Source organism: Phalacrocorax aristotelis, chromosome 2 (genome assembly GCF_949628215.1).
Source record: "Phalacrocorax aristotelis chromosome 2, bGulAri2.1, whole genome shotgun sequence".
NCBI lineage: Eukaryota > Metazoa > Chordata > Aves > Suliformes > Phalacrocoracidae > Phalacrocorax > Phalacrocorax aristotelis.
In genome coordinates, this window is record NC_134277.1 from 131,742,898 (window position 1) to 131,814,356 (window position 71,459).

A 71,459-nucleotide genomic window follows, 5' to 3' on the forward strand; every position below is an offset into this window, starting at 1 on the left:
GACAGCCCCAGTACAACCAGATATCACAAGCAAACTGACTTAAGAGTCAAAAGTACCAGACTAGAAACTTTAGAAGTTTGCCCTGTGTGGCTTAAGGTACAACTTGAGAGCAAGGCACACAGCATTTACGAAGGTCCTTTATAAACATCAGACTTGAAACATGATTTTGTGGAGTGAGTTTTTAACGTATGCAATTCCCTCAAAACTGCCGAGTTCCAATTTTCCAGTTTTGTGGTGAGATCAGACAGATTCACAGTTTCACCACTTGAGTTTTATTTCTTCAAACCCAGACAAGGTATAGCTACTTTCGCTGAAGCAGACTGGGCATATCACAGAGCATCCTGCCCCAGAGCTCTCAAGCTAAGCAAGACTAAGCCCGTCAGGTCCATTTCAGGAGCTGTGAAGCAAGTACTTGGGTACTGTGACTGAAATGAGCTAAAATATGTAATAAATTATGCTGCGATAACTCTAAATAGCACTAAACAATTGAAGACTGGATAGTTACTTGTAGTGAAGATTTTGTACTAGAAACGTTTATTCTGTATAGTAAGCAACTGAACTGTAGAAGATACAGAATGCAGATTTATTATTTTGTTGGGTATGAACTCAACAGAAATAGTTTTTAATTAAAACTATTATATTTATCAGCTTGATTGCTCATAATTAGTCCTCTCAATCAATAAGGAGTCCAATACTTGGGTTAATTTGAAAGACTAATTTAGCAACTTATGACTGAATTAAATCTCTAATTCATTCTCAAGTGAAATGGGTTGAATTATACCCATTACAAAAGGGTGCCAAGGAAAAAGTAGCTGCATATTAAACTGAAAAATTAACTGGACAAAGCTTCACATTTAATACAATTATGAAAGACAGAGAATGGAAAAATTCTTAAATTAAGATTTTTCCAGTTGTAGCACAGGGCACAATAAATCAGTTTTAAGAAATTGTAGCTTTTAAATATTTTTTAATAAAAATATATATAGGAGAAATCAAACTATTTCCTAACAGAGGTGAAACAAAGCAAAGCAGTTAGAATAAAGGAATGCTTCTCATAACTTGATCCGTTTATCTAATAAATTCCCTCTTCATGGTGCATTAAATGCCTCCTAAAACAATTACAACACCACACTAAGAACCTCCACCCTCTAAAATCAGACAGACAAGTTTTCAGGGAAGGTCCAATGCCCACTAATTCTGCAAGATAACAATCTGTCTGCTTCTGAAGTGTAGGTAACAGTACTACTCAAATCAACTCTTCCTATGACCATACACGCTCCCTTCTAAATTTCAAGTGCTACAGCTACATCTCAAAAAGGTTTTTTGTTCCTTTTAAGAGATTTCTAACCAACAAACAATAAGACTCTGCAACATTTCCAATTAGTTCAGTTTTGTTTTAATGATACGGGGCAATTCTGAGAGCAGATGTTGTGTAGCTAGTAACTGCAAAATAAAGAGGTTTATTGGTGGTCTCGGAATCCCATTTGAACTGTAAATTTGAATCACGGCAATTAACTGAAAAGCCAGAGTATCTGAAAACGCATACTAAGTTTTTGCCTCAGTTTTGCAATACTTGTTGGAAAAAGTGAAGTTGGTAGAACAGTATATATCACCAAGATTACAAAAACTGGCAGGAAATAATACATTGCAACAGTGATTCTCATTAAGTGAGGTTATTTCATCACAATAAATGTTTAAAAAAGTGTCAATGTTATTTAAAAAGTGTTGTATCCCCCCCACCCCGCCAAGTATTTGAAGACAGATAAACCTTTTTCCTTAGTCAAAATGGCTTTTAAAAAAAGTTTCTTGAAACAACAGCAATAATCAAAACCCAGGAACTGTATTTTCTTTTCCATAACATCTCTAGTGCTGAAGGGCCATCCATGTAAAAAGCAGATTCTTTGGGGACATTAGTCAATTAACTTAATAAAACCCAGTTTTACAAGAATTTATCCTTCCTGCTGCGAGGCGAGTCTGCTCCATTTGAGGTCACTGTTCCATTTATTCCATTTTCTAGAAAAAAGAAGAAAACATTTTTCATATACAATGAGGCACTTTATATTTTATTACATTTTGGTAGGTCCCGTTTAAACAGTCTTTTTTTTCCTGAGGTATTTGCTTTGTTAAATTTCATCTGTATCATTCATAAGGCAACAGTATAATGAAGCTTTTACAAAGTGCAAAATTTAAACTTTACTACGATGAAGTCCAGTTCCCTGACATGGCCAGACAGTGAAATGCGTGCTTTATATACATCTAGACTGAAAATGAAGACCAGCTATAGTATTTTAAAAGACACTCCCTTAAAAAATAAAATACTCAACCCGTAGATGAGACTGTCCTGTCAAATTTTGGAGACCCACAGTATACACACAATTCCCTGGTATAGGTCTCTATTGTTTATCCCATCTATTTCTCACTAAAATTACACTCCTTCACTTACCTTTACAAGCTCTTCATATATATAGGAAATCTTTTTAGACACATACACATTTTTTTAATTATATACTTTAACATGTAGAATTCATTTTTGTTCTGGTGAAGATATTTCCATAGATAAGATGGACAGAAGTAAACCACTAGTTAGCTTTGAGATGAGCATGCATACATGGATGGAATTCTACTGCCATTTCTTGCTTTTGGCATAGCCTAAATGTAACACATTTTATTGATTGTGCCCTGGCTCCCCCAAAAATCTATCCAACCACAAAAAAAACAAGAGACGTCTCTTTTAAACCATTTAATTGCATACATTACTCTTTCAAAAACACTATCTTGGTGCATCCCATGCAACTGTTCTGAACAAATAACAATACAGGAATCTTCAAAATGGAAGAACCTGAAACAACACTAACCTTTTGGATTTGAAAGTTCATTTCTGTCATTTAAAATAAGCTGTAAAATTCCCCAGTCTTTAAAGACAGGCATAGCTCAATTATTTTGTGAATTAAACCACAAGACCAATTAACTGCCTGTTTCACTATTCATTTACCACTTGCAAGCCTCCATTGAAGTTGGGTGAAAACCAACAAAATCACCAAATTACCGGAATGAAATAGTTTAAGAGATTTTTAAAAAGCTACTACATTTTCGACCTGCTGATCAAAATACCATTTAAGTTTATGATTTAAAAATATTTGTTATAGAAGATTTAAACTAATTCCACAAAAAAACATGGTAAGACCCAATGAACATGAAGCTCTGGTTAAGTAGGACACCTACACAGGAAACTACCTTTGCTTAATTAAAAGGAGTCCAGCTGGATTTTCTGATGAAAACAAAAACCCTAACAACATACAAAAGCCAAGTTGTGATTACTACAGATCACCAAAAGTGAGTACAGAAATACTCTAAAGCACATGATATTAATAAAAAAGAAACATAAAAAACCAACTTTAAAAAACTAAATCACTGACTTGATCTCTGATCACAAATCTTAGTTCTCTGTGCAAATAGTCTTCAAGCACATTACAGTCAATAGGTCAAAAAGTGGAACAGGTTGGCAATACACGATTGGTAGCAAAGGATCATGCTGAAATAAGCTTTTGAAATGACTCAAGCAGCTTCAAAAAAGTGCAGAAGTTATTCAAGCTAGCATTTAAATACACAGAAGCTTAACTGTTGGTACAGCAGAAATACTGAAGTGTGGGGTTTTTTTTTTTTTTTGTCTGTTTTTTTTTTAAATGGAGCACATAATTTTCCTTGGAGGGAAAAAAGCATTCAGTTGATCTTTCATGCTCTTTCCATAAAAAGAGTGTGACATAATCAAGAAGTCAAACCTGGAGTCATTAGTTCATTTCTAAATGCTTCTACACAGGTTTAGAGTAGTAAGTAGCTATTACCTCCTCTTAAAAGAAATACCAAAATTCTATTTTTAGTAAAAACAGTCCAATATAAGCTTATTTACTGGATCATCAAACCATCTCCTTGCCCTAAAACCTCAGAGTTTAGTGGCAATAAAAAACAAGCTTGAAATTAATTGCAAAAACAAATTTGGAAGTAACCGTTAACGAGACCAGATCTAAAAATGTGTCTGTTCCCTTTTTATAATGGAACAAAACACAAGCATGACACATTTTGCTCAAGTAATAAAATCAGACGTAATAACAAAAAACCTCCAAAACCCCCAACCCACTACAACATTCACCAATACTGTTTCTGTAACTGAGTCATCTCACTTGCATGAGATTGCATGTTTCTTTAGCAATTATAGTAAAAAAAAGGCTCTCCATTACTTAAAGTTGTTTTTGAGGAGTCAAAGCAACAGGAAAACTGAAAATACAAACCTCTTTCTTTTCTGGATGTCTTTCCTTTAGCTGTTACGAACTTCTTTTTCACTGATTGAGGCTGAGAAGAAGAATGCTCTCTCCACCTTCGAAGCTGGAAATTAATGAACTTCCACATCATATATGCTTGAGCCATGCAGATGGAGGCCAGCACGCTAATTCTGGAAACAAAACACATGTAAATGTTTATCGGTAAGTTTATCTCACTAATCAAATAGATAAGGAAAGTAGAACATCACCTCAGATATTATTTTCTCTATGTCAAACTGCCTTTTTACTCAGGTTCCTCACACACGTTAGAATGATTCCTTCTAGATAACATAAATTTGTAGAAGTTCAAGGGTTTGGGGTTTGTTTGGTTTTTTTTTGTTTTTTTTTTTTTTTTTTTTTTTTTGAGAGTTCCCCCCCTCCCCCCGTAACATCCATTTTCTAAGCCATGGAAGAGTTAGCTCACACAGGGTGACTGGGCTTAGCACAGCTGAAGAAGGCTAGATATGCAGTGAGAGTGAAGTCTTTGCCCCTCCATCAAAACTGGGAAGCACTAGATTTCTTTCCTGCTTTCTCCTTTGTCAGTATTACTTGCAAGTTACCAGGTAGCAAGAGTTGTAAATAGTTTAAGGGAGTCTTGCAGTTCTGAGTACCAATTCTGCAAGGCAATGCTGACATTGTCGATGTTTTAATAACTTCCTTTCCTGGATTTAATAGATAAAAAGGTGGGGTGGTTGGCTGAACATTCTGCACCACGTAACGGCAATAGGAGCCATAATAAAGGCAGAGAAAGAGGCAGGAATCTTCAACCAGGACCAAAGATGCTCTGGGCATAATGCCTTGACCTCTATAGATAAACTTACTTCAATTATACCTAGAATTCAATTCACTAACTCTAAAACATTTGAAAGTAATCTGTGTAATTGGATAACCCTCTTAATTCTGTTTTTTTTTCTGACAAAAAAATGAGTTACCGATTTCTGCTGTAGGCTGTAAATTCTGCAATTCATTTCACTGTGCCTTATAAATTTGTTACAGAAGCTGATCCTATTGATCCTACTGGTTGCATGAAGACACTGAACCATTCGGAATTACTAGCATTAATACCATACCCTTTATATTGAGTATTTAACACAGGTTTACAGCTCATGCTTAAGAACCGTTCCATGTTTACTATACCTAACAGCCAGGATATTAAAGTTTCCAGTACTGAAATTCAGCTGCTGATCTTCTGCTCTTGCCAGCCCAAAGCCAAAAGTGAGGACTGAGAGAATCAAGGTGAGAAGCCTTCCCAAAACAAAAAGAACTGCCCACAGTGAAAATCTACAAAGAAAAACATCACAAACACTAAATGAATCTTCTGTTCACAAGTACTGACAACGCAAATGTTTACTCTTCACCATGTGAATTTGTTTGAAATTTAAGGACTTACCTAAATTCATTATTTTGCACCTATCCTAGTCTTGTATTTCTAGTACTCATAGAAGACAAAAAGCAGGAAAAGCCCTGCCTCACAGCCTTTTTCAACAAACCGAAAGTACGTTCTGAAAACTGATTTCAGCTCAACAGGAAGTCCTTTCCATTACTATTAGAACATAAGCATGTTGCTACTTCCTATACTACAGGCTATATGCTACACAGAACTGGCTGCATTAGCAACCTACGCATACCACTTCAAGACAGTGCTCCACAATTTTTTAAAAAAATATTAGTACTTAGTGTAAGATTTTATTTCATTTTATATTGCTACTAACATTTACTTAAATAGGCAAATAAGGTAAAAAAATAATTGTTTTAGAGATATAAATATTAAAGCTAGTCTGGAGAACTGTGGCCTCTAAGGAAAGATTGTTTGAACTTCTGTGTAATTTTGGTTTCTGGCTAGTTAAATGTACGAGATCTTTGAGACAGAAACTACATTAATTTAAAAGATAAGAACTACTTACCCTTTCTGATATCTTTCATCACTGAAGTAGAAAAGGCGGGATATATGGAAAAGAAATTCAACGAAGTAATGCAATACCAGAAGAACAAGTCCAAGATGGGTCAGACTATCAAAGCAAATAAAACAAATATTCAGACATTTTGTTAGATGTTTAAGACAGCGAATGAAGCCAGCAAAAGTTTACAATTGTCTTACTTCAGGAGATAGGCTCCAGCAATATGAAAGAGATAAAGTCCAATGTAGACAATCTGGCGAAATATATCTTCCTATTAGGAAGAAAAAAAAAGTAATTATGCATTGTTCACAACATTATAAGTTATTGTACAATGTTATATATTACTACAAACTATTCCCTAGTCTTCGAAATTCTCCTTCATTGATCAGTTACCTTAATGTGGCCTGTTCTAGCACTGAATTACTCAGCCTCGATTACCTAATTCCACACATAACTTACTGCCTACTTGCCAATAACATTCGTTATCTTAGACATATGCTATTGTGAAAAAACACAAACATCAAAAACATGCTTTTTAAAAGGGCCTGTTTTTATTTGATGCGACTACTGTGAATTTGTACTAGCTATTACAATACTTATTTGGTATGTATTACTGTATCATCAGATAACTTCCTAGTTCTGCATGTTCACTGCCCATCAGATTCTGTCAGCAATCTGACAGAAATAAAATAACAGTCTATGAACCAAAATGAAAAGGTTTCCAAGTGTTGACATCTATTTTAAAAATTCAAGATGATCCAAGATTCTGGCACGCTGTCGCTGGCAAATACAAAGAACAATGTTTTTAACCAGTCACACTAAGCCACATGGTCACACTTCAAGTTAGGTTTTAGCCAGCCCCATTCAACTGAACACTTAATGGAGATTAAACAATAAAGAGGAAGACACATGAATTCAAGTATAGACACACAGTACACAGAAAGCAGAAGGTGCTGTCACTGAACAGAAGAATCACTAAGGTATGCTAGATCACAAGAAAAACCTGTCTTAAAGTGAGCACATTCAGTTGTGCTTAAGAAATTCCTATTTTTTTGAAAGATTCCCTAAACTTCAAGCAAGGGGCTCCAGCTTTTTTTTGTTAATTACTTGTATAGAAGACAATTTGATCTTGTAAGATCTAGGCTATGTTATATAACCCTCCACCTCAAAGCCAAGAGCAGCACAGAACCAAATGCTTGTGACAACAGCAAACACCACATACATACGCAAACAGCAAGAAAACAGATAAAGACCTACACCAAACAATCTGAAAGAGACAAAAACCAGAGTTCTTTCAGACAAATTAGCGACTAGTCAGTACAAATGCTCAGTTTCTCAAAGTACTACCAGGACGAGCCTTTTGCCCTCTATCTTCAGAACAGAGGTAACATCTAAATAGCCCACGCTGACTGCTTTGACAAACTGTCAGAGAATGAAGGCCTACTGGAATAACACAGGTGGAGGTATACACTACTATACAGAAAGCTGAGTTAAGAACTTTTCTTGTCTATGTCAGCAATACAGACAACTAGACATGAGTAAAAGAAGCCAGTTCCTTCACAGTAAGGAATATGGCAGAGAAGCCAAGATGGCAGAGGTTAAACTGTGATGAAAGAATATCAACTATGAACTTGCTAAAACAAATGAACTATCACTCTTAAAACTTAATGCAAAAGATAGAGGCCAAAATTCCAAGCAGTGACCCAGTAAAACACTACTATTCAATATACAGCACATCTGCCACTTGTGACAGCTTTCTTAAAGTCACGTTAGAAAAACGCCACACTTGGATATGAAGTAAAATTCAAGAGATTACTAGCACAATACAGGAATATCAGCTGCAGTGGATCTGCAAAACATCAGTGTTTATACCGCATCTGATCAGCATGAAAACAAAGCTTCTCATTGCTATTTTCCCAAGCCTCTTCTAGGCTCTTGAATGAAGACCTATGGTTGCATAACGCATACATTTCAAAAGCAGAACTCTGGCAGCAGAGAGACAGTCTAGTCACAGAGCAACAAGAGGATCACAGAATAGTTTGGTTTGGAAAGGATCTTTATAGATCATCTAGTCCAACCCCTCCTGACATGGGCAGGGACATCTTTCCACTACCTCAGGCTGCTTAAAGCCCCATCCAACCTGACCTTGAACACTTCCAACGAAGGGGCATCCACAGCTTCTCTGGCAAACCTGTTGCAGTGTCTCACCACTCTCACCATAAATAATTTCTTCCTATATAACCTAAACCTACCCTCTTTCAGATTTAAATCATTGCTCCTTCTGTCACTACAGACCCTGATAAAAAGTCTTTCCCCATCTTTCTTATAAGCCTCCTTCAAATATTGAGAGGCCACAATAAGGTCTTCCCACAGCTTTCACTTCTCCAGGCTGAACAACCCCAACTCTCTCAGCCCACCTTCCTTGGAGAGGTGCTCCAGCCCTCATCATTTTTGTGGTCCTCCTTTGGACCTGCTCTAACAGGTTGATGTCTTTCCAGTGCCAAGGGCTCCAGAGCTGGACGCAGCACTCCAGGGGGGGTCTCATCAGAGCAGAGCAGAGGGGCAGAATCATCTCTCTCGACCTGCTGGCTGCGCTTCTTTTGATGTGGCTCAGGATACAACTGGCTTTCTGGGCTGTGAGAACACACTGCTGACTCATGCCCAATTTTTCATCCTCCAGTACCCCAAGTCCTTCTCTGCAGGGCTGCGCTCAATCCCTTCATCCCCCAGACCGTATTGATTTTGGGGATTCCCATGACCCAGGTGCAGGACCTTGCATTTGGCTTTGTAGAACTTCATGAGGTTCACACAGACCCACTCCTCTAGCCTGTCAAGATCCCTCTGGATCGCATCCCTTCTCTCAAGCAAATCAACCGCACCACTCAGCTTGGTGTCATCTGTGAACTTGCTGAGGGCACACTCAAACCCACTGTATCATTGATGAAGATATTAAATAGCATTTGCCCCAGTATGGACCCTTGAAGAGAACCACTTGTTACTGGTTTCCACTTGGACATTGAGCCACTGACTGTAACTCTTTGGATCAGCCATCTAGCCAGTTCCTTATCCATCTAACAGTCTATCCATCAAATCCATCTCTGTCCAGTTCAGAGGTAAAAATGCTGTGGGGAAACATATCAAAGGCCTTAACAGAAGTTCAGGTAGGTGACATCAGTAGCTCTTCCCTCATCCACTGATGCAGTTACTCCACCATAGAAGGCCACTAAATTAGTCAAGCATGATTTGCCCTTGGTGAAGCCAAGTTTAAAAAGAAAACTGCATAGGCAAAATGAGCCTGAGCAAAAACACGCAAAGAGACTACTTAAATTGGTCCAGGAAGGCAAAAAGTATGCTACAAAAAAAATCTACAGTAAACTCAGTGTTTTGAGAACCCCAAGAGAGAAAACTCTTAAGGGGAAAAGGATGCTGTTAAAAATTGAGCACTGAAAAAATCTCAATATACAGCTAACCAGAACTTCTGCTGAGGACAGTGGTATTTAAATCAAATCCCAGAGTTTATTATTCCTTTGATTTATCAAGTTATTCACTGCTTATATTCTAACACCTGTACCATGATTCATGAAGCAATTCTAGATTTCAATGAGACTATTCAGACCACTAATTACAAGAAACAAAAAAAGTTTGAAAAGAAAATGTCACAGTCATTTGCTCAAGGGAAAATTCTTTTAGAGACAGTAATTTTTATTTACACAACAGATATACAGTGATTTTACTGCAGTTAGAAATACAGGATTTAACTGAAAAAAACCCCTACCTTCTCACACAGACATCTGAGCACCCAAAATTCCATCAGGAAAGATGGGTAACACAATTAAGCACAGGGTAGGATTCTAGGGTAGCACATTACTCTGGAAGTCCAAAAGAAACAAACTATTCCACTGTTTGAGTTGCTCTGCTTGGAGTCCTTTCAATTTACATTTTGAACTTACTTTTTTAGTTTTCTGGAAGTACAGTTCTGGAAAAGCATGAAACCAGTATGCCAACTGTAAGATGTAGAAAAACTTCATTTGAAACCTGTACAATACAGCAAGAATTGAAGAATATTACTATTTATTAATGCACTTCAAACATTTCAGAAACCTTCTGGTGAACACATTTAATCACTGTCTGTCAAGAAACAAAAATACAGATCCTTCAAGCCAGCCAACTCAAAAGTAAGATTTTAAAAAAACCAAACAACCAAAATCATTAAGATAAAGAACTAAGTTTTTGTAAGCGTTAAATACTAGCCCACGAAGGAGAACTCAGTATGCTACAAGTTGACAGAGAATCAAGTTCCTCCATAAATACAAGCAAAAACACATTAGGAACAAATGCAGTTTTACAGACAAGTTATTCTACACAGATTGTATGTGACACACCCTAAGTTTAAAACACTCCCTCCACTCCCCAACAATCCCTTAAGGAAGGGGCCTTACGGAATCAGAGTGTGTGGATAGTCCCTCCACAGAGAGGTTGGATCTGATATATAGTTCTCCTAAAACAAACAAACAAAAAATCCACAATAAACCTTCAAAGCTGCTACTTCCTAGTCAGAAATAACGAATGAACATACATAGATGTATGTATTTATTTATATTTATGTATATGGGTGTGTGTGCATACAAACATGCGCGCATTTACACACACAAGTACAAGCTGCAGATCAATGTATTTCTTCTTGCAAAAACCAAATGTCAGCCGTATCAGCTTAGAAGAATAAAAAGCAATCAAACAAACCAAGTGTTCATTCAAGATAGAGTGTCCTTATGAGACAGAGGTTATTTCAAGCATCACTACAGCCATAAGTCTTCCCTTATAAACTGCTGACAAGCTCTGTGCTTAGCTAAGGAGAAGTTATGTCAGGGGCCATTATGTTAAGGGAAAAATCATCATACTCTTCCTTTTTTTGAAGCTCAGCTCATACCCATACGGCCACTAGCAAAGAGCATGCCATCTGAAAGCACACGCTCGCCTGAGCCTGCAGCAATCTGTCCATACAGCCATTCCCTGGGCTGCCAAAACGCTATGTATGATGCTTTCTTTAACATTTATTTTATGCTAATAAGCCAGCACAGAAGGACTACAGAGAATGAAATACCTTAATAGAGTTAAAATGTTTTACCTTATTCAGTTGACAGTAAATCAAATTAACTCAGACTGAGCAACAGTAACACTACTGGACTTTATACTTAGTGGTGACCACAACCTACACAGAATCCCTAAAGTTGCCCCCACTTTAATATTAAAACCAATAAAAACCAGAAAAATAAGCCAAAAACTCATTTATCATCATAAGTGAAGTTTTTGAAATCTCATAATACAAACGAAGAGAAATCATACTTACAGAAACAAGGATACTTGTTCCCCAAACACAAGAGAAAAGGTAGAATGCACTCAGTTGCCCAGACTCATTGAACTTGCTATGCTTTGTTTTTGAAAAGTGCATTTTCCTGTTAATTTTCTGAAATGAAAGTCCGTTGTTATTTATATGCTGTAGTACTTGACATTTACCTAACTGCATCAGAACATCTAAAGAGTTTCAGTGCGTGTTTTAACCGTGAAAAGCTTTAATGCAAAAGTTAACTTTTAAATTAATAGTCTTAAAGTCTAATTAAAAACTGACAATTATCTTGATGAAAGGAATTAATATTTTGTACTTACATCCAGTACGTACTCCTGAATTATAGCATGTATGATTATTGCTACCAGCATGTAAAAGAAAACTGTAGCCAAGTCTTTGATGCCATAGTGATAGAGAGAGATTGTTTCTGCAGATTGTTCTTCTAAAAAGACAAACAGAATTAACTGTCAGACACCAATACAGTTTAGTAGCTAATAGGTTTGTTTCTCAAAGTGAAACCTTTAAGGCAGAAGTAGTTTGCAGTCAGCTGAACAAATAGAAGTCAAATTAAACTGACATCACAAGCTAGGTCACTAGATTGTTTACAGTCATCTTCTCCATTGCATCACAAACTAAATTTGATTCTGGAAAGATGTACTATAAAAATGAAAACTTAAGTGCACTTAGGAAGCTCTCCCAAATGCATTGAAAGGGGACTATAAAATTATGTTGAACTATCACCCCACTTTGACTAGTAAAAATAGTCACTTGCAAAACCAGAGTAAGAATTAACGTGAGCTTATCTACCAGTCAGATGGTGTTTTAGCACTAATGATGAATCTGGCAGAACAGAAACATCATCCCTAATTAATTAAAACAGAGTTTTACTAAAAATAAAGTGAAGTCCTTGAAAATTGCTTATTACCTATTGAAATTGACAAATTCACTTACCCTCAGTCTATAAAGTATGGCATGCTAATAATGTCTGAGCACACTGTCTCCTTACTAACCTCCTGCAAGATACATACCTGTGGCAGGAATGGTAACATTATACTGAAGTGTAACAAAAATGACAGCTGCTTTTGCTGTAATCTGAAAGAGAAAAAATACAAGTGCTACAAATTCTCACTGAAATAAACTGTGTTAAACAGAGAACATTTGCCCATAGTTTTATCACCCTTCCCCAGCACGTTTGTCCCCTCCCATAGAACTGATCAACTCACAGTATCACACTGCTTCACCTGACTTTCCAAAGGCAGAACACATTCCTTGATGTCTATACGTTTGTTTACAGGACACCCAATCGCCTCAATGAAATATCCTCAAAAATGCTACTTACAAGTAGTCTTTTCTACAACATTAAAATGAAAATACATGCTGCAATTCTTTCTCCAGTCCATACTGTATTATTACGTTAACAGAACGTACAACACCATGTAATCCCTAGACCACGATGCATGCAGCAATGGCTAAGAATTAAAACTAGTTTTTAATTTGACAAAATTTGAAGCTCAATATCATATTCATGCATCTGCAGGTGATTTGGAAAACGTGGAGAAAAGGCAAGTATGGAGAACCGTTTCAGGCCAAATGCGTGCTAACTCAATACAGTTAGCATTCTTTTGACCCTGGGGATCCTTTGGCAAGCAGTGTAAAACAAAACAAATAAAATCTGGCAGTAGTGATACAACCCCGATAGGATGGGCACTAAAAAAAAGCAGAATGAATAAAAGAGCAGGGGAGGGGGAAGTTTATTTTAAAAGCTTTTTTTTGGGGGGGCATGGTGGTGATACTGTAAAAACCCCAATAAATAAGCAGGAGCACAAGTTCTTTTCTGTCAGTAAGCATAAGTTAATTTTCAATTTTAAAAGATCTTTGCTGAATCGCAACATGAATCAACATGTCTTAACGGAAAGGAAGGACTAACCATGCTTTATGATCTGACTGTTTCTCATTGGTGTAAAAGCCTAGCATCCTTGTATTTATAGGACCAACAAAAAAAAACCAAACACACAGAAAACCCACCTTACTCCTTTATAAATCCTGGAAGGATACTTTGAATATCTGAAACTAATGGTTGGGTTACTACCAGCATTTATCATCATTCACAAGAAATAAGATGTATTTATTTTTAAAACTAGCGCTTTGTAAACAAGCCCTGGATTTTCAAGTCAGGCAGCATAAACACCTTACCATACCTATATTAACCACAGCAGGTGATTTCCAAGACCTACACTAAAGCATTTAAAAAAGTGCAACAATCTCCTCAGCCACACCACATCTATGCCAATAAAGGTATATGGCCCTTCTATGCTGGGGCAGAAAACACCCTGGGATTAAAAAAACCTGGAAACAAAAGACTTCAGCACATACAACCCCACCAACACTTCCAACCCTACCAGTAATATTGTAAATACAGTAAGCCAGAAGCAGACATAAAAGGTAACGGTTAAGTCCATCTCTTTAACCTCAATCCCCAGAAAACCACCATATAAGGACCGCTGTGGTGGTTTTTGATAGTAAACCTAAACATAGCAGCTTTCTTGGTCTGCCCTGTTTTTCCTCCTTCCACATATTTTTTTTCCCCTAGCTCCACTGGCCTCTGGTGCTGAGCAGCATCAACAGCTGGATAAAGTTATTCCGAAAACCATCCATGTAACAAAAAAAGTCCACAACTCTAAACAAATGGCTAAAATACCAAAAAGCCAGAAACATTTAGCCAACAAAAATGGAAGCGTCTTACTCTGGCGGGACACGACCACGAACATTTTGGAAGTCACACAGGTAAACTACCTTTTTGGTTCTCTCAGAAGGGAAGCAGAGAAGAGCCAAAGAGGCACACTTTGGCTCAGCAGCCACGATCACGGCTTTGATGTCCCCACGCTCCCCTCCACCAGAGTTCACGAACTTTTCACGTCATTTCGGAAAAGCTTTAAATTACTGCATCCAACGCGGGGGCCCAGCGGCAGGGCCTTAAGTCAGGCCCGGCGGGGCCGAGCTCCCTGCCGACCGCCCTCAGCTCCGGCGGCGGGAGGGACAACGGCAGCAGCCGCGACACGCGGCCCGACCCCCGCGGTGGGCAAGAGGCTCCCCGGACCGCCCGGGAAAGGAATCACAGCCCGCTTCCCTTCCCCGCCGCGCGGCCCGACGGGAGCCGTAGTGCCGGCGGGGCCGCGCACACAAAGAGCGGGGGACCGGCCCTCCGTGCGGCCGGGCCTCGCCACCCCCCAGCCCCCCCGCCGTTCCCGCCCCCGCCGCGGTGCGAGCCCGGCCGCACACTCCTCCCCCGGCAGCGCTCCGACTGCCACGTAACCCCGCCGCCAGCAGGAACTGCCCCCCGCCGCCGCCGCCGCCGCCGCCGCGGGAGGAAACGCGCCGCCCCTCTCCCCGTCCCCTCACGGCGCCACCGAGCTGCCGGGGTGGGGGGGAGATGGGGGCGGCGGGGCACGGCCTCCTCTCGCCGGCGGCGAGCGGAGACAGGAACCTGGTGCTGGCGGCGGCCGCGGGCTGCGCCTCTCCGGGCCGAGAGGGCGTTCCCCGAGGGGCCGGGCCCGGGGCAGCGAGGATGAGCGGCGGGGAGGGAGGGAAGGCAACCGCGCTGGCTACTCCGGCGGGGCCGGGGGGTCGGGTCAGCTCCTCTCCCCGGGGGTGGCGGGGCCGTGCGGCCGGGGAGGACGTGGGCGGGCGGGCAGGTGCGGCGGGGGATGCCCGCCCTGGCCGAGGGGCCGCCGCAGCACCCACCCGCCCCCGCCGCGTCGGGACCCCCCGCGCCCTCCCCGCCCGGAGCCGAGAGCCCCCGGCTGAGCGGGTCGGAGGGGGCGGAGAGGGGGGGCGAGAAGGGGGACGAACCCGCTGGGGCGGGGGGCGCCGGTGCCGCCTCACCTCGAACATGAGCCCCAGCAGGAAGATCATGGCCATGCAGGACACGATGTCCGCATGGTTCTGCACGATAAACTCGTGGCTCAGCACCGGCGGGTTCTTGTTGCTCTTCTTGCGGATCGCCATGGCGGGCAGGGAGCTGGGCGCCGCCGCCTCCCCGCTGCCAGCACAGCTCCTCTCGCCGCGGCCAGGAAGAGGCGGAGGGGGAGGAGGCGGCCGCGCAGCCGAGGAATGGCAGCCGCCGCTCCGCTTCACCCCGCCCCGGCCGCAGGGAGCAGCCCCCGCCGCCAGCAGCGCCCCTGCCGGCCGGCGGGACGGCGCCCGCCCGCCCCCGGGGGCGGCGAGGGGCAGCGCCCGGCGGTTGAAACCCGCCGAGGCGGGGGGCCGCGGACTGGCCGGGCCGTTCCGTGCGTTGGGCGCCGGCTCGGCTCCTCTCTCCCACCCGGGCAGTGCTGACAGAAAATGGCCGTGAGCCTGGCCGGGGTCGCGGAGGAGGCGGCCGCGGTCCGGGGCGAGCGGGGCCCGCGCCCTCCCGCGCAGCGGCCGGTGGGAGCGGGCCGCCCCCGCGGCGCCGCGTGCCCTGCTCTCCCCCCGCACCCCGGTTCACCTTCCGTGTGTTCCTCCTTCCCCCCAGGGCTCCGGCTGAGCTTTGCGGCCAGACCCCCGGCTGCGGGCGGGCTCCGGAGGGGGCAGCCGGGCCGCCGCCTCCCCGGGGCTCGTTACGGTGACGGCTGGGCGCAGCTTCGGCCGCGCTGGCAGCGGGCTGCCGCCATCCCCGCGGCTCACCTTGTACTGCGTAGCCAGAAATAACATACGTTTTCCGAGTAACAGCAACAAGGAATCCAATGACACGAAGGCAGAAGGGCAGAAAAGCTACCCGGGAGAAGAGAAAGAGGAGAGCTAGACGTGGGTTAAAAAAAACCCAAGCCAATCACGGGAGGCTGTTACCAGGTTAAAACGGATGAATGAAGAGGTCTGAGAAACCGACACTGATGCAGAAAACATCCAGGCCAAATCGAGCTGTCCTTCAACCCCACCAAAATTCACGCTAGTTTTATTTACTAAAGCTTCTGGCTGACAGATACTCCCAATGGATGTTGGGAAAGATTAAGAAAGATCAAGGAAAGGAGTAATTTATGGCTGAATTTAGCATTGTCAGAATGGCTTCTCTTGCCAGCAGCTAACGAATAGAATAACAGGTTAAGACGCAACTATTCAGTATGGCTTTGCCTTGCCGGGAGGAAGAGTGTGTGCCAAATATTGTATGAACTGTTTTGAATAGGCTGGTTTCTTCCTGCTGTATGGGGCGGCGACTGACGCGTGGAGCAGACTGATTAGCGTATGACCAGGTTTTTCAACTGTGAAACACCTTCATCAGTTGTGAAGATGGTCTGAGGTTTTCTATGAACTTATTAAATCAGGAGACAGGGATACTTGGTATCTACGGTACTTAAAATACAGAAAAGGCTACAGAAATTTTTCCCTTCACAGTTAATGATTTTTTTTTAAAATATAAAAGTTTAAACGGAACAAGCATTTGTATTTCAGTCCCAAGATGTTTTGTATCTTAGAAATCTCTTCGTTCCCATGTAATACCAGTATTTTGTAACTCTGAAATAAGAACATTATTTCAACAATAACAATGTGAAAGTACATCCCTGACTGTGTACCAGGTAGGTAACCATGAGGTACTTCGGTTGGGATAAAAGTGAGAATCCTTTTTGCAGTGTCATCTTGCATCTATTTCCTACCTCAGCCTTAAAAGAAATCAGGTCATCTCATCTCCACAGAACGTAACAAACAGGACTTAACTGGGACAAGACATCTTTTTCTCAAGCTATAATCAGCAAGTGCCTCAGGTCTCTGGCTAGAAGTCCTCTCATACAGGCACAGAGTGCCTTGGCTTCAGCTTGGTTTTGTGTTTGTCCTGACGATATAGTGTAAACTGCTGAACTGAAATGAAAACAAGGCAACCTGTTGCCTCATCTGAACAGCTTCCATGCCTTCCCATCACTGGAGTTCCCTCTACCACATGACATTTCTTATGGCTCTTTAGGCAATGCAGGATGATCTAAGATGCCTGAGACTGTCAGCCCTCAGTCTGCTTCTTGCCAATGGGTTGCTGGTCTATGTTTGCCAGGTTTCTTTCCAGATGTCCATATTTTGAAATACTAGGCCTCAAAATGATCACATCACAGTGAACATACAATCGCTGTCATTCCTGACAGTCTGAAATGTGGGAAGTCCCTATGCCACTCTCCATCATCTTTGAAGAGTCCTGGAAGACAGGAGAGGCACCTGAGGACTCTAGGGTAGCGAGTGGCACTCCAAGTCTTCACAAAGGGCAAGAAGGACGACTCGGGAAACCTTAGGCCAGTCAGCCTCACCTCCATCCCTGGAGAGATGATAGAACAATTCATCCTGGAGGTCATCTCCAGTCACATAGAGGAAAAGAAGGTTATCAGAAGTAGTCAACATGGATTCACAAAGGGAAGATCATACTTGGCCAACCTGATAGCCTTCTGTGATGGTGTGACTGGCTGGGGAGATGAAGGGGGAGCAGTGGATGTTGTTTACCTCAACTTCAGCAAGGCTTTTGACGCTGTCTTCCATACCGTCCAGATAGGCAAGTTTAGGAAGTGTGGGTTAGATGAGAGGGCAGTGAGGTGGACTGAGAACTGGCTGGACAGCAGAGCTCAGAGGGTTTCAGGTGCGGGAGTGCGGAGGATGTGGTATAAGTGTATTACTGCACCCACAGTAAGAGAGATAAAGAGAACAATGGCCTTCCTATTTGGGAACCTTTCCTGAATTCACTCCTCATCAAACATCTCTAAAGATATAACCGAGAATGACATTTTAAACGCAATGTAAATACACAAGTTAGTAAGAAATGGAATAGAAAACCCCAAAAAGGTAACTACCATCAAACTTATTTCTTAGCTCTTAAGCCTAATAAGTGATGCTGCCTCTCAGGACAGGATCCTTAAATTAGCTGGCAGGAAGGCTGGAAACACAATCTGTGCTTCTTCCAGCTTCTGTGCCCAGCTGCTTACAAAGTTAATGCATCAAATGACATTTGCCCTTCTAGCTTGATGAAACAGAAATTTCCCCTTCTTCTGTTTTTATTCTTAACTTTTACTGCATTCTTATGTAGCATTCAATTCAATGTGTTTGATATAAGGGACATAAAAGGCTGATCCGCATTTTTATACACACATGGCATACAGGTTACGTTACCATTCTATTTTTAAATAAACAAACACTCCTCCTGATTTATAATCTCATAATCAACAAGGAGTCTGAAGACTTTTACATGTCCTAGCTGACATAAGTATCCTTTATTGTATATACATCTTAGTAACAGTGCAACCTCTTCTTTTAATATTCCAGAGACACCATACATGACCATTAATGACAAGCCTGGTTAAACTGCAATTTCCCTCATTTTTCCCATGAGAACATCAGGCATTTACCTCAGCATGGAAAACAGAATTCTCTGAGTTGCATCCTCTCATGTTCTTCGCTGCCTGCAAATTCCAGTGATACTTTAAATGAATTCTAAAGCCATTTCCATGTATTTAAAAATGGAAGTATAGTAAAACAGAAAAAAAATGGTTCAGTGACATTTTGCCTGCCAGTAGATTTCTTTAGGTCAGAAAGTTAATGAGACATCACCTCTTCATACCAGTTTCCTGCTGGCTGAGGTTCTCAGATCTCATGACAGAAAATTGTGCCATTTCTGTTTTCCTGAAGCAAAATGACATCATTCAAAGCATGCGAATTAAGGTTTCAAAAAAGAAAAACAGTGATAATTTAAGTTTTTATTCCTAACAATGGAAAAGGTAACTATAAATCAAAGAAATAGCTACAGGAAAACAATAATTATTCATGGCAAGAAGTCCACATGAAAGCTGCTGAGTAATTATGAAGAGAGAAACAATCCAAAAGGAATTGAAAAAAAACAAGGCTTGTGGGAGGAGGGGGAAAAAAAAAGTGGCTGAAATAGAAAAATGGAAGTAAACAGAAAATGTGAAAGGAAGAAAAACCAGGAGACCTGAAAAAGACCCCCAAATAGCACCACACAGAAAGTTAAAAGTGAGCAAGAGTCACGATGTGGCCAAAAACCAGATCAGTAAAGTTTGCAAAAAGCATCATTTTCTAGAGCAGAAAGTTATCACTTCCCCTCTTCAGGGTCTGGTTACTACTTCTGAATATCCCCAGTATTTACATCTGCTAACACAAGTAACTTGGTTTTTAGAACATACAGACAACTTACTAGAAAACCACTTATTAAAAAGCAGAAGCGAGTGAGAACAGCTTTAGAATAGCACCTTTTCTTTTTACTAGACTTTTAAAAATATATGATCTATTAAGTTTATAATATTGCTTTTTAATATTGTAACAGTGAGTTTACAAGACCTTGCCATTTGTCTTCTGCCACCGATGATAAAGCTGGGTATTTTGTAACAGAGGTAACATTAATTTCTTCACACTCATTCCATTTATTAACTCAGTATGTATCAGGTTATTTTAAAAATTCCCATAAAGCAGAATATGAAAAACATCAGTTAACTGATGGGAACATTGCTTTAAAATTGTGTTACCACTTTTTTAAAAAAAAAAAAAAGAAAGAAGAATTAGTTTTTATTTTACATATCGTTTGAGCTCATCATTGTATTTTTTCATATACACAGCAACTGTGCAAATTAAAAATATTCTTGAGCAGTCTTGTGTAACTTACAAATTGCTTCTCCATCTGGAGCTGGGAAACGCCTCATGTACTGTTAAGAAAGTAAAACCAAATTAGTCACAAACTAACACTTAGATATAAACACTAGACTATCTCAAACCTAACCAGTACATGCATACGCATGTCTATGTGTCATTTTTTGTTAAAACTATTGGAATAGTGTCCTTCGGACCAGTGCTGAGTTTTAATGGAAGGTGATAAACATTAACTGTTTGCAATGTAACCTAACAATACAAAGTATGATTAATAAAAAAGGGTTTAATAATCCTTTACAGTTCAGAATATTAAAATTTGTAGATATTAATTTGAAGAAGCAGAGAACTTGTTGCATTTTCTAAAATTTATGAACTTTAGAGAAAAAAAAATCTGTACTGCTAAATTAAGAATAGTCAAATTCTTTTTATCTCTTCATCAGCTGTGTTTTAAAAATGTGAAACAATGACCAAGATTTTTAGATCCAAACATGGGAGAAAGCTTGCACACGCATATTGTGCCATGCTCCTGTATACAAGATGTTATTTTTCTGTTTAAAGTGGGAAAACCAAAACTGTGAAGGCAGTATTACTCTTAACTGAAGTTATAAAAGTTATGCACCATCATAAACTGCAAGCCCTTGAGTGAAGTGGTGAATTAATGACTGCAGCAGACAGCATATGGCCGTAATTTGCATGGAGTAGCTCTCTTGTAACGTTGTAATACGCCTGTCACATCCATTACTGATACTGACAACATGCTTCTTTGGAAAAATATTTTGTGAAAATTAAGCAGACAGTGTTATGACTGCAACTCAAGTCTCCCATATTGAGAACAAAACTTGAAATACTGCAACTCGGACTATGTGGAAAGGACATAATATCGAAACCAAATGAACAAGTAACATGAGTACGCAAGCATCTGTATGTTACATGCTCAGAACCAACAGAATCAATTTTCCTAATTTTCCTTAACAGATGTCCTTAATTTGAACTGAAAAACTGACAAAGGTCACACGATGTTAAGTGTTTATCACAGATCTGGGTCTAAGCTTGTATTTAAAAATTTAATGACTGCAGAGGTCAGCACAGGAAAACCCTAAGTGTTCTGATGAGATTGCTTTCCTCCTCCTCTGTGAGCACAAACTAAAGATTAAAAACCAAAGCAAACAAAAAACTTTAAAGGGCACTATTTGTGCTCTGTGGAAAGCAGGAGCACGCAGCTGAATCAAGGACCTCCAACTGGAGCAGAAGAGTCATAATTCTTCTGATTAGTATCTCCTCTAGTTATTTAAACTTTCCAATAATTTCAAGCAGTTGCTGCTTTGTGAACTGATATCTGACTGAAGCTCCGCATCTGCTGTCTCTTCAAAATTCAAAGGTGGCTTCTGAGGAAAGCTGAGCTATTTTTGTCCAGTAAGCATGAAAAGCATGATTTGGGAAAAAAAACCCAACAACAAAACCCCCCAAAAAGCAAGCAAACAAAAAAAACGCAACAAAAATCCTGGTTTAAGAGATGATAGTAACTAGATGACTTAGACAAATTAATTCCTGGACATTTACGATGTATACATATAGCCTTCTGTAGGGAAGACTGCAAGTCTACCTTGAAATGAGAAAATTAATTTATCCACTATTTCACCTAAACAGAAAATGCTGTTGCTGGAGCTACTTGGGCAGTGAAAGGGACGGGATAAATAGTCAACAGTATCTGAAACCCCAGAGGAATCTTGCGGAGCCAAACTGGAGAGATGCGTAGGTCGATAATGTATGTTAATAACCAAGAATTGAGATCCCATTTAAAAGCTGGTGCTGGAAGTATCATGTTGGTAAGCTTCCATGGCATTCTGCACAAAATATGCTTAAAGACATTGTTTTCTGAACTTCAGTAATGACTGTATTTATGTGACCCTAGTCTCTTTCCTTTGAATTATAAAAATTAAGTCTCAGTTGTTCAAACAATTAGTACCTAGCAGCTGATTCACCATTAAAATAAACAGAAGGTCTAACTTGGAAAAAATACACTAATTTCACGTTGCTACTCAGGTTGGTAACTGCTGAAAATTTGAAGCCATTTTAAATAATCATGTAATTATTTACTTAGTAGACAGTCCTGGGTGCAGTTATATAATGTATAGAAAGAAATATCTTCCTTAGCTTCTGGTTGAATAGCGTTTCCGAATGCGCATGCCATTACAGAAATAGAATACTTCACATTGTTCACTAAAAGTAAAGGCAAGATGCAAAACTAGTAAACTACAGTTGCTCTACTTAAGTACTGTACTAATGAGAAATTGTAAAAATTTACACTGCGTGACTGTAACCAGCTCTAGAACATGTATCTACAACAATACACATTTAGGAATGACAGAAACGTAAAATGAAATCCCATAAAATGCTACGTACATGCATATTTAGGTATGAATTTCAGAAAATACAAAGGTATAAACGCTAGCATTACGAATGTATTCCATGGTATGTTTTAAATGAAAATTTAAAGGTATATGCATTGCAGTAATCTGTGCTCTAAGCGTGTCACAAATAATTTATAAAATATTTTCTAAATGTCTGGAAATACTGTATAACCATAGGCTTTTTGTATATAATCCTACTTCAGATTGTCTGAAGGACAGCTACTACAAGTAATCACAGGGTTTTTTTTGCCCCAGGAAACAATGCACTAAAATATAATGAGAAACAGTACATACAAAATCCAAACGAAAATGACCCTCCTTCCACCCCTCCATCCACAACTTACACACTTTTCCTTCTTTTTCCAACTTCTGCAAGTGGACTATGAGGTTAATTTCTGCTGCTGGAAGTAAATTTTCAGGGACCTCCTAATGGGAACACAAATACGCATTTTGTATTTTGTTTCAATATCTCCCAATTATTTTTTCAATATATGGAACTCAGGGTTTATTAACATAGATTTTCCTCTTCTGAACTTCCATGTTGAACATGCAGTTAGTTATATAATGAAAACAAACTGAAATGAATAAATCAATTTTACACCAGTTACAATAGCGTTTAACTGGTAATAACACATTTTTATTTACTTTGCCCATTTTTTGCATTATCCATTTGTATTATGCAAACTTTGGCCAACACTAAGAAGATTGTGCTCGTCTGAGCTTGGCCTGCCCTGGGCTGTCAGTGTAGCTGAGCATTTTTAAAGACAAATTTAAAGATGCATTTCTTCACAGGTACCTATCACTTCTATTCCATGACAATATTTGCATGGGTTTAAATATCCTTTAACAATTAGTATCTGTAAATGAGTAAACAATTAAAAAATACAACAGCTTTAGGGGGACTTAAAATTTTCCAATGCTCACTAGGTAAAAAAAACAGTAACATTTCTCAAACTGCAGTTCACCTGCACCCTCCTGCAGACTGATAAATCAGGAACTAGAAGTTCTAACCAGTCTTTCAGGAAGACTCCAAGCACACTTTGACAAATGAAAAATTAACAGTCATTTCATACTTTTTACTTAGAACCAAGTACTATGACTTTATTTTTGCTTGGTCCTATTAAATGGTGCTTAGGACCATCTAGATAGTGAAATAAGAAGTTTGTAGGAATCACCTGGGCCCCACTCCAATGAATTGCTCAAACAATACAATTTAAAAGCACAGTCACATACAAATTCTGAACAAGCAGAAGTCTTTTGTTTTTTTTTTCTTTTAAAAAGCAACCATGGTCTTCACTCAAACACTTACACCGTTACATACAATTTTAAGAATAACACCTCAATTTTCTTTGGTTTGATATAAAACCTTTTAATCAACAATTACCTGGTATACCATCTTTACAAGCTCCGAGGATGTAAATAATTTTCCAGTATTCTTCTGGAAAACTTTTAGAATTTGCTGTTCACGTGCAATTCTGTGAGAAATGTAGCCTTGGATTCTGTCATTTGCATTACGTACTACTGGGCCATGACCTAAATCAAAACAAAAGTACCAGAGTGCTATTACTTAAATTTGGAATTAAGCAGGCTATTGCATAACTGACTCATTCTTATGTAAACTTGGGTAGACTTAAAAGTTGCAAGAAGGGAGCAGTGCCTGTATGTACCACACTGTCAGAGTATCTTTGATATTAAATTGTAAGACACTTTTTTCATGTTTGTTGGGTTTTTTTTCCAAGCTAAAATTAGTTTGAATGTCTGCATCACAGTCTGCAATCAAAAAGCATGAAGATGGAAAGAAGAATTAGGATCTGAAAAATCTGAATGGGGAAAGGGAGTATTTCAGATGGAATAAGGAAAGAAAGGAAAGAAAGGAAAGACTACTAGAGGCTGTTAGAAAAAAAAAGGAAAGGAGTTCACTGCTGAACAGATTGGAAAGATGTGATTCAGATTATTATATCACCTCCGTCTGCCCGATTCACTCTCCCCAAAGAATATTGATACTGACAGTTTAAACTGATACTGGTCTTTGAGCAGTAGTGGCTGAGGCAAAGGACCCACGTACCAGTGTCCTGTTGTGGTGCTATCTAGCAAACACAGAGGTGAGAATTAATATCTTTAATTGTGGCAGGTGAATTTCCCATGACAGATCTTCAAAACTCACTCACACACCGTGCTTTATTCCCCTAAGAACATACTTTTGTAAGTATGATCAAAAAAATTAATAGAAGACTAATCAGTGAGCCAATCGGAACGTGTCAGGGCAGGAATAAGCAATTTACAAGAAGATTATATGTGGATCATTTTATGTCTGACCGGTTAATAAACAAAACAGACGTGGTTTTTCCTGGACTTTTCATGGCAGATCAGAAACATTCAACTTACTTAAAGGTCTTTGAATCAAATTAGAAAAAGGCCTAATTGGTAAAGAGCTAACTGTGTGGAAAACTCAAATGCTGCCTCATGATACACTGACAGATGAAAAAAATATTTTTCAGCAATGAGAGTTACGTCCACAGAAATTAAACTTAATGTTTTACCCATAGAGAAATTTACTTGCATGAAGACTGTCACATGCTTTTTATACCAAGGCTTCCTATTTCTTTGCCCATATACCTCACCTGAAGTAGCAGCAGCAACTTCCAGCTCTGGCAGTCTAAACTCCAAGTTATTTATAAAATGAGTAGAACAGAAACTACTTTAAAAAAAAATAGCTTTCTTTTACAAGTTACTGGGTATCATCCAAAGCAGTTTCCTTATTTAAAAAATGATCATCTTCTTTACTTGTACTTTTGGGTTAACTGACTAAATTGGTTTTTAGTTTTAAGGCTTTTGAAATTAGATTTTACTTTGCTTGAGGACAGGCAACTTTTAGAAATCTGAAGCTATTGCTCCTTACAAAGTAAATTACAAATATAACAGTATCTCTAGCAAATATGTTACCATTTATCAAAAGTTTAAATTTAGAAAAAAACACATTAAGATATACAGAGCAGAGACTGTAATGGTAACTACCCATTCTCTAATGACAGAAGTCACTTTAAAGTATTCAAAATTCAGGCCTGCACATGCAATCACAAGGCAGTCTTAAAACCAGTCCCTGCTCCTCCAAGTGATTTAGTTGACTTAGACTACAAGACCAATGTCAGTACCTGGAACAGAACCCACATTTTGCGAAGTTAAAGGCATTTCATATCCATTATATCATCTGATCCATAGCCCTTGTGTATGCACACACATACATTAAAATGATGTTAGAAAGCTTGGAACTAAATCTGATGTGGATCTTTCCCATGCATAATTTTTCCCAGACAACAACACAGTTAACTTCACCAAGAAGTAAATTAATGTCTGCATAAATGTAAAATGTTTCTGAGCATGTGAAATAGATCTCTCAAAATACGACCATCCTTCCAATAATTCAGACCTTCTATCAGACAACTTCATATTATTTCAGACCTCTGTATAGACCAGATGATCAGAAACAGTAAGTTTTTATTCTCCTAACACCCCGTGAAGTAATATAGATTTTCTTACTTTACACATAAGAAATTAAAGCACAAAGGATAAAAGTGAATGAAGTAATTGGCTCATGAAATCTGGCACAGATTCCCAACTCCAGTACTGTTTTTTGCTATATCATCAAGGAACATTGTTTATTGTTGCAGGATGGGGAGCCCTCTGCTGACTAAAACGCCCTTTTCTGGTCCCAAAGATTCTCACCAACTACTGGCTGTAAATAGACTGTCCGGAGTGTTCTGCCTGAAGTCATTTCCACACTAAATTAAAAAAGAAACACGAAAGGGGAAGAATTTGCAAAATTCAGCTACTCACACCTAGCCAGCAGGCAACTTATTAGAAAAATCCATGGTCCCCTACATCTAATTCTGAGGCTGCAATGTGAATGCTAAAGCATAGAGAAACAGTTAAAGAATTATGAAGACCTAGAACTGCAGTAAAGCCAAAGTACTAAGCCTATATTGAATGTGTCGGTAAAGCAAACTACCTTTTGCTATAGCTACCATTTTACTGTAGTACACACCAACGGCATAAGCAATTGTTCTGATTGGGCAATAGTCACTTTTTACACAATCACACATACATTTGGTCATGTGGGGATACAAAAAAGCAAGCAGGTTCCAAACCACCTCAATACTTAGCTACTCATCACTGAAAACGTGCAATATCCGACTGGCTTGATATGCAAGTACTGCATGAATGTACTTACAACAGTGTAGCAAACAGTTACAGATAAATGGGACAAATATTCAGCCTTGGTGAATGTGTGATCTAGATAGATAATGATTAAGGAAAGAGCAAAAAACAACAGATAAAACTGATAAACCTAACAGAATTTGGCATACATGGGCTTTCAGAAGGCAGAAATTCACATAAGGAACAGACTGTTTTGTAGGTATTTGAGAAAGAAAGCTGAACATTCGATTGATCAATAGACTGAGATTCTAGATGCCAAAATATTTTCAGTTTTACCAGTAGTTAAGTCAATAACTATTAACAACTCACTGTTTTTGTCTATGTCAGCCTCCACATCCATGGAATATCTATAACAAAATTTTTCTTAAATAGCATTTTTATGCTTAGATCTTAAAGCACTTAAAGAACACCTACTTCAAAAGAGGCATATTTTCAGAATGAACGCAAAAGAGATTTGGTTATGTAGGCTAAACATAGATGGTTAATGGAGGAAGACAGAACTGGGAATGTAGACCAAGTTGCTCAGAATGACAAGTTAAAGAAGATGAAACAGAAGTCAGAAAAAATCCTGAGATGTAGCTCAAAAAGCAAATGAGGAGCTTAAACCTTAGTCACATAATGAATTTTTAAAATCCGGTCATGTCAAATAGACACGTGGTTTATATGAAAAGTAAATGCATTCCCAAGGTTTGGGGGAGATAGAGGAAAAAAATTAAAGCAAAGTCAGACTGAATAAATCAGCAACTTATTTTTAGAACATGATGTTTGGCTCTTGGCTCTTGTTCAAATTTAAGCTAAGTCATTAACTAAGACAACTATTTGACAGTCCTGCAGCTTTCCAAGATGCATTTGTGATTAATCCCTGCTGCAAAGGACAGACACCTCTCTCAAAAAACATTCCTTGCTTACTCACATCAGCAGTGTATGTGGGGATGCAAAGGACCAAAAGAACAACTATTATTTTTTCTTCCAGGGTAACATTAAGGCACACAGATAGGGTAATACAGGAAAACCAAATTTGCTGTATGATACCAGCTACGAAAGATTCTGGCCTCTGTAGGCTTTGGGCACAGAAGCACAAGATTCACTCTCAGGAGAAATCTCAGGAAGGAAGGATACCTAGCACTGAAAAATTTTCACTTTGTGCAAACCACCATGTCATAAAGTCATCTTAGCTTAGCACAGGACATATATTAAGTAATAAACTTGAATTGTTACATTAGTAATGGTGTTTGATGGTAATAAGAGTCTCAAATTGTTAGAGATACTGAAAAATTATACAGTAAAACAGAGCAGCTAAAAATAGAACCACTTACCTGGGTACAATAAGTCTAGTTTCATTTCTAACAATTTTTGCAAACTTTTCATGTAATCATAGAGGTCTTCAATTACTGTTGTTCCTTCCCCTAAAATACAGTCACCGGAAAAAACAGCATTTTCTTCTTCTAGATGTAAAGCCATATGATCATCAGTGTGTCCAGGTGTATATAAAACCCTGTTTAAAGAACAACAACAACAACAACAAAGTGTAAGTTTTTCATACAGCACATATGCTTTATTTTCAGAAGCTAGAAACAAGTAATGATAAAATCATACACTTACAAAGTAGCCCACAAGAACCAGAAAAAAAATAGACCAAAAAAGGCTGAAACGTCGACGTGAACAGTGTCACTTTGTCTAATCCCAGTCCATTTTCTTATACCATGTAAAGAGCACAGATCATCATTGCTAACATGCTTTTACTTACAAGACACATCATAATAAAAGTGCATTAAGGGAGCTGCTAGTCATGTAGAATTTGTATTATAGAGGGCTTTACTCTGAAGCTTTAAAAAGAAAAATTGACATGTTATTTCCAGATTGAAGCCTGTGAAGTTCTTGACATACGCGTTGCATTTAGCAAAAGAGAGTAAGGATGATGTTGCCAATCCTTTCAGAATTAACTATAAACTTCTGGACCCAATCCAGATGAAGCTCTGTCTCCTGAAATTTATTTTTCCCTGAAAGCTCCGTGACACGGTGGAGCAGAGCTGCTAGATACAACAAGTAATTATGGCCTTCTAGCTGTTCTACGTACAGGTCATTAAACACCTGAATTGTACGGATTTAGGACCTCACAGCTTGAATGAGTACTGCATTAGAATGCAGCAAAGGGTGAACGGACAGCTGATATGGATACAGTAACCTGAGCGGCCAAGAGCTACAATGCAGCGTCCTTCCACTAGAATTTTGGAAAGGCAGAAGGCCTCATGCCGAGGCTCATTCAAACTGAAAGTGCACAGCTCAGACCAGTATCACTGCTGAAAGCCATCGGAATCTTCTTGTTAATGGTGGATGCATCAAAGCAGTGATCAGCAACCGACAGAGCTGGTGCCAAGCGTGGTGTACAGGCCAATGCTAAACAGCACCCAGCCATGTCAGTGCAGGGCTGGGAGGCCAGAAGCACAGCACCATCTGATGCAAGGGCTTCCAGCTCATACTGAACACTGAGTTCAACAGAAAGCAGGTGAGCCATTGCCCTGCTGAGGCAACATAAAAAAATCAAGCTGATGGGTTGCATCTTGCCTTTGTAAAGTTTCCTGATGAAACTTTACCAGTAAGCTTAACCACTAACATGGAGAAACAAAGGAAAAAGAACCCAATGCTGCCTGACACACCTTGAAAACTCGAAGGTTGCTAACTAAAATTTACCATGCTAGATACTGCTATTTTGGAACCAGTGGTGGATCTAGGAGTACCCTTAAAGTGCTTACTGAATGAACCAGGTGAGAATACCTGCTTTTAACTAAGCATGAAGTTTGGCTGCACACCCCAAACTTCAAAATGTGCCACCCCTGTCTTGGATTCAAATTTAGCAAGGTGTTTTCCATCTCTAAGTTGATTTTGTCCAAACATGGGCCACTTAGGGTAGTGATGGGTCTTCAATATTTAACGTAATACTCCACACTTTTTTTTTTTTTACACCAACAAAATGAAATGCTTTTGGTCAAATATATCCTTTATTTTTACGTTTTTTTTCTTCCAATCAGCCAGCTAGCATATTCTACAAGTGGGATATAATTAATATCTAAACTGAGGAAAAGAGAGATAATTTGTTCTTAGAAGAGCAACGCCTTTTTTAATGAAAGAACTCTGGAAACAAAACGGTCAGATCTTTTTTGTGTCTGAGTGTGTGTGGGTATGTGTGGGTGGCAGAGTGGCTTTCTGTTTCAGATTCATTCATGCTAACAAGACAAGCAGTATGTTCTCTGGGAAGAGGCCCTCCCAGATTGGCTGTCTGCAAGAATCTGACAGGTTAAAGGTTTAAAATTTAACATTTTAAGTAGTAAATGTTTTAGTGTCTTCTTTGGAAATATTTTTGAAGTAAAAAGAAAGGCATGAAAAAGAATCCATTCAGACTACCATAAACTTCCACAAAAGTATCTTTTTCAATAACAAACTACTTACCTAAGAGTGGTGAGAAAGTATGTAAAATCCCATTTGATTTTCCTGGACAAAATATTTTTCAGGGAAAACATTCTTAAATTCTCTGCTGAGGCCAAAAACGAGAGGCTAATTCCCGACAATCCTGATTCATAAAAGCAATTTCTTTGTATAAACATACCCTCCTGGATCATGATAGGAAGTCGACATGCATAAGTGTTGAGAAGATTAGACGTATGGATTGCCAATTGTTAGAAGCTAGGATACATGTATATGTCAGAATGCTGAAGAAAAAAGTGATCCAGCAAACGTGCAGAAATTGGTGTTTACCTGAGTGTGGCTCCCTCTGTCTGTATCACATCTCCCTCTTTAAGATAAAAATATTTATGCCCTTCTTCTATTATTTCTTCATGGTGAGGGACACGAGGAAGCTTACAGATGCGATATGCAGAGTCTATTTAAAGAAAGAAAATGTTTTGAATTTGTCACTAACAAAGCTAATTCTACAGAAAGGCTACTTTTTGAACAAGTACTATTAATTATTACACAGTACAAATACAAAACTAGAAACAAGAAATTCTGTACAGTAACTTTATGTTTATATAGCAACCTTATTCCAGAGACACAAAACAAAGTGAAAGCCACTGAATCTGTATACTGCACCCCGTACCAGCAGCAATTTTTGAAGCCAAAACCCCCAAGTTCCTACAACACCACTAAGATTTCTGCGCCCACGTTCAGCATTACAATTCACAGGAGCGTCATTCAGCATTTGCCTAACACTGGGTGGAGGCTTTTTGACCTGCAACTTCTCTCAATGTCTATCGTTCTGAACTGTGCATGCCTCTGCTGGAATGGCTATGGATAGCAACCCAGAAAGGTATTTATATTCCTTGGTAGTCTTTACAACCATGCTCATGGGCTGACAAGACTAAAATCCTCACTAACACACCAGTGTCGTTTTCAGTAGTGCCCAGGCTTCTTGGCAGATAAGCACCTGGCAACTTTACAAAATTTGATGAAGCCTGTGACAAAGCTTGTGACGAAGTCCAATGATGCTAAGAACTGCATGATCCATACTGCTTATGCTCTTCCAACATACTAAAGGAACAATGTCTCTTACTGTTTATCAACATGAAATACATATTTTTAGATCAGAATTTACCTGCAGACTGTCCTATACTCTTCCCCCTCATGATCTGAGGCATATGAATTTGTCAGCAGTTACCGATTGTCTGCTGTAAGGAATCTCAAAATTTCAGAGATTGTTATTTGTTTTTACACAAGCAAAAATAATGGTCAATTTGTCATTACTGTCAATGTAGAAAGGAATGAGTATCAAGTTTTTCTCTCATCTCTTAATATAATGTAAACTGCTGATGGTAATCTAGGTTCTCATTACTCACACATAAGACAAATTCACTATGAAGGTATGCACAGGTTTTGAAGACAAACGGTAGTAGTGTAACTACAATATTCAGATTATTCATTGTTCTCATTCTACACACTGCAACAGTATCATGAAATGACACATAGTTTATATGGAGATTCCAGAATAATAATCCAGGTGATTTGCACAGAAGCACTCAGTAAAAGTTTTTTCTTGCCATGTATCTAACATTTTAAACAATATCCAAAATCTCTGGCCTACCACTAGGGATGTTTTTGCAGATATCAGGTATTCCACCACTATGATCAATATGCCAGTGGGTGACTAAAATTTCTTGAATTGAGATGTTGAACTCTGACAGTGCCTGCTTTAAACAGCCAATATATTCAGGAGTAGCTGGCTCCCCAGTGTCGATAAGGACTCTTCTACACACAGACAAAAAAAGAAAGGGGGGGAAAAAACAGTGAGAGAGTATTAAGTGCTCGTGTGACAGTTAAATAATGTTAAAAAAAGAACCCAATATTGCATGGAAATGTGGTAATAACAGATGTCTCCATATTCCAGACGCCATCTCTTCCCTCCGTGCTATCCTACCCCCGTGGCGTAAGAATCTACAAAGACGGATAAATAACAAATTTAGTCCACGCATTTGCAACTCCCCGACGAGTCTCAGGAGCCACCGTTCGGCACCGCCGGGGAGCGGCGAGGCCTGAGGCGGGGCGCACACCCGCCTCCCCCACCGAACAGCCTCACCGAACAGCCGCCCGGCCGAGGCTCGGCGCCCCGCCTGCCCAAGCCGCCTCCGGGCACCCGTCCCGAAAACTTAATGTTTCTTCTGTTTTTTACCCTAATTAAGGGATTTCGGAATAGCCAGAGGCAGCGCAGAGGCCCCAGGCGGAGTGAGTCGTTACCTGGGCCCGGTGCCCACCAGGTAGGTGTTGGTGCCCTGCAGAGTCATGGGCCCCGGGTTACAGCCCAGCACCCGCACCACCCGCGACGAGAGCTGCTCGATGCGCGGTAGCAGCGACACCATCTTCGCGGCAGCACCCTGCAAACGCCTCTCCCACCTTTACCCGGCTCCGCTCCTCTCACAACACCGCCCACAGGCGAAGGCGGGAAGGCGGAAGCCACCGTTCCCCCTGCTCCGCCTCCCGGAGCCGGTCGCGGGGCCTTCCGCCCGGCTATGAGGCGGCTGCGGCCGCGGGGCAGCCGCCCTCAGTGAGGCGCCTCCTTCCGGCCCACGGACGCCGCGCGGCAGCGGCGGGTTTTCCCTTAAAACTCGGTCTCTACGAACAAACACTGTGATAATTCACTGGAATAAAGGCGATGTTCTTCTCTGAGGGGTCGGTGCCACGCTGCTGCCCGGTGAGAGGCAGGTCTGGGCTCTGCTGGCTTCTTCCAAAAGCTGGGAGGGATTTGTGGTAGTGAAAGCTGCATCTTCTCTAAATTCTGAGAATGTGCTCACTTACAGTGTCTAGAGGAGCAATATATGCGCCTCTATGAAATATAGGAGCTATCTAGGATTCAGCATTTTTAAGAAAATGAGGGAGCTATTGGAGAGAGTCCAGCAAATGGCCACTAATGTGATGAAGAGACTGGAGCATTGATCCGAAGGGAAAAGGATGAGAGAGCTGGGGCTGTTCAGCCTGGAGAAGAGAAGGCTCAGGGCGGGTCTCATTAATGTATATACATACAATATATATAAATACAAAGAGGACAGAGCCAGGCTCTTCCCAGTGGTGCCCAGTGACAGAACCAGAGGCAACGGGCACACACTGAAACACAGGAGCTTCCTTCTGAACATCAGGAAACCCTTTTTCACTGTGGGGGTGACAGAGCAGTGGCACAGGTTGCCCAGGGAGATTGTGGAGTCTCCATCCTTGGAGATACTCAAAAGCTGTCTGGACATGGTCCTGGTCAGTGGCCCTGCTTGAGCAGGGGGGTTGAACCAGATCATCTCCAATGGTCCCTTCCCACCTCAGCCACTCTACATCTGTGAAATTTTGTCACTGTCATGCAAGTAGTAACACTGTGTTGGCAAACAGCATTCATTCTAGACCCTGCAAGGTGCTGAAATTCACCTGTTCGGCTTTGCAGTGTCTCCTCTGAAACCCCTGTTTAATTGCCTTTCAGCTGGCGTTGTCAGAGAAATTAAGGCAGACTTGTTCTCTCCTTAAAGTACCTGTAAATGAAGAATAAAGATAACTTAACCTGAAATTAAAGTAAGTAATATTACTGTGGGCAACTTTACCAATATTAGAATTTCAAATATTATCTGATTGTTTTGTACCTATATACAACTCTAGATATTATCTGTAACAAATAAATGTAAATTTATAAGGTGATCACAGCAATACAAGCACAAACAAGTGTTTGGTGGTGGCATATTTTTTGCTTAAATGGTTTTTCATTATATGAAAATAGAATTGCAACCTTTCTGTGTGATCTGGGGCCATTTCTAGTGTTTGCATAGGCAAACAGGACAGATTCCCACTGTCTTCTGAAGGGGCAGAAATCCCCAGACATGGTCTTGATAGGCAAATTTCCAAAGGACTAGTTAGATACAAACAACTAGGAGTGCATCATGGAACTGAAAACCAAAGGTTTGTGGCCTCAACAGTCCTTTGTAACTTTATGAAACTTGAAAGTTAAAATTTTTTTGTTTGCTTAAATGCTAATGTGGGCAAGTAATATATGCAATACATGCTGGGAGGTGAGCTATTAAAGGCTTCAACATGCTGACAAAGGTGTCCATCTTGCCACGCGTGCCAAACTGGTGTTCCCCACTCTTATGCCTCTTTCCTCCTTCCCCTGTTGCTGATTCTCAGTCTGCCACAGACCCGCCTAGCACATTTGGCTTCCTGGGCAGCTCGAGGCAGAGGATGGCACGAGGCAGAGAGGCAGCTCTGACAAACGCCCTGCTACCTGCCTAGCCATGCCATGCTTGCTTGTGTTGACTCACAACTCCAGATTTTCTGCTGGCCTCCAAGGTCAGAGAACAAATGGTGTCTTTCAGTGCCTGGTCAGACAGCAGTGCTGTGTCTTCACTGCCCAGGGACCAACAGCATGCTTGTCTCTAGGCTGTTTCATCAGTGCTAATTTAGCTACAGTTAGTACACCAAAAGTGCTAGCTAACACCTCAGCTACAGAAACAGTATGCATTAGCTTGTGGTCACCCATTCAGCCAAAGGTTGCTTTGTGATGCATAAGACGCTTGCTGGCAGTATGTTGTGCAGGCTTATATTATGCAGCAGTTAAACAAAATCTACTCCTGGGCATGGGCTTTGATTGCAGCTGTTGATTGCCAGGCGCCACAAAAGCCACAGACAGGAACTGTGCCACAGTACAGATACTGGCCATCCCTGTATTTAGGCCTTCAAGCCAATTTATTTGATTTATCTCATAAATCAAAACTTTACTTGTTTAAGATATAAAACCGTTACATTTATTTCTTATTTTCAAGCATGAATTACAGACAACAGAAAGGATGTTTCACATCAAAGGAAAGAAGCCTTTTTGTGTGCAGGTATGCTACTGAAGTAGGCGAGACACCCCTATACACAATATTCCAGTCTCTTCCAATATAATTTTCCTGTATACTGTTTTATAAGAAACTGTAACTAGACCTGAACTTACCTAATCATGAGGTACCCTATTGTGCTGCTTTTGTAGCTTATGTGTATAGCTATTTGGTGGTACATTCAACCCATTTTCAGTCCTTAGGTGAAGTTTAGCTGCCTGTGTCGTTAGAAGAAGATACTACCTAAGCAATGGCAAGTTGTGTATTTCAGTGGTTTTCTATTTCTAAGAAAATTCTGAAAGTTTAGAAAACATTTCTGAAATTATTTAACTGAAGTTTTACATGTCATTGATAACTCAGAATTAGTAAGGGTACGGTTATTTTTAACATCACAAGAATTTTTTTTTTTCTAAATTAAGAATTGTTTGGGGAACTGTAGACTTGTTCCCCGAGGAATACTTACTACTACTCTTATCGTCCTGTGGTAAAGGAATACATTTCCTAGTATTAGGCAGGAGTTGTGAATCTGTTTCGTCTGTAGGTGGCAGCAGTGGGTGCCTTTGGAAAACGAAGCACAGGTTCTTCTACTATCTTCATTCCCTGCACGAGCCCATCAGTTTTAAAAGTCTGTTTTTTCTCTTATAATACAGGGGTTAATAGGCACATAGTGAAAGTCTTGCTATTATACTCTTTAATGTGGTACAAGCAAATATTAGTGTATAGCCTCAAGTTCATTTGGCTCAGTGAGTGTTTTACATTGTTAAGGCAAAATTTTAAGGGGAAAAATATTCTGAAGCTGGTTTCCAATAAACCTAAAGTGAGATTGCTGGTGATAAACAATGTGATATTTGATGGCAGATTAATTTTCTACAACTATGAGTTACATAAAATGCAGTTTGATATTTCTGAAAATCCCACAAGGTCACTGTTCGTGTTTTTAGCACTCAAGAAAACTTTTGAGTACTGGCACTTAGCTTTCTTCCCCATTTTAAGCACAAATATTGAGGATAAATACCTCTCCACAGTGGCTGTGTAATAGCCTAATAGATTTAAGCACAAGCATGTAATTCTGTGATAATTAGAACCAATTGAACAGTACATAGAAAATTTGTTGATATATTTATCTTCATAGACATTGGTACGTGAAAGTCTTGCTGGGAGGATTTTTGATGAGTATGTTTCTGTGTTATTTGAATAAATTCTAAGTGCTATGTATAAAACATTTTATTTAAGAGATGCATATATTTCTTAGTACATGCAGAATTTTTCTTTTGTTTCATTGTGTTTTTATGCTTGTTACCTGCTACAGAGATAAGTAAAGAGACTTTAAACCAAAAAGAAGTGAAGCAGATTTTGCAGAGAGAATGTAGGCCACAAGATCCCTATGTTAAAAGGCAGAATTCTGTAGAAAATGTAGAAAGCCAGATCAGCTGATCTGTAGGAGATGATTAGGGGGGATGATGAAGGGACTGGGGCATCTCTCCCATGCGGAAAGGCTGAGAGAACTGGGACTGTTCAGCCTGGAGAAGAGAAGGCTCAGGGCGGGTCTCATCAATGTATATAAATACAATATATATAAATACAAAGAGGACAGAGCCAGGCTCTTCCCAGTGGTGCCCAGTGACAGAACCAGAGGCAACGGGCACACACTGAAACACAGGAGCTTCCTTCTGAACATCAGGAAACCCTTTTTCACTGTGGGGGTGACAGAGCAGTGGCACAGGTTGCCCAGGGAGATTGTGGAGTCTCCATCCTTGGAGATACTCAAAAGCTGTCTGGACATGGTCCTGGGCAGTCTGCTCTGGGTGTCCGTGCCTGAGCAGGGGGGGTTGGACTAGATTACCTCCGGAGGTCCCTTCCAATCTCAGCTGTTCTGTGACTTTATGAGATTCTCCTAAAAATCTGGAAGTTAATGGTGCTCAGAGCATAAATACTCCATGTGGGTTCAACTTTTGGGTTCACTGGACAGGTGACCAGGGGTTCTACTGTAACAGGGTACCAAGTAGCAGCAGTGGTAGAAAACTGCTGACAGCTTGTACAAGTGTATTGGAGTAATTCATGAAGAAGCAGGGGGATCTATTACACTAAGGTGAGGTTATCAGCCAATACAGTCTTTCAAGCCATGCATTTTCTTCTGTAACTTCCATTAATACCAATGGCAAAAACATTCATTGACTGCAAAGCTTAAGTATCAAAAGTAAAGACACTTACACAACGAATCTTCAGAAATCCCAACGTTTTTCAGGTTGGTGCTTCATCCTGTTTATCTCTAGGCTAGTCCTAGCGAGGAAATTTGTTTCCGATGTCTGGAATAAGTCAACTCTTCCAAAGATAAAATATCCAATGTCCTGTTAACAGTAATCAAAGTAGAGAAAAAAAGGTCTTTCCTACCCCATTTGGAAGCAAATAACAAGATGTGTACCGAATACCACAGGAGTTTTGTCACAATTTAGAGATCTGCTTGTGCTTTCTTCGATGGCAAGTCTAACTAGAAAACAAGTAAATCACCCAGCCAGTAATTTAGCTCATGACCTGCTTGATTTACACTCCAAGAATCAGATACACAAACCTTGTCTCCCTCTCTCTCTGTGCTATAGACTTTTTAAATAATATTTTTAATAATAACAAAGGTCACAGCAATGAGTTTGTGACTTGGCTGATTTAAGATGTCTTCCTTTAAAGCTGTAGGAGTTTAGTCACTGTTTGGGCAAATAGCTTGCAAAGCTTATTACAAAATTTAAAAAGCCAGGATGGAGCTATAAGAATTTAAAACTCAGTATATAATATATTTATTGCTCTGCCGCTGAATTTCGTATATTTTTATAATTCAGGGAGACTATATCTCAGATGACCAAAATTTTTCCTACATAAAGGAATGATACTAATCATTGACTAAGATCAATAGAGATTTTTTAGGATTTAAAAGAAATTTATATTATACTGGAGGGCATTTGCTTTTCAAATATCGCCCAGATCCACGGAGAAGGGCAGTCTTGGTAAAACCTGCTAAATGTAGATAGTCTAGTCCACAGTCTTGTCTTTTCTGCAGCTACTCTTGCAGTCTCATCCATCAAGGTCCCAGTGAACTGAAGGTTGTGAAGAACCAATGGTCCAGTCCATTCCAGTGGATTTTATGCAAGTGGAACAATCAAGTCAGGGGAATACAAGACAGCATGGGCATGATGAATCACTTTTTTTCCTCGGCAAAGATTACGTAGGTTTATGCTGGTATCAGACGTTCAATTTGCTGCAAAAGCACACAGTAGCTTAGCCCAACGTTGAAAGAAATATACTCCACAAAAGCTGTATACTAACAGAGTGCTTGTATTCATTTGATCATTTATAGGACAGAACAGGTGTCATTGTAATTGCTGAGCTGCTGCTTCTCTGAAGTCACTGGGATTTTATTGTGGAGCAATATACGACTACACTTTTAATTAGTGCATTCACGATGCTCACAGCCATTATGAAGAGCTTGTTGGGCATGTGTGCAGTAAGCCTGTTGTCTTTCAATCATCACAGAGGTGGTTCTGCACAGGCAGAAAGGCCTCTGCTGCATTTATTCAGAAGGCCATTATGGACAATGCATTGCCCCACTGATGTCCTCAGGTGTTTTCCCAATGTTTTGTCTTGCAGGATGAACCACATTGAACCAGGAATTCTGCAGTACTGCTTTGGATTCAGACATGGTTTTTTTTCTTGAGTTTTGGAAAACTCACTTGATCTGTTGGTCCTGTTCTTCAAGTGATGACATGAAAATAATGCTATTTCAAGCACTGCAAGAACTGGTTAGGGTTAGGTTGTTTCCAGCCTACAAGGGGGAAGCAGGAAGGAGCACAAGAAAAGGCAAGCACTGACACTATGTTCGCTATGAAGGCACCGATAGGATTGCATCTCCTGTCCTAAGAGCTAGAAAAGCTATAGACTGCTCTGGCTGAGGGTATGCATGCATAATCCTGTGCAGCACAGTCACAGAGGATGAACCGCAACACCTGCTCCTCGTACCCTGCAGCTCTTTTAAACATGCATAAAAATTGTATGTTGAGTGCTCGGCTGGAGCAGACTCTTGCAAACACCTGTAGTTTTACCAGAGGAAAACAATTTTAATCACTCAATCACTGGCCACGTGCGGTCTCTTCATGTATCATTGCACAGAAAAACTTTTTGTATGTACTTTATGGTGCATTGTACTACAGTTCAATATAGCCAAAAAGACTGTTCTTTTTTCATAAATCTTTGAGATATATAAATGTGTATACAATATACATATAAAAACACACAAATACACGTTTCTGTAAATATCTATTTGCTACAGGTCTAACAAACTAAAGTCTAAGTTTGAACATAGATATATAAACATACAGAGGGATGTGGGGGTTTTTTTTATACTTTTATGGAGTAAAGTGTGGAATGAATTAATTGAAGGGAATTTTATAATATGTTAAACTTAGTATTAAATATAGACAAGGACTTCTAAAGCAAATTTTTAGAATAGAATTTTTATAATATATTCATAAGAATGACAGTTCTTGACAGGTAGCAAATCATTAACTGTGTCATGTGGTTTCCAAATGATTTTAGTTTCAGTTTGTGTTGTATCAGTAAGCCCTTTAACTTTTGTTGGATTGCAAGTCTTGTAAAAGTATGGATGGGAAACATGAGAATATGCAAATCTACAATTTTTTAAAGTGAAAAATCTCTATCCATGGCCAGTGTAAAGGTAAGTCTGCATTTTGTAACAACAATGTATTGTGAGAACTGAAGGCCTTGTTAATCACATTTTATTGTTTCTGCTTTATCACAAAATGATTCTGTAAAAGTATTTAGTTTTTAGAGCAGGCTTATATTTACATTGGCTGACAGATACTTTACTCTTTTTGCTCCTGTCATGTTAGATCTCATATGTTTAATAAGACTGGGAATAATGTAATTACGAGTGATACAAGACACTCTCTCTGTGGCACTTAATTGTACCCCACCTAGTACGTAAGACCATGGTGGTCTTTGGAGTGCTATCATGCATAAAATATAGGGGATATTAAGGGCTGAGCTCTTCAACAGAAATTTCATGTGCACCTGTGAGCAGGCATTTGTGCTTGGGCTTGGAATTAAGACATTGGACATTCGGAATACAGATTTGTGAGTCTCTTATAGATTTTTTTTTTCGATTACTGTGAGCAAAAATGTAAACCCTGTGTCTTACCATCCATTCCAAGACTCCTTCAAGACTAGATTCCTTATTCAAGATAACTATGAGACTGTGGGCAAGCTGATGTGCTTGATAATGTGTAGCTCCTTGTTTATCTCAGCTTACCTGATGGCTTCATGTACCACCAAGATGTCCAGACAGGTCTGCAGGCAGTTTGTTCAGTATGCATGTCAGAAGTAGAAATCACCCAGCTCACAGCTACTCTTCATGCTGTTTTTTCAGAGGAGTCTGAAAAAGCCTGTAAAACTTCCTTTCTTATTAGGGATAATATGATAATGAGATAATTCCTCTTTGTGAAGTGCTCACATACAAAAGGATAGTAAGGTTGTAAAGAAGGAGGAATCCAGTTACCCTAGTTATTCATTTAGGTACAAAATTAGAGGCTGCTCCTTGCCACTCAAATGGCTAGTACAGTATTACTCATTAAACGTGAACTTTGGTATACTGCCTACTTCAGCCATAAATTGCCTGTCCAAAGAACTTTCTGTTTGAATGCAGTTATTGACTTACCTATTGCTGTTGTGTTTCCTGCAACAGGCAAAATGTGAAACTGTTTGGGTTTTTGTTTTTTTATTTTTGAAAAACCATGCATAATGTTCTTGTCACAAAAAAAAAGGATATGGATTGACAAAGGCGGTACATCAAGTTGCAGAATGACTTGATATTGTCATATAGAGTAAATACAGTTTCATTTGGATTCTTTCTGACTGAATCCTAGTAATAAACTCTTCAGTTCATTCATACACTAGTTTTCAGATATGAAACATTTCTAAACACAAAGTTCAGTTTATTCTGGAATTTGTACCAAAGTCCACTTCCCTGAATCTGACTGTGAATTGGCTATAAATTGCATCAGTGATTTGAAAGAGTTTAATAGTATTTTATTGGAGAGGATAGAAAAGAATAGCAACAGGATTCCAGCTATCCCAGCTGTAAGATTGCCTGATCTTTCTAACCTCTTCTGGGCCAGGACATGAAACCTAAGTAGGAGACAGAACAAAAGGCTAGAAATAGCTAAGGCCTAGATCCAAAAAAATAATGTTTAGGCACTGAGCACATTTTTGGGCTGTTATGTTCCCACTTGTCTTCATTAGAAAATTATGAGCTTAAGTTATCTTTTTTTAGATTTGTACCTGGATCGCAGCGTGGACTAGTCCAGTCAAAACAAGCAAAGAATAGTCATTACCTTTCAGTAGCTTGCTTCATGGGATATTAACCAATTATCTCATTTAATTTCTCTGTGGCAACATGCTTAAATTCACAAAAATCCAAAGGAGACCTGCCTTCACATGCCCTTCCCCTGCCCAAGTTCCCCAGTGCAGCTGTTCCCCATATATTATCTGCTGCTGTTTGAGGGTGGCACCAGCCCAAACCTGGTGACTTGGCATGTCCTGCATCCCATCCTTTGGGATTGCTGACAGCAGCTTTCTCCTAAGATATGCAAATGAAATAAGGGACTTCATCATTTTAATGTTTATAGCGTTGCAGAGGTGGAAATGAATGAGACAAAGAATGTTCTGCCTTACAGCTTTTCTGTTTCACCTGGCAAATACCACAGATCTACAGAAGAAAGGTGTGTAAGGACTGTTCAAAGAGGTCACGGGAATCCTTGCAGTGTTAGACAATGTAAATGTTAGACAAGGTAATTCAGACTGCGAGTTACTTCTATTTATAGTAGACAATGTGGTTAGGTCATCTGTGTGTGGCAACTACTCACACAGCCTGGGAGACATTTCCCAAAGCGGTGTAGACTGGTTCAGGCCTGGCTCCTTACAAGTCTCTTTAACAGGAGAGCTGCAATCCTATTCAGCACTTTCTTGCTGCGTATGGAAGAACAACCAGAAATAATAAAACCACTAGACATATGCACACAAATGTAGTAACACAGCTGGAAATGACATAATGATGTGTACTCTGATACAATGGTGTGTACTCAAGACAGGAGTTTTCTCAGTGTTTTGTGCTATGAATAGTAAGGGAGAAGAGCTCAGAAATTAAGAAAGTTCTGGGAAGGAATCAATCTTTTTTTATTTCTATAAACTGGTTTTAAAAATCTGTAGAGGTAAGCTTGTTTCTTAGTATTTTGCAGCTATTAGGAAATACCTCAACAGCTGCTTGGTAAGTGAGGAGTCACTGTGGTTGGGAGAAGTGGGTGACCTCAGCAGGTTCAGAGGTGCGGTTTCTCTTGGGCTGATGGTTCACAGGTATCTTAGTACGTTCTGCATTTTGTACTTGCTTGTTTAAATGGTTGTGGGAATTGCTGTATGATTCTTTAAAAGAAAATATTGTTGCTGAACTTCCTTTTTTCTTCTTCTTTTTTAGGAACCAGTAATGAAGAATCACTCTATCCGTTAAAAAGACGATTTACATTTATCTTTTCCAGAACAGACATGTATCAGTGTAGTTAATTTAATACTTAAATCAAGAACCCAGAAAAATGCAACTCCCTTTGCCATAATAAAAATGCATAACCCAACTTTCCTTTGTATAAATCAGTATAAGCAGGTGGTATCATCAGGAAAAAGACTCCATTGTAGGAAAACATTTAGATTAAGTCTGACTTTCCTTTACACGAAGTGAAGAGAGAACGACAACAGTGACAGTCTAATGCATGATGACATTTACTAAGCAGAATTTTATTTTTTTAGTTGGTGGAATGATAATTTATGTAGTTGATATTGGTGTGGACTTCTGGGTAGCTAGTAAATATTTCTGTCAAGGACAATATTGCTGGGGTATATTGATGCTGTGTTTCAGAGGTCTTTCATCATTAATAACTCAGTTATTCAGTTACGAGTGGTTTAAAAATGACTGGGAAGGAGCTGGTACTGGGAAGCTGAAATGGATTTTTCTAGTTCATGTCTTTCAGTGTGGAATTTTTATAAGGTAAGCATATTTTAAAATTTATTTTAAAATGAGAAATTGCATTGCTTTGAGACAGTTTATTAAGAAATGCTTGATACGGCTTCAGGGACAAAAGCATTTCTGGCCTTAGCAATTACTGCTCCATGCAGGCAAATGGATTTTTGTCTGCTTATGCCAGGGGTAAATTATGTCAGGTTTTGATGGAAATGTAGATCTTCTTTCCTTTTACCTGTAAGTTATAATTTTTATCATTCACAGACTATTTAATTGATCAGCCTTTTGATAGAGCATATTTAATAAAAATGGTTGCTTTACAGAGTAATGCTATTCTAACTGATAAATAGACGTTTTTAAAGTGATGTTAAGAGGGGAATTAATCTGATGACACTAAGCAGGTGAGACAGCTGAAGTAATAGGTAATTTTTGTGAGTCTAACCATATGTAGAAAAACTATCAAGGTTTGGGAGAGACTTGAATAGTTGAATAGTTAGTAAGAATACTTGCAGTAGCACTTCCTGCAGGGACTGAGTTAATGGTGACAGGAAGCTTTGTTTGCCAAAAGGGACGTGTCCAGGAATCATTTAAGATACCATATGCTTAGCATTCCATGGTGGCTTTGCTATAAAATTACCATTATCATTATAGAGGTCATTTGTACCAGGATTTTACTTTCATTTAAAAACTGAGGTGAAAGAGGTTGGTGAAAAGTCTGCAATTTTAATTATTTTGGGTATGCAACATGTGAGAAACATGAGTCAATATAGAATTATTGGAGACAATGCTTACTTAAAATGCCTCCTTTAACTTCCCATACTAATCTATGGACAGCAATGAAAGATATATTTATGCCAATGTAAAAATTTTCCTCACATGCTCGATCCCCAACATCCCCACTTGATGTTATGGATTAAGGAGAATGATGGAGCTTTTACTTATCACAACTGACTTTTGCCTCTCAATATTCTTTTTCCTTTTGTCTGTCAGCTTTACTTTCCTGCTCCTCCTGCTCCTACAATCCTAAAAGTTTTAGAATTCACAGAGGAGTATTTACTATCAGGTTTAACTTTTCTGGTGTCAGGTATTAGTAAAACTTAGAAATTCTACATTTTGAAGAAAGAGAAAATCCTTCTTCAGTTTTTCTGGATGGTTTTTTAGTCGCTATCCAGATCCATGGACGTGGGTTGGTTCCTGTGAGATATACCAAGACTTGGCCACAGGGACTTTAACAGGTTCTGCCTTTTAGAGGGGATGTCTCAGGGCTCACGTAGCACTCTTTTTGTCTGTCCCCAAGGCTTTTCATCTTCAGGTATGGCTGTGACTGCCATTCTTGTGCTTATGACTTACAAACCTGCCCCTCTGAGTTTGTTTCTTCCAAAGGAAATTAAAGCCATGACCTGCCTTTCTGAAAAGAGATGATAAATGTTAAGCCAGTAACCCTGGTGTAGAATGGCAGAAGCTGCTCTTTCAATATCTGTCCGAAAACCTCCCTTCTTCCCCTGTCTCTTCCATGGCCTCATTCTCTGTAATCTGTCCAGGACCGTAATTCTGGTTTCACCTTTGGCTTGGTTTTACGCTCCCAGGTTGCCCCTAAAATTTCCTGCTGATTAGTGCCTATCTCTAAGACCTCACCTTTCAACAAAGACTTTCAGGATACAGATTCAAGTTCCAATCGTCTACAACTCTAGATACTACAATCTTGACTCAGTGCTTGTATGTATTAAAAATGCTGCTTTTATGGGCAAACCTTCATGGTTTACCCTAACTCTAAGCTAATCCATGAAACTGCTGGATTTACCTGAACTCACACCCTTTCCAATGAATACCTCTTACCATGAATTTCTGTAGTTTTTGGAGCTTCCTTCCCAGAATTAACCCCATCTTCTCTGAGTGGCTTATCATCTAGTAAACATAATTTTGCTCTTTGCACTGGCAGTGTTGTCAGCTTGGTCACCTTGTTTCTATTGCACAAATGAATGCTGCCACTTACGCTTGGAAAAAGTTTCCAAGTTGATATGTATAAATTACAAAGTTCTTTCAGCCACTCCTCAAAATTCAGCAGTGTGATAATGCATACTGTAAAGTATAAACTGATAACAGCAAGCTGACATCTGTGCTTGTACCTTAGTGATCAGCTATTATATACTTCCTATTGTATGTGCTTTCTTAGGTGTATCCATGTACAGCTCCCACCTGTCCTTCTCAGTCATCTGATTTACCCAGTTCATTTAGACAATGAGTCTCTCAGGCTTATCTCTATAGTCATTGGATAAAAGTAGATTTTGTCGGAGTCTGGTCATACTTGTTAAAGTGAGCTTCTTCAGAAGGTCATTTAGGGCAGGAACCTATATTCTCTGTTCACTACAGAGAAAAAGAGTGGCCTAGCCAGTAAATATGACTTGGCCAGTGAACTTAGGATGCCTGAAATTATAAGATGTGAATACACCTTACCAAATTATCTTCCTTCATTTCTTCCTTTCCTTCTCCCCTTCTTCCCTCTTTCATATGTCTTTTACACCTCTTGCCCCATCTTTGAAAAAGGGAACTTCATTATGTTATGTCTATACAGTGCACAGCAGCATGATGGCAATCAGTCTGGTTATGTTACCACGCTGCCAATGCTAAGCAATAAATATGGAAATAATACGTGTGTATACACATATGTACATAAATATATTAAAAATAGAGAAAAAATGAAATTAAAATTATTTTCTGTCTAATAAGGCTTTAGTTTATTTTAATGGAAAGAATGTGGACCTGTAATTGTATTTCATATGAAATGTTATTCTCTGCAAGGAGCAAAATTAAGCTGGTAAAGTATATATTAGCTATGCTGACTAAATTTACTTTCAGCCTGACCCGTTTAAATGGGTCACACAGTTGTTGGTAGAATTGAGAACAGCCTGCGGCATGACAGTCAACATTAAGACAATAACTCAGTCAGTGAATGTGGAAAAGGGGGACATTTCCCTGGGGCACCATAAGAATTCTGGAGTCCACTGACATGTAGCAGTTTGCAGCATCTGTCAGGGACACCTGAGGAAGACTACAGCTTAGCAATGAATAACCTTCACTGTCAGAATAGAAGGCCATACAGGCAGCAGCCATTGTAATATTGGCAGCTGCTGTTGTGTCTCTTGATGCTTAATCTTTGAACAGGAGCAGATGAAAAAGACTTTTCTGCAAAGATGAATTCTAAATCCATGAGACATCAGAGTAAATGTGAGTGCTTTGCTGAACCTGGGATCATTTCGATACTTGTTTTTAAAAGGCGATGAGAAAAACCATTGAGATAAGTGATGTTCACTTTATACTGGTACAGATTTAGTACCTGTTAAGTCACACACAAACCAAGAATGGATCAAAAATTAGGACTGAAGCTGGTAACATGCCTCTAGATATTTATGTGCATAACAAGAAGTTCCACAGGACAAAATAAATAGAAAGGTATTTAAGATACCAAGTCAGTGAGGTACAGAAAGTCAATTAAAAGTGGAAAGTTTGTAATGATACTTTAAGTGAGTTAGAGGTTACAAAATAATATGTGCTTGATCACATTTTCTTAATATAAATTTACTGTCCTAAGTATTGACTTAGTAGCATTGTTTCGTGGACTTAATCCAAGCCTTTTGATCCTTAGAAGATAAAGTTTACCATGCAGCAGAGAATGATTTTCCTTTGATTAAGGATTTATATGATGCTGCAAACTGTGACTGCGTGACCAAAATTTAGAAGGGACAATCATTGCTGCCAGGTTTACTACACCCTGCCTGCATGACTTTCTAAATGGCACCCAAATCTTTATCAGTGTAGTTTGATGAGGTGGGATGTGAAGTGTAGTACTGGGATTGTGGTAGAAAGCCCTCAGTGGAAACCTGAGGGGAAGCAGGTGACATGGAAGCATTGGCAAGGCAGTTTGCCTGTGACATGCAAAGGCTGTAAAGCAACAAAACCAAGTAGTTATCACCTCTGTGAATTTCCAGTCATGCTTGGAGAGCCGAAGCCTTCCTAATTTTATGGGAGATCAGGAGCAAACTTCATCCCTTATGAAACGATGATGAAAATGTAGGAGCGACAGTGGAGCAGTGTTTCAATGAGTGTTTATAGCAAGTAGGAGTCCTATTATCTGTGTTCTCCACAAAGAAACACTACAAAGGCAGAAACCTTTTTTTTCCCCTATCAAAGTGAGTATGATATTTAGAAACACTGATAATTCTTTACTGTTCACATATGATAATTCCAGTTGTAAAGAAATTGTGATTTTTTACTCTGTTGGCTTCCAAGTAGCATATATACCTCAGGTTAATGAAAAAAAAAAGTCCTCTTTAATGAGTTTAGAGGGAGAAGAAGTAAATGGCAAGCCTGCATTTGTCTGTATCAATGACACACTACACATACCCATTTCGCCTTTGGTTTAAGATGTACATCTGCTTAGAATACATGACCAATCCAATGCTTCTAATTAATGTATTTTTATTCCAGTTGGAGTAGCTTTTTAAGATCCTTTTTTTTTTTCCAGTTTATGAAGATTGAAACATGGGGCTGCTACGGCAATAGATATATTAATATAGGAATATAATTATTATAGATTCATAGCAGGCACAGTGTTTAGGTGAGCCATGGGCATGATAACGGAGAAAATTTGAGTCTGATCTATCCCTTAGTACAGGCTGAGCTTTGCCCTTGGCTGTGAATGCAGCTGTCCAATGTTAGGCCTAAAAGTTGGCTGTGGGCCCTTCCAAAAATGTCCAAACAGTGCATGCCAAATGGGCAGAAGGGATGGGGTGTAAACTCAAAATACTCTTAAAAGATAAAAGATTTGTCACAGTAAGTGACATGGGTGTGTGGAGCTCAGGGAATACCACCTTGCTTAATATGTTGTCAAAGGACAATGGAAGTATTTGGACTTCTCCAGAAAACCCAATGTATTTATACAGTATTCAAAGTCCGAAGTGGACTAATTGAAATTGCTGCAACTAGTGAAAAATACTGTAGCATACCATCTTGTAACAATATAAACCTAGTATACCATAATCAGAAAGAATATGCTTCTGAAAACTGACAAGTGATTTCAGGTGTGCATCCAGCTGAAATATTCCTTTTACAATATGTCTGATTCTTGCCACGCACATCATCTGCCTTCTCAGCTGTGAGCTCTGCAGTTCAAAATTTGTGCAGCTGGTTTCTACTTCTTGCTGCTTGGACAAACACAGGCTGTTGTGAATGAGTCCACAGACAACTAACAGATTGGTCTGCCCAACTGTTTTTTCTTGAAAACATTGCAGACTCTCCAGAGTTTACATCTTGGATGCGAGCACCAGATGTTTTGGAATCTTAATTGTTTTATAAACTGAAAAAAGTAAAGATGCCAGGGAAAACAGTTCAGTCCTTTCCTTATGAATGATTATTCAGAGAAGAGTAAGATAAATACACAAAAACATAAAAGTAGAAAAGAGTTTCCTTTGGGAGTAAATAATGGATCTAAAGCCAGCTCATAGAATCAGCGTATGGCCTCAATGGCACTGATGCAGTCTATGAATCCCTGCAAGGAGAAGAGCAAAAGATCTTCCTCTAAGGCTCCTCAGTAGTAACATAACTGCTGCACACCTACTACTGATGTTTCTAGGTTGCAGTCCTGGGGAATTCTCACTTGTATGGTCGACAGGCTTAGCATACCAGAGAATAAGCAATGATTCCTCTAGCATGCACTTAACCCAGGACCTTAACCTGCAAATGCTGGCTGTCTCACTTGTAGTTCTGGAGGAACCCCTGACACTGTGTTGCCTGTGGTCAAAGGGTTCAGTCTTTAAAGATGGTGAAGGCATTAAATTTTAACACCCGGAGGAGCCAGGAATTCATCCTAGCTCCCTTTGTAAGCACAAAGGAACTGTGCTCCAATGTCATATTGGGATGAGATCCGGGTGTCTAATGATCTGCTGCCCTGTTTTCTATGTAAAGGAAATGCAACTGTATGGGCTTCATGGGATCCATAGTGTATATGATCCCGCAGATGATCAGGAAATCGGGAACCTGCGGCACATCAGCATCAGTCTTGAAATAATCTCAGATGCAGCCTTAGGGAATGGAAGTAGAAGCCAAGCTAAGGCACGGGGTCTTGCCTTGCTCAGCCTGGACGTTAGCAGGCTTGTACAACTGTGTAAGATAACCAAGTGATGGTCTGTGGTGTTCCGCTTGATTTCTCAAGAAAGCAGATCTGAATGAATGATGTAATCTTTATAATCCAACTGAGTAAATTCTTCTAAGGGAAGATCTTTAGCGATGTTTGTAACGCTAGAAAAGTTAGCAGAATAACCGTGAATTTTCTTGAAAAAGGACTGTTTTTGTTGTCTTTGCCTGCTAGTTATAGTCACAATAGGTCCATTGGAGAAGCATATTGGAAGCTTAAGACATATGGGAACTGAATAGGCAGAAATAGGCTTGAAAATGATGCTGTTATGCTCAAAATCCTGTTTATGGGCAAACACATTGTTTTTGATTAAAACTTAAGCATTCCCTCCCCTCTGAAGTGCTATGTCCACCTCCAAGTCTGAAGCAAAGGTCTTGAAAATGAGCTAGGTTTTATTTATTTATCTCTAAGCAAAGCATTAGAGAGATCCTGAACAGAAAGGTTCTTTACTACGCAGAATGCACACAAATGGCTTCTTCATGTAAAACCACTCAGATTATTAGCAAGAATCTGTCAATCCAGGAATCCATGTATCTTGAAAATAATGTTCTGAAATGAAAGTATTCTTGAGTGTTTAGCAAATAACACTGTAGCAATTTTCTTTTCTTTTTAAAGCTTGTTGTATGTTTGCAGTTCATCAGATCCTTGGGGCTTATGGATCCATATTTTATATATATATACACATATATATATATGTATATGTGGATGTTCACAGCTGGATATTCACTAATACCCCTAAAAGGATACAAAGAAAGTGAATGAATATCTTAGAGAGACTGAGAAGAGATACTAAGGGAATTTTCAGAAATGCAGTACTTTTAAAGAAATAAACCTAACAAAATAAATGTTGTAATCTTTATTCAGGCAAGTCTCATTCTCTTATAGTAGTTTTTACATTGCATTGGTGTCACTGGTCATAAATGTTTATCTAAGATCACAGAAACCAAACAGATATTGGAGTAAATTCTATCTTAGTAGAAGGTGTTGAATTACATTGAAAGATAAAATGAGAATGGAGAATGAAACGGGAAAAGTTGTTGTTAGCCTGTATCATTTCATTGCGTTGTGCTTTTAAAAAGGGCCATCTAATCAAGCCTCTTTTTTTAATAGGTATTGGTTTGCTTTGAAGTATGGCTTCCACGCTGCATTTAAACAAAACAGCAGTGGAGATGCATCAGAAACAGACCCTCCCAACTCGATTCATAAACAAGCTGTTGATATAGTGACTGATATTAACATGCTCAGGGTGTTCAAGACTTTTCTTGAGACCACACCACAGCTTTTTGTCCAGATTTATGTCCTCATGGAACATGGCAAAAATAATTTCTGGCAATGTGAGTCTACCTTTCTCCTTAATTTTCAAGTTAAAAGTGTCTTACCTAAAAAGAAGAACTTACGTGATTGGATAACATTTTAAATGTACCTTGGAGAACATACACTCCACTGTATAATTACACTGCATTTAGTTAGAATTTCTGCTTAGTAGATGGTCCATTCTGCTAAATCCATGAGAAGGAAGATTTCACTGTCTCAAGTCATAATATGTAACAAGAACCATGATACATCACTTGAAAATAAGCTATTGAATACAATTAGTATATCATTCGCAGAGCAATTTGTTTCTTTTAAAACTACTAACTGGGCATCTTGAAATCAGTAATGTATTTAGAGCAGCCCTGTGAGCTGTCACTACCATCATCCACATGTTACAAATGAGGGACAGAGTCAGCAAAAACTAAGGATATGTCAGCAGTGCAATATGATGAAGAGATACTGGTTCAACTCTTGGAAGCAAGACAGCAGCTGTACCATTTCCAGGTCTAAAACTAGCAGCATTATTGGCAAGACATTGACTTACTCACTGTTGGAATTTTTCTAACCAAATGGAGAGACCCACACTGCTGTCTAGTGTTCCTTTGTAGTCCATGGAGTCAGTAAGTACTCAGACAAAACAGTCAGACAAATCTCATCTTAAATACGACCATGTGAAAGGTCAAGTCTTAGTTAAAGATTTCTACATTATAGACATCCCAGTCAATATCAGTTGCTGAAACTTAAGTTTTTTTATGGGCTATTTGGAATACTTTGGGAATTTGTCATCCGTGTATGGAGAGGGCAAATATGACACACAACTTAGGCTAGACCATCAACAGCCAGAGGCTGGACAGGATAACAAAGGTGTCTCAAACAGCATTAGATGCCTAGACTTAGGTAACTAAATGGAGCCTTAAAATTAAGGTGATTTGTTCAGGAGCACGGAGGAAATATAAAATTGGTATAAAGAAAGTGTAAAGAAAGCATGAACTTGTCCAAAAGTTCATTTGGAGATTATAATGTAAAATCAGTATCTTTTTCTTAGGTTTAACATCTACCTTTGTTTTTTGTTTAGATGCTGCCATTATTATGTCTTTTTGTGGTATCTCCTTTTCTACGGTTGATTATCAGATATCATTACGAAAATCTCTGCCTGATAAAGATGAATTTCGTGTGCTTCCCAAGTTAGTGTATCTCTTCTATAAACTGCTTACCATCACTTCGTGGATACTCACTATTTCACTGATCACTCTACTAAGTGTTAGAAGTTTTGTAATTCTGCTGGTATTTCTTTGGATCTGTGGCTTCACCTGGACTTTGAAACAACATACGACATTTTGCAAATCTAAGAAGATGGAGTATCTGTATAGAACTATTGTTGGAATAATTCTAATTTTTACCTTTTTTAATGTAAAGGGGAGAAAAACAAAAGTTTGCATTTTTATTTATTATGCTACACACAGTGTTGTAACTCTAGGAGCTTTGTTTGTATATATGTTCTGGAAACCTTTCATTATTGAGGAAATACATTTTACAGTTGTAAGCATCCTTACCTTTCTTAGTCTGGTGTTAGGTATTATTTTTCTTGTTGTTTATTATAGGTGTTTTCATCCCACTGCTTACTGCAAACCGCAGGCATGTTCAGATGAAGTTGATGGAGAGGCAGGACAAAAAGATAGAATGGAAATGGGTAGATTTCAAAATTTCATAATGCAATGAACCGCATAGTTTTTTTTTGTGTGTGTGTGGATGTCAAAGCAAATACTTGCTGGACAGTCCATTTCTTTGTCATTGTTTCTTGTGTATCATCATTGAGTAGTACATAATGGACCAGAATTCTTGGCTCTGAATAACTATTGTAACTTGTACAAAGCCTTCATAACATGAATATTTCTCTGTGTGCTGGTCAAAGTTACTTTTGGAAAAGAAGCGATTTAATCTATCCATCCAACACAATGCACTGCTTTAGTTTTTAGCAATGCAAATAAGACATAGGAAAAGCTAAAAGTTAATCAAATGAAATCTAGCATTAAAAACATATTCAGTTCACTGTGTTGATTCTGTTAAAAACAAGGCTTGCTTTTTTTTTCTTGCTGGAAGGAAAGAGGAGTGCATTTGTAATAACTGAGACCAGTGATCAGTTATCTGCTTCTCCCCATTAGTGTAAAAGCCGCAGTTCTTTAGATAAGCATAGTTACAAACCATACCAGCTTCTCCCTAAATATCCCCTGAAGAAGAATAGCTTTGATTTATGGCTCAATGACTGTCTTGCTACAAGGAAATTTGGGGAGGTATTTTCAAGTACTTTATCTTCTAGGTGTTTTAATAACTCCTTTACTGTTTTTGTTCTGCTAATCTTTCACACAATCTTCTGTATTTAGGGGTGATACCAGCTTGTTGTCCTGGATTATAATAGCAGCCTGAGTGACTTATGGATGGCAACAGGAGTCTTGCATATAAAGGAAGAACTATCTTCCTTGAAGCTTTCCTCTCCTTTGAGTTCTAAGATATAATATTTTAAATGCTGGTTTTCACTGAAATAGGTGGCTGTGCAAGGTATGCAGCGGTGCAGCTTCTTTTGTCTCTGTCACTGGAGAAAAGAGAAGCAACTGTTTTGATACATTGCGCTCACAGGGACTGGGAAATGATGGAATAACCAGCTTGTCCATCAAGATTTTTTGGTAGAAGGCAGAGTGAAATAAGACAACATTTCAGTCATCTGTTCAAATGCTAAATCAACAGCAAAGGAAACAAGGTTGATAGCCACAGCTTCTTCAGAAATAAAATCTAAAGGGAAGTCCTTTGGAGCTGATGGGTTTTAAATCTGAATTATGAAAACTGGGGCTCTTTCTCTCCCCTCCTTTCCCCTTCCAGTAATTCACATTTGCAGTTAGAGTAGCCACAGGCAAAGGGAGGAAACAGGGTTTGAGAAAAGAGACTAGAGATAAGAAAAACTGATAAACTTTGCCAGGAACCAAATCCGTTCGCATTATTGATTGACAGCAAACATCCCTGAAATTTTGGGGGAAGGGCTGATGCTTGGTTGACTCTTAGGGTGATGAAAAGCTGTGTTCTGTGCCTCATGTGTCAAGTCAATGGACTGCCTTTTGTTACCCTTCCTGCCTTAGCAGAGCTCAGGGAAGTTTCTAAATGTGTTTCTTTCCTGTTGTATTGCCATAGTTCTCTTTACCAGGCCAACCACTTACACCTCCTTAACCCTATTCATGGAAGTTACTTTCTAGATGCATAGCTTGCATTGAACGGTTTGCCTTTCTGAAGATACACATAAAAAAGCAGCATAGTAAGAAGAATTTACTTCTAAAATCCTTCATTTCCACTTAAAGGTAACTAGAATGTGGGTCCAGAAGTTAAGACATAAAAAAAAGGACAATACGTGAGACCTAAGCAATAATTTTCCTAAAATGAATATAAAAACCAGCACCTTTACTTCTCTTTATTCAGGAAAAGAGAGTTGTCAGCCATGCCAAGGCTACATAGGTAAGAGAAAAAGCCCAGGGCTCCATCCTGCTTCATGCACTGTGATTGCCCCAAGTTCTGTCTCCTTTATCTACAGAGTATTTGTTACTGGTGATGGTGCCCTTGGCAGCAAAATACATGCTGGGTTTTAGGCTGAATGTAGTCTTATTTTGCTGTGAATAAATAGGTTCCTAAACAGTGACAGGATCACAGACTGGTAGGGGATGGAAGTGACCTCTGGAGATCATCTTGTCCAACCCCCCTGCTTGAGCAGGCACACCTAGAGCAGGGGGCACAGAAGCACATCCAGGCAGGTTTTGAATGTCTCCAGGGAAGGAGACTCCACAACCTCCCTGGGCAGCCTGTTCCCCTGCTCCGTCACCCTCATCAGAAAGAAGTTTTTCCTCATGTTTAGGTGGAACTCCCTGTGTTCCAGCTTGTGCCCATTTCCCCTGGTCCTGTCATTGGGCACTAATGAAAAGAGCCTAGTCCCATCGTCCTGACACCCACCCTTTAGATATTTACAGGTATTGATGACATCCCCCCTCAGTCTTCTCCAGGCTAAACAAACCCAAGCCTCTCAGCCTTTCCTTGTAAGGGAGATGTTCCAGTCCCCTGATGATCTTGGTAGCTCTCCGCTGGACTTGCTCAAGCAGTTGATGACTATCCCTGTATTTTTTCACACACTTACTGTTTTTTCATCTGAAATCCTGAGGAGGGACTAGGGTAAGGTAGGGTAGAAAAGAGAGAATATTATCTCTGCTTGCAGAAAATTACAAAATTTTGTCTATTACTTGGAAGAAGACCTGAAACTTTGCACATTATCTAAGAAGCAGTTCTCTGTGGAAATATAAGCTTCTGAGAAGTCCTAGTGTGGGTGTTTCAGCCCTGGGGCCTCCAGGTTCTCTGCCTGCTACCACATGCCAGAAATCTAGAGCCTGAGTTGCTCTGGAAGAAGGTTAGTTTCTGGTGAAACAAAAAAAATTTGTCTTGGTGCTTTATTTTTTTACCTTTCAGTGAACTGGCAAATTCCAAGTAAAAGTAAATATTGCCATCTCTCCGGCCAAATCCTAACATTCATTTTCTTTCATGGGAGAACAGCTGAATGTTGTGCTGATTTCTGTTGTTCTCCTTATGTCTCCCCATTTCATCATCTGTGCCACTAAGAATGGTATCCTGAAGTTGAGTCAGTAAGAAAGGCATCTACGTGGTTATTTATACCATGCTAATACCACACCAAACCCAATTAATAATAGTAGAAACGTAAGTAAGTTTTTACTATTTTATGCTTGTAAATCCTAGTGGGTATAAATTTAGACATATCCTAAAACTGGGAAATGATCCTTTGGGAAATCATGCAGATTCTTTTCATAAAGCTTTAACAGATCTTCAGTATCCTGCCACAGATACTGTAAGAGTCTCCATTTTGCTGTCATCAGTCAGAGGGCCTCAGGAGATGGGAATTCCTGTTAGCTTGTCCCGGGTAGACTTTTATTTATTTATTTTCAATTTTAACATCCTTCCTTTCTTCATGACCTTTAATTTGAATTTTTCACTGGATTCCCTTCATTTTCATAGTTATTAAAACAGCCTATCATTCATTTGGTCATTCTAGTTCAGAATCACTGGAGCAGGGAGGAAAAGGAAGTATGTGAATTGATCCTAGACACATTTCTTATCATCAATGACCACTTCAGACAAAACAAGCAAAGCCCCACTTCACCTAGGTGTAAAGTTCAAACAATAGACCTCATACATATCCTTTCTGTTCCCCAGCTACTCTTAAAATTCAGCTGCCACTCAGTTCATGCATTGTGCCTGACCTTGTCATTTTAATCTAACTGCAAATTGAAAACAAATGTTTTTTTTCCTTTTTGTTAAGTATGTCCATTACATCTTACGAGAAGTATTTTAATAAGTTAAATAAAAATAATAAACAGTTTCTTCCTGTTTTGACTACTGTCAGACCTGGGTAAGAGGGACAACATTCAACAAAACTGTTTTAATTATCCTACTAATATTCAGCGTGCCATTTGATGGCATTGGTGAGCTCACCTGATGTACCACAGATAGCACTGATTTATGAAGCCATAATTGGGTTTCCAATAAACATTTGTCAAAATAATGTATTCATTCAAACCAAAGCCTTCTTTATTTATTCATATAAAAGAGCACTTAACTTTCAACAAAGAATTGCCTGCCATCAAAAACACTCCATAAACAGAGGAAATTTATGAAGACACAGTACCAGGGGGTGATCGGTGGAAGACTAAAGTTCACTTTAACCCTTCGGAGTACTGAGTTCCACTTCCTGCTTGTTACTGGTACTATACATATTTCTTTCTAAAAGCCCCAAGCCCAAACATTAAACTTTGTATATTTAAACATTAAAGTACCAGCTCTTTTTTCTACAATCAATATTTGAATGAAGTGCAGATAATCCCTTAGTATCCACCTTCACCAAAAAATTTTCTTCTTTTGCCTCAAATTGGCTAACATATAACAAATAGGAGTCACACTGAAGGCTCCCGCTGTGCGAGTCTTACATTCATTACCTTAGTGAAATGTAGACCTTGGTGGGATAGGGAGTGGTGCTTCAAACTTACCTTAGCCTGCGAACACCTGTTGAAACTACAGCCTGCAGCGGCCTTGATATGATGGTATGTTGGTTTCCATATGTTTCTGTTTTTAACACACTGTTTTTATTTCTGACAGTGAACGCAGCTATAAATAGAGCAGAAGGAGAAACGATAGGAAGGGTTTCGAATGCACATTCATGCCTCAGAAACTCTACTGTGATGTTGCTAATCTCAATATAATTACCATTACTTTTACTACTACTGCCACTTTGTCCAGGTGTCTAGGGTGACAATACTTAGAAGAGTATATATCTATTGCAACCAGAATGCAACAAGTTGGTAGTAAAGTTCTGTCGTGCTTTGCCTGCTCAGCATTTATAAGTGATTTTAAGTCTCTCTGATTAAGCACAGTTTTGTTTTGGTTTTTTTTTTAACGAGAGCCTATGAACATCTTGGAAAAGAGATTTTGTTCTGTGGAGAGTAGGTCAACTGCTGAAAATCAAGGACTAAACATCCCTGGACAGTTCCTGGCTGCTGAGAGAAAGTAAACGACAAAGCTAAATGTTTGAAGGTCACTTGCAAAGATGAAGGTATGAAGATGGAGAGGAAGGCATAGCGAATAGAGGCAGTGGGAGCTGGTGTTTTTCAACCATTTTCCTCATAGCATACTCCACACATTCAGTCAAGCTTGAAGTGCATTATACTGCAGTAGAGCAGAAAGGGACCTCAAACATAGTTTTGTAGTTCGTCCTACAGCAGGACCGCTGCGCTTGTGCCGTTCCTAGCAGAAGCTTTCTAACTGGTTCTGAAAAATACAATGTCCCAGGTAACCTCCCCATATCTACGCAGTCTTGTCAGTCAGAAGCCTCCTACACCGAGCCTCTTTACTGCAGTCTGAGCCACTTGTCCTCCCTGCCTTGCAGAGCAGATGGTTTCCTTCTTCTGTGAAGCAGTATTTTACATATTTGGAGATCATTATCATGTTCTCAGACTTCTCTGAGTGCCAAACACATGAAACCACTTAATCATGTATGTCTTGTCTTCCAGACTGATGATCCTAAGCTCTAAGACAAGGGTTCTGGATTTTAGGAGGGCAAACTTCAGTTTACTCAGTTGGGAGGGATTTGATGGGAAGCTTCCATGGAAGACAAAGGAGCTAGTGAGTGCTGGGAATTCATTAAGAACTCTCTATTGGAAGCACAAAGCCAATTTATCCCCTACAAAGGAAAGGGAAGTAAGCGGAGCAAGAGGCCCCCTTGGCTCAACCATGACCTCCTGGGTCTACTCAAATCCAAAAGGGAAGCACACCAGAGATGGAGAAGTGGAGGATTATCCATTGAGAGCTACAAGGGCATTGCCAGAGTGTGCAGAGATGCAGTTCGAAAAGCAAAAGCCCAACTTGAATTGAAACTGGCTGCAGACGTGAAAAATAACAAGAAAGGTTTCTCCAGACATGTCAACCATAAGCAGAAAAAGAAGGAAAACATAGGCCCACTGATAAACGGAAAAGGAGAGTCAATCACCAATGATGCAGAAAAGGCAGAGGTCCTCAAGGCTTTCTTCACCTCTGTCTTTACCAGCACTGCTGGGTCCCAGGCTTTGGGAACGAAATTGCCGGTTGATCCAAACACTAACCCACCATCAGTGAAGGAAGTTAGTACATGAATTATTACAGGAGCTTGAACTCTACAAATCAATGGGCCCTGACAACATCCACCCAAGGGTGTTGAGAGAGCTGGCTGACATCATTGCAAGGCCAGACTCCATAATCTTCAAGAAGTCATGGAGAACAGGGGATGTCCCAGAGGACTGGAAGAAGGCAAATGTTACCCCTATCTACAAGAAAGGCTCGAGGGAGGATCCGGGTAACTATAGGCCCATCAGCCTTACTTCAACCCCTGGGAAAGTTATGGAATGAATCCTCCTGGGGCCATCACAAGTCAAATGAAGCACATGATTGGGAAAAGCCAACATGGCTTCATTAAAGGCAGATTGTGCTTGACAAACCTGGTGGCCTTCTATGACAAAGGCACTTGCCTGGTTGACAGGGGGCGGGCAGTGGACATTGTCTACCTGTACTTCTCCAAGGCCTTTGATATGGTCCCCCACAGTCTCCTCATGGAGAAATTAATGCGTTATGGCCTAGACAAGTGGTCTGTGCAGTGGGTGGGGAATTGGCTGAGAGGCCGCACCCAAAGGGTGGTGATCAATAGCTCCTTTTCCAAGTGGCAACCTGTCACTAGTGGAGTCCCCCAGGGATTGATATTGGGCCCAATATTATTCAGTATCTTTATAAGTGATCTGGATAATGACATCAAGTGTAGCCTGATGAAGGTTGCTGATGACACCAAGTTGAGTGGGGAAGTAGACACTCCAGAAGGGTGAGCTGCTCTGCAGGAAGATCTGGATAAGCTGGAAGAGTGGGCCAGCAAGAACCTTATGAAGTTCAACAAGGAGAAGTGTAAGGTCATGCACCTGGGAAAACACAATCCGGAAGTGCAGCACAGACTGGGATCCACCTGGCTGGAGAGCAGCTCTGTGGAAAGGGACCTGGGAGTCCTGGTGGACAGAAAGCTCAACATGAGTGAACAGTGTGCTGCTGCAGCCAAGAAGGCCAACAGGATGCTGGGTTGCATCAAAAAGGGCATCGCCAGCAGAGATAAAGAAGTCATCATCCTGCTCTACTCAGCGCTTGTCAGGCCACACCTGGAGTACTGTGTACAGTTCTGGTCCCCGCTACACAAAGAGGATGTGGACAGGCTGGAAGGGGTCCAGAGAAGGGCCACCAAGATGATCAAAGGACTGGGAAGCCTGCCATATGAGGATAGGCTGGGAGAACTGGGTTTGTTCAGCCTTGAGAAAAGGAGGCTTAGAGGGGATGTCATCACCATGTACCAGTACTTAAGGGGTAGCTACAAAGAAGATGGAGAGTCCCTTTTTACATGGAGTCACATGGAGAGGACAAGGGGGAATGGACACAAATTGCTCTTGGGGAGATTCCGATTGGACACCAGAGGGAAATTTTTCACAGTGAGGACAGTCAACCATTGGAATAATCTCCGCAGGGAAGTGGTTGACTCGGCCACGTTGGACACTTTCAAGAGCCATCTGGACAGGGTGCTGGGCCATCTTGTCTAGACTGTGCTCTTCCTAGAAAGGTTGCACTAGATGATCCCTGAGGTCCCTTCCAACCTGTTATTCTGTGATTTTAAAGTTAAATGCATATCAACTTGTACTAGGTTTTGCTTAGGTGCTTTAGTGGTTTAATCCCAGCCAGCAGCTAAGCCCCACACAGCTGCTCGCTCACTCCCCACAGTGGGATGGGAGAGAGAATTGGAAGGGTAAAAGTGAAACACTCGTGGATTGAGATAAAGACAGTTTAACAGGGAAAGCAAAACCTACGTGCACAAGCAAAAAGCCCAAGGAATTAATTCCCTACTTCCCATGGGCAGGCACATGTTCAGCCATCTCCAGGAAAGCAGGGCTCCATCATGCGTTATGGTGACTTGGGAAGACAAAACACTGTAACTCCGAACATCCCCCCACTTCCTCCTTCTTCCCCCAGATTTATATGCTGAGCATGACATCATATGGTGTGGAATATCCCTTTGGTCAGCTGGGGTCACTGTCCCAGCTGTGTCCCCTCCCAACTCCTTGTGCACCCCCAGCCCACTTGCTGGTGGGGTGAGAAGCAGGAAAGACCTTGACTCTGTGTAAGCACTGCTCAGCAGTAATGAAAGTGTCCCTGTGTCATCAACACTGTTTCCAGCACAAATCCAAAACCTAGCCTCATACTAGGTACTATGGAGAAAATTAACTCTTATCCCAGCCAAAACAAGCACAGGTGCAAATTGCTGTTATGACCCTATAATATTTTCTCACTTGAGAAGAAAAGTGGAAAGAACTTACCCCTGGTGAATTCTCCCTGGGTCCTCTACCATGGCATCAACTACGTGATCTTAACTGAGCGTGACCTTGTAGTCTGCAAAGCTGAATGGCACAGTTACATAAACACAAGGGAAAACAGTCACTTATAAACAACTTCTTAGATGACACTAGCAGAATTTGCATAGGCTAATGAGCTTGTGCTTTGGCAAACAGTTGTTGTAATCAACAGCTCTAAAATGGTACAATATAAACAAAGTTATTTTTCAAATTGCATGTTCTTTTCTACTGTGTTCTGTTAAACAGTCTGGAGAATTTTTATAAAAAGAAATAAGCATGGCAGTTTCAAACAAGAATGACTATTGTCTAAAAAATTAATATAAAATTATAATTAGTGATTTAACGTCTATAATTATGATCAGACTTGAACAACAATTGTAGTAACTAATTTATGTCTGCCTTTGAAAAAAAGAAATGGAAACCCCAAAAGCCTCTCTCACTTATGTTCTCCCAGCCAAAGAAATAATGTTTACATATATGTATTTAGAAGTACAATTAAAGCAGCCAGATGTGGCCTTCCTCAGTCAGAAAGAAAAACAAAACACAAACACAAGGTTGTTTTTTTTCTTTTTGTGAATGAGGGATTGTGAATGGGAGAATAGAAATGAATAACTTGCAGGCCTTGTCATGGGCAATTATTGTTTTCACCCCACCAGAGTGGGCCGGACCTCTGAGGCTCAGCAGTTACCAAACTCCACATGTAAGGTGGGTGGCCCCTTGTTTGCTGGTTAATGGCTACTTATGCCTGGGTGTCTTGAGAAAGGATGAAGTGAGTTTTCAGCTCAGCCACTTAGGAAGAAAGCAACAGAATCCCACTAAAATACTAAGTCTTCCACTTCCAGCTTCCATTTATCAATAAAATGTGTAAACAGGTGACTGTCAAAGCAATGACTTGCTGTTTACAAAAGTCCCAACAATATTGTGTCATTGGTACCTTCTGTATGTGTCAGACAGCCATACACTAAGCCAAGAATTCTACATGATTTTTGTTTTAAAAAAAGGTTTTCTCAGCTGTAGATTAGAGAGAATCTGTGGTTACTGATACATGTTACTGTAGTTGGTCTCAGGAAGTTGATGGGGATTGCTCAGGGGAATAAATCGATCAATTCAATATGGTACCATGATAAAAAAAAAAAGCCTGTTTCATAAATATTAGAAGACTGGGTTCTCCTACTGCCTACTGAGCTCTGGAAATGGGTTTTCAGCAAGTGCAATTCACCATTGCTCTAATATCTGGTAGTCAGAGCACAGCTTGAGAAGACAGCACATACAACATCCATCTTCTGTCATGGTATATCTTAACCTCAAGAGAAATTTGAAAATAATTTCAGAAAAGACTTGCCCATACCCCCTCACTCCACTTCTTCAGGATTTAGCTCTGCTGCTGTTCACTGATAAGCACCTTTGCATGACACCCAGGCAATCTATGCATGGGGAGGCCAAATGGCAACAGGATTTTAGATACAACCTAAATGGGACATGAAGGTATGGGGGAAGAGAGGAAGAAGAGGCAGGCTAGCCCCTGCCCTGTTCCAGCATACAGCCCCATTTTCAACTCTGTCTCCACTAGTCCCCCACTTGTGCCTGTGGAAAGGGCAGGAGCCCAGCTCCTGCACAGGAAGAAAGTGGCAGCGCCTGGCTGTGCAGCCACAGAAGTGCCCTGAAGTGAAGCTCTTCTGCTGCACCTCATCCCTGCTGCTTATCTAAAGATACTTGGAGTGTTGAACGGTTCCCATGTATCTGCAGGTCTGATTATTGTACTTATAGAAGACTCTTCCCCATGTTTTTCCTTTGTGTGTCAGTGTCCCACCCACATATTATGATGCCATGCAGCCTCCCCTCTTCTTTCAGCTGAAAAATGTTGTATACTCCACCTCTCTCTATACCAGAAACTCTGTAACACCTTTGTCAGGAACTATTTTCCATTGCCTTTTCCACCTGTCCTTCCTATCTAAGGCAGTCTGTCAGTCTCCCATTTCAGCCTCTGTACTGCTTCTGTGCACTCATCCCAATCTTCCCAGATCTTGTCCTGCTCCTTCATGATTTTACGTGCTTTGTCAATCCTCCAATGCCTACACCAATTCCATCACTGTACATCTGGCCCAGACATAATTTTGTTACTCGTGACTTTTCTGTCACAGAATGGCAGGGATTGGAAGGGACCTCTGGAGATCATCTTGTCCAACCCCCCTGCTTGAGCAGGCACACCCAGAGCAGGGGGCACAGGAGCGCATCCAGGCGGGTTTTGAATGTCTCCAGGGAAGGAGACTCCACAACCTCCCTGGGCAGCCTGTGCCACTGCTCTGTCACCCTCACAGGAAAGAAGTGTGTAGGTGGAACTTCCTGTGTTCCAGCTTGTGCCCATTGTCCCTTGTCCTGTCATTGGGCACCACTGAAAAGAGTCTGGCCCCATCCTCTTGACATATGCCTTTTAGGTATTTATAAGCATTGATAAGATCCCTGCTCAGTCTTCTCTCCTCTAGGCTAAACAAACCCAGGTCTCTCAGCCTTTCCTCATAAGGGAGATACTCCAGTCCCCTGATGATCTTGGTAGCTCTCCTCTGGACTCTCTCGAGTAGTTCCCTGTCTTGAATTGGAGGCCCAGAACTGGACACAGCACTCCAGATGGGGCCTCACCAGGGCAGAGTAGAGGGGGAGGATAACGTCCCTCGACCTGCTGGCCACACTCCTTTTCATGCAGCCCAGGATACTGTTGGCCTTCTTGGCCACAAGGGCACATTGCTGGCTCAGGGTCAGCTTGCTGTCCACCAGCACTCCCAAGTCCTTCTCAACAGAGCTGCTTTCCAGCAGGTCAGCCCCCAGCCTGTACTGGTGCATGGGGTTGTTCCTCACCAGGTGCAGGACCCTACACTTGATTTTGTTGAATACCATCAGGTTCCCCTCAGCCCAGCGCTCCAGCCTGTCTCAGTCTCAGGTCTCAGTGAACAGCAGCATAGCCTTCTACTAGAAGTGTACCATTCACTCTTCCCAGTCCAGCTGGACACTGTCCAGCTGTGTCATAATCACAGAACAGCTGAGATTGGAAGGGACACCTGGAGGTCATCTGGTCCAACCCTCCTGCTCAAGCAGGGCCACCTAGAGCCAGCTGAGGAGTTAGTAAGATGAGTTAAGACGACATATTGTGTTGGAACATGCTAGTTAGTTCTGCTGAGCATTCTTTGATCTATAATCAACTGCAAATGTGTTTGAATTAGTGGCTTATCTGAACAGACAAAAAGATCTTAATTTCCCCCAGCTAAAAGGGTTGTCCTCTGTCATATGAACTTAAGGGAAGAGTCAGCTGTGACTTTCAGAAGTTAGTAACTATGTCTGGACAGACAGAAGGAGTGTCAAGTCATCTGCAGGTCATAAAATGAGACAAATAGGAACATTTTAAAAACTAATTTTGACAGTGATAATCTTGCAAGGGTACTGGTAATAAGCAAAGAGGAAATATTTTCAGACAGCAATGTGGCTTTCAAGCCAGGAATACTGCTGTATGTTGCAGCTGTAACAGGATTGCACTTGGGGAACTTCTGTAACTATAGAAAAGGAACAATTGAAAGTCTTTGTAAAAAATTCCTATCACATAATATCTTGAATAACCAGTGAAAATTAGGTAATAAATGCAATTCCCATCCATATTTCATTATTGCTGCAGGTTATCACATGATAAATACAGGTATAGTTTGGAATTTTGGGCTAGGAGAGCCTGAAAAAGGAATCACACCATGAAAAGCCCCCAGATCCTGAAATAGCATTACAACTCATGAGCAGGCCACAGTACTTTGTGTTTCTAGGTAAAACTAGGAAACATAACATGGACCCAATTGCCAGAAGGAGCTGTAGATTTTAAAATACTTTCATACCTACATATTAATAAAAAGCCTGATGTAGCCTTCCTCATTTTTATGGTTTGTGAAAAGTTTTGGCCTATATGTTGTTCCAATACCACAGGATCCTCCCTAAGATTGCTCTTCCTCTAACTTCCTATAGAGTGAGGTTGAAAAGTCACATCTTCATTGTCTGTGGGTGTCCACATGAGCTGCAGACTGACAATGCTGCAAAGGCAGGGGCACAGGGACCAGCTCTAAATCTCTTTTGAAGAGAGGCATTAAGAAGTGTACTGCAGAGAGCTGCTTTGTGAGCACCTTGGGCCCAGAGTGTTTGTCAGCATGGATATGGTGCTGTGTAAAGGTGAGTAAAGGCCTCTGGGCTTCAGCCAAAACATCCCCACAGTGCTTCACTGATCCGTGCGGATGGACTTGTTTGGGTCAGTAACTCCAGGAGTCCAGAGTCCCTGACATCTTTTTGATTTAGCTGTATTTTCCTATAGCCTGGCTTATATATGTCTGTATAATCTGCATTTGTTTCATCTTAAGCATTTACCCCTGTTACTCTAGGCAATATAGCTGACTGCAAAAAGAGCATCTCTGCCAGTGATGTCTTTGGGTGGAACAAACAGAGCAAACATGATACTAACAAAAATAGCAAGAAGCACCACAAAATATTCATATATATAATGAAAACAGATGGTTGTTGCTGTGCTGGGAGGGGCAGTATTGTTTACTGTTAAGCAACCATAAGTGTGGGGGCTGCTTTTCATTTTCCTAATCCTTCCTTGACATCCTTGGCCCGTTGCCTACCAACTAATCTACTTCATGCATAAACTATTAATCAGCAGTGCTAGCATTCATCATGCAGTTGGTTGTCTTTATCTAGGCACTATTTTAATTTGAAAAACAGTTTCCATTAGAAACGTGTTCTTAGCAGAATTACTAAAAAGACTTTGCAATCTTTCAAATAGGCATCAGGGTGTGTATGATTATTTCCATGCAAGATAATAATGTCTGAAGTTCAGTTTGTGAAGAAAGCATTCTCCATTTTGGAGATTTAATTCCTTAAGTGATTATTAAAGAAAGGAATATAATACAGGGACAAAAAATAATTTCACAGACTGATTTTTTTTTTAAGCAACATTTTGTATCATTCTGTTCTACTCCCCCCCGTGAAGGTTTTCTTTTTCCCTTGGCTTACAAAGATGGGAGGTTGACAATGCCAGCGGTAGAATTTCTTGTTTTATCCACAGATATTTACAACACAGGTAATGGCATGTTTTCAGTGCACCCTGTCCTGTTAAGTCAGGCTCTTTGTTTAACCGGTGTCAGCCTGAAAAAGGTCAGGTAGCAGGAACTTGAACATTAAAATATTTTACAAAAGTTGCCATGTGGGAAAAGTGGCATCAGTGTTACTTATGTCAGTCAGAGTGTGGGATAAGAAATTGTTAGCTTTTTTGTTTTGATTCTGTGGTTCAACTGCCCCAGTTCCCCCAGATGAGAACTTCAGTAGAGCTAACAAGTAGCCAGAGAAGTTCAAGTAAGGCTTGAGCATGTCTGTAGCTAAGCAGTGCATATTAGGTACATAAATATAGGCTGAGGGTTTGGATTTACCTGAAGAATTATAATTATCCTAGGATTATGTAGGAATCTCTGGATTATTAGAGAAGACTATTTCAATCCCCTGTTACCCAAGACTTGGTCCAACAGATCAAGGGTTGGTCGGTTGTTTGATTGAATGGGACAATAATTTAAGTGATGGCGGTTTAAGTTGCTTAAGATTCCTTGTGTTAGTGAGTAAATCACTTGCCTTTGTAGATGAACTGTAGGCCTGGCCTCTCTTTAAGCTAGAAGAGCTACAGTTGAACTCCAAACTGAGCTAACATTTTGTTTCGCAACGCTTCTGTGAAGGGATTGTTTTTACAGCGATATTACGCCATTCTACAACACCACAGTGTGCTGATCTCAAATACTGTACACAGTTCTTATTTCCCCATCTCAGAAAAAGAATGTAATATGATTACAACAGATATCTATAGGGAGACAAGCACGATCAAAGCTACTTCACAACTTTCATAGAAAAGAACAAATTATATCAAAGCTCTTCTGACTAGAGTGAACTGAAAGGCGATATACTACAGGTCTACAAAATTGCTATTGACAGAGAAAAGGAAATAATCACTCCCTATATACTTATCTGTGGTGGTGTAAGAAGGTGGCTTCAAATAAAACAGAAGTGCCATTTTCAAAGGAAAAGGAGAGACTTTTGTATGCTATGAAAGCTCTTGCCATAGATACAGTGGATGTTAAGAGCTTGTGCAAGTTTACTGAGCCACTAGAGGGGGGAGGGGGGAAACAAAGAAAGAAATACAGAATAAAAATTATTCAAGGGCTATTAAATACAGACAATTTTGTCACAAACTTGTCCAAATTCCTTACCACCAGTCTAAAAGATGCTTACCTCCAGCCCTGTATAAGCATAGCAGGTGGAAGAACAGAACCTCAAGATGGAATACTGCCACAGGTAGTGGGGTTTTCATCTAATGCAGCTACTGGAATTTATCATCCAAAATCTTTGATACGCTGTTAGTGTTGCAGTGTGGCAGGAAACTGCATACACAGTGATCCACATCTTAATAAGCATCCAGGTTAAATTTGTTAATGCTTACTTTAAACTTCTAATAGGAATGGATTACTAACAGCACCCTAGCTGCATTGTAACCACCTACTACCCTGTCAGTGTAAAAATGACAAAACAAAAACTCCATGGGAAACACAGTGGTTTGGACACTTCTGTTCCAATTGCTGAATCTACTTTCTTGGTATTATATTAGGGAGCTAGAAATTAAACAGAGCAGCAGAGGAGCAACAATGACTACTCTTGCTGTCCCTAGAAAACAGGCCATGATTGTCATTTGTTACATGTGTAACCAAGCCACAGTACCTGAACAGTGTCCTGCTGCTGCTAGCTTCAACTGACAGACACTGACAAGCCAAAGTAATAACTTAGGTCCACAGTCCAGCCAGGGACACCAGTCAGGAACACTGGAGACAGGACCAGAAATGAGCCTACTGCCCAGGTCTGATGTCCATCCAGGAGCTGCAGCTAGGAATAGGGCTGGAAGAGAAAGCTACCTACAACACAGGCCCAGTTCCCATCCAGGAAAATCTATCAACCACCCAGGGCCAAACTTAAATGGGGCTCCTGAGCCCATGGGCAGAAGGTGTGGTGGGGGTCCCAGGTGAGGCTGGTTGGGGCAATTCAATTAAAGCCGATTTGTGCAATCAGGGCCCTGGCAGACACTAGGGAAGCACACCCAGCAGGAATGAGCTAAGGCAGTATTTTTGATTTGACAGCCTCTGGTTTGCACAGGAAATCAGAGGGAGACTTCTCAGTCTCACTGGAATCCCTGCCTGTCTTGCAATATTCATATGCTCAAAACAAGCAGGCACTCTTTTAAACTTACAGAAAAGTCAAGTTTTGTCCTACTGAGGTCAGTAATAAAATTCCCATTGATTTCAGTGGGGTCAAGGCTTTACCTCACTGTTTCTTTTCCTGAGCTGCTGTTTTGAAGTCCAACATGGTAATAAAAATAATTAGAGGAAGTGCCACAGGCTCTTTTTTTCCAAGCCTTTTCTGGAAATCACATGGAACCCTCCTATATCAGTGCATTTTATACTCCCTACTTTGACCCTTGTGTCAGGCTAATGGCTTTCTGATTAAAAGTCAGATAAACCTGCTCCAGAGCGCATCAATATCACTCCCTTTTGGCCAGAGGTCTGGGTCAGTGACGTGAGCATGAAATATGCCTTTCCTCCTGACCTGCTGATGGAAGAATGTTGTGCTACTGTGGGGCTTGCTGATCTGAGTTAAAGCAAATGAAGCAGGAGTGGGGTCTTTCCTGTGGTAGTTGTTTACCCCAGATTGTTTGACCATCTTTATCACAAATTTTTACTGCCACAAGGGATAGCTACAAAGAAGACGGAGACTCCCTTTTTACATGGAGTCACATGGAGAGGACAAGGGGAATGGACACAAGTTGCTCTTGGGGAGATTCCGATTGGACACCAGAGGGAAATTTTTCACAGTGAGGACAGTCAACCATTGGAATAATCTCCCCAGGGAAGTGGTTGACTTGGCCACGTTGGACACCTTCAAGAGTCATCTGGACAGCGTGATGGGCTGTGTTGTCTAGACTGTGCTCTTCCTAGAAAGGTTGCACTAGATGATCCCTGAGGTCCCTTCCAACCTGTGATTCTGTGAACTTTTACCCCGTTTCTGGAAATGGATGAAGGCTGTTAGTATCTTCTTGTTGGAGACCTGGGGATTTATGGTTGTTTATTTTTGCTTGAGGAGAATAAATAAACAGGGGCAGTGTGACTAGTAACATGCCAAGAGTCTAAACACATGAAATGCATAAGTTGTTAGTGCTTTCAATGTTGTTATCCTCTGAGGGCTTGTTTGGTGTTTGTTTGTTTGTTGTTCAGCAAGTAACTGCTCCTAAGATTATCCTCTGCTCTGCTCTCAGTGTCCCATGTACTCAGGCAGTCAGAAGTATGTGGCCATCCATCTTGTAGCTAGGAACTACGGAATGGACAAAATGCATGGGATTTAGGTGTCTACCTAAATTTAGCAGGGAATGAATATATGCACTAGCTGTCTAGTCCATAAACTTAGAGCTCCTTAAGGGAGCTCCTCAACTGACTAGCTAGTACAGACGGCATTCAGTTGCCTAATTGTGTATGTCTAGTGACCTTTTTGATACCCCACGATATTTCACCTGGTGACCATTTGCTGCTCTTGAAGGGCAAAGATTTTCTGTAGGTCTTGTGCCCAGCCTCCCCTAGTTCTGTCCCAGGTATCCTAGAGCATCTCAAACAGCTCTAGACATCTGTCTTTAGGAGAGCGAACACCTCTTTTGTTTATTTATGTTAGGATGAGGTGAATTTCTCTCTTGGCTTCATTGACTCTATTGACTAGGCCTCCATTGATTACTCTGGAAGTTTAAGATGACCTTGGCTCACAGTAGACACTTAAATTCTGGTGACTTTCTGTCTGAAACCTGCTCCTTGTGCTCCTTCATTAGAGCTCCTGAATCTTCAGGATGACAGTATTTCTCAACATGCCCTGGTTTAAGGACTACTTATCTGGGTCAGTTTGCCCCTCTAATCACAGCGTATAGTGGTGCTGGTTTTCTCACATGGGGCCATAAAAGGGATTCAAGATGTAGAGGAACTTGCACTGAAAAAACAGAACAGAGATCAATTTCCTATCTTGTGAGTTTTCCTTTAAAACAAACTTACTGATCAAGGAGATTTTGTTCATACATTTGGCAACTTGCTTGATAGTAAACTTTGGAAGACCTGCCACAAAAGAAAATATTTTTTTCTAATTCAGGTTATCTCTTAATTCAATCAATACCTTTGCTTATAAATGCCAAAATCGCACTGAACCTCGATTTCGCTAGAAGACCTTTCTATTATGATACGATATTATAATATCTAATATAACATTGTTAATATCTTACGCAGTATTTTGCAGTGTCTTCACAGTAGCAGCCTTATTAGACATTATTCCTCTTTCAAAGTTGTATAACTCTGTCAGTGTGTTGCTCTGTATAGTTTGTGCTAATTTGTGAAGTGCTGAGGAATTAGTGGTAGTTGCATGATCTCTGTAGGTATCAGATGGCGTTCAGCTCTGAGACTCTTGAGGTTAATAATTTTGGGTAGAAAAAAGGAAATACTCCTCTCCTGCATTCCACTGAGAAGATGTGAAACTGCTTCCTGACCACAAAAAGGAGACAGAATTGCTTTAATCCCCTCCTCAGACTAGCTAATAGCTCTGTTAACAAATAGCAAGCCAGATTTATATTTATGTACAATTGTTACTCTACAGATCAACAGAGCTTTGCAGTCTTGCAGAGGAGACGTCTGCTTTTAGGTTTTATCTTTATTTTGTTTTTCCCTTCCAAAGAAGAGACTTGACACACGGGCAGCAAGACTCCATTGTATATGTATTTATATATGTGAATTAAGTTTTTTTAAAAAATGTATGCTACTGCACTTTATTGTTTGGAAAATGACATATGATATTAGTATCAGAGATCTCACAGCAGTGCATGTACCCAGAGGACAGAGTCTAAGCTTCGTTGTGTAAATTTAATTTGACCGTTTCCTGACTTGTGCTTGGCTGATGCTAACCTATTCGCTTTCTCATAAAGTTAGTATTTATAGAGAGCATGTACAAACATAGACTATATTTCACTCAATTTTTGTTTTAGTTATTTTATATTGTAGTGCATGTGTTTCTACTGAAATAGTTTTGGCCTAACTGATTCATGTTAAGAAAATTAAATATTTTTCTTTATCCATTAAGGAATCTAATCTTTGCTTATACCCTCCAGACTTACTACACTTCAGTGGCTGTATGAAAGCTGCTTGTCTGCATGCATTTGGGGGAGGTGGCAGTGGAACTATTTGCATATATCAACATCTGTGGTGATTTTAGGAAGACAGACTTTTGGTAAGCCTAAATTAAAATAGACTTGACTTTCAAGAAAAGACAGATACCGTTAGTTGCTTTTGGTGCTGTATGATACCTGGAATGTTCTGTATATTTTTTACCAGTTTTACATCCCATTTCTGTCTATTCAGCAATGAGCCAGTCAGAACCACTCCTGCCCTCTGCTCCCTCCTCCAGCTCTAGGAGGGAATTTCCAGTAGAAATGAAGGATCAGGCTTAATTTTCTACCCTTTTTGTCTGCTTCCTTTCTGACACAGGACTAATTCTGCTTGAGCTTTAAGCCAACTGTCTGATAGAGGATATTGGACCTTCCTATAGTTTTATGACTTAAAGGTTTCTGGTTGTTTTCCTGGGCAATTCATGAGAACAGCTGAAGTAGGAGACACACACCTAGCATCCAAACAAG

The 71,459-nt window shown here is 40.2% G+C and overlaps 3 protein-coding genes across 7 annotated transcripts; 1 reads left to right on the forward strand and 2 right to left on the reverse strand.

The window, feature by feature from the left end:
* Positions 1–1,373: 1,373 nt before the first annotated feature.
* Positions 1,374–15,701, reverse strand: TRAM1 (translocation associated membrane protein 1). 3 transcript variants are annotated; one of them, XM_075085216.1, is made up of 12 exons: positions 14,352–14,464; positions 13,584–13,628; positions 12,587–12,650; positions 11,879–12,000; positions 11,562–11,678; positions 10,654–10,712; positions 10,165–10,249; positions 6,415–6,485; positions 6,221–6,325; positions 5,454–5,597; positions 4,287–4,447; positions 1,374–2,013 (listed from the first exon to the last, which is right to left on the reverse strand). In XM_075085216.1, the coding sequence occupies exons 4-12, from the start codon at positions 11,927–11,929 to the stop codon at positions 1,940–1,942; spliced, it is 867 nt and encodes a 288-aa protein (XP_074941317.1). In that variant the 5' UTR covers positions 11,930–12,000; positions 12,587–12,650; positions 13,584–13,628; positions 14,352–14,464; the 3' UTR covers positions 1,374–1,939. The 3 variants fall into 3 exon arrangements, with proteins under 3 accessions (XP_074941317.1, XP_074941315.1, XP_074941316.1); XM_075085214.1 differs by lacking the exons at positions 13,584–13,628; positions 14,352–14,464 and adding an exon at positions 15,441–15,701; XM_075085215.1 differs by lacking the exon at positions 13,584–13,628 and having other exon boundaries at positions 14,352–14,796.
* Positions 15,702–18,753: 3,052 nt separating this feature from the next.
* Positions 18,754–32,798, reverse strand: LACTB2 (lactamase beta 2). 3 transcript variants are annotated; one of them, XM_075085219.1, is made up of 8 exons: positions 32,513–32,798; positions 31,863–32,026; positions 30,542–30,665; positions 28,105–28,283; positions 23,958–24,106; positions 22,918–22,999; positions 20,175–20,218; positions 18,754–18,960 (listed from the first exon to the last, which is right to left on the reverse strand). In XM_075085219.1, exons 1-7 carry the CDS (start codon positions 32,632–32,634, stop codon positions 20,175–20,177), a joined length of 864 nt encoding a protein of 287 aa, XP_074941320.1. In that variant the 5' UTR covers positions 32,635–32,798; the 3' UTR covers positions 18,754–18,960. The 3 variants fall into 3 exon arrangements, with proteins under 3 accessions (XP_074941320.1, XP_074941321.1, XP_074941319.1); XM_075085220.1 differs by having other exon boundaries at positions 18,754–20,218; positions 22,922–22,999; XM_075085218.1 differs by lacking the exons at positions 18,754–18,960; positions 20,175–20,218 and having other exon boundaries at positions 22,781–22,999.
* A 951-nt stretch (positions 32,799–33,749) lies between these two features.
* On the forward strand, positions 33,750–56,120 carry XKR9 (XK related 9). The gene is made up of 6 exons (XM_075085217.1): positions 33,750–33,823; positions 38,758–39,841; positions 41,859–41,962; positions 42,653–43,216; positions 50,490–50,713; positions 51,769–56,120. The coding sequence occupies exons 4-6, from the start codon at positions 42,942–42,944 to the stop codon at positions 52,410–52,412; spliced, it is 1,143 nt and encodes a 380-aa protein (XP_074941318.1). The 5' UTR covers positions 33,750–33,823; positions 38,758–39,841; positions 41,859–41,962; positions 42,653–42,941; the 3' UTR covers positions 52,413–56,120.
* Positions 56,121–71,459: the final 15,339 nt, after the last annotated feature.

Bases quoted from the DNA above. Each gene is read 5' to 3' on its own strand.
- TRAM1 (XM_075085214.1), bottom strand. From the start codon at position 15,563: ATGGCGATCCGCAAGAAGAGCAACAAGAACCCGCCGGTGCTGAGCCAC. The intron at 5,598-6,220 runs GTAAGTAGTTCT...TTTTCTTTGTAG, and splicing joins GATGAAAGATATCAGAAAGG to ATTTTCACTGTGGGCAGTTC. The intron at 4,448-5,453 runs GTATAGTAAACA...TTTTGTTTCCAG, and splicing joins TTTAATATCCTGGCTGTTAG to AATTAGCGTGCTGGCCTCCA.
- LACTB2 (XM_075085218.1), bottom strand. From the start codon at position 32,634: ATGGTGTCGCTGCTACCGCGCATCGAGCAGCTCTCGTCGCGGGTGGTG. The intron at 28,284-30,541 runs GTAAACACCAAT...TTCTTTAAACAG, and splicing joins ACAGAGGGAGCCACACTCAG to GGTTTTATATACACCTGGAC. The intron at 23,000-23,957 runs GTAATTGTTGAT...TGTTCCCATTAG, and splicing joins TTGTAAAGATGGTATACCAG to GAGGTCCCTGAAAATTTACT.
- XKR9 (XM_075085217.1), top strand. From the start codon at position 42,942: ATGATGACATTTACTAAGCAGAATTTTATTTTTTTAGTTGGTGGAATG. The intron at 43,217-50,489 runs GTAAGCATATTT...TTTTTTTAATAG, and splicing joins CAGTGTGGAATTTTTATAAG to GTATTGGTTTGCTTTGAAGT. The intron at 50,714-51,768 runs GTGAGTCTACCT...TTTTTTGTTTAG, and splicing joins CAAAAATAATTTCTGGCAAT to ATGCTGCCATTATTATGTCT.